The sequence below is a fragment of the Xenopus laevis genome, chromosome 4S, assembly GCF_017654675.1.
Source record: "Xenopus laevis strain J_2021 chromosome 4S, Xenopus_laevis_v10.1, whole genome shotgun sequence".
NCBI classification, from domain to species: Eukaryota; Metazoa; Chordata; class Amphibia; order Anura; family Pipidae; genus Xenopus; species Xenopus laevis.
The window spans coordinates 54742326-54814414 of NC_054378.1; the positions used below are offsets into that span (position 1 = coordinate 54742326).

At 41.4% G+C, this 72089-nt stretch overlaps 1 protein-coding gene across 1 annotated transcript; it reads right to left on the bottom strand.

Annotated features, from left to right (window-relative positions):
* Positions 1 to 7029: 7029 nt before the first annotated feature.
* shcbp1.S (SHC SH2-domain binding protein 1 S homeolog) lies at positions 7030 to 42796 on the bottom strand. The gene is given in 13 exon segments (NM_001092212.1): positions 7030 to 7682; positions 8296 to 8434; positions 8542 to 8628; positions 8920 to 9038; positions 14032 to 14163; positions 14763 to 14883; positions 16760 to 16937; positions 17022 to 17261; positions 21868 to 21960; positions 23920 to 24128; positions 26143 to 26258; positions 30776 to 30946; positions 42472 to 42796. Coding segments are annotated over 13 exon segments (2100 nt in total). The 5' UTR covers positions 42575 to 42796; the 3' UTR covers positions 7030 to 7290.
* Between the last annotated feature and the right edge of the window lie 29293 nt (positions 42797 to 72089).

A 72089-nucleotide genomic window follows, 5' to 3' on the forward strand; every position in this document is an offset into this window, starting at 1 on the left:
TGCACTGGATATGAACCTATACTGATGGAATGCTTTAGGGCTCTTACAGACGAGTGTTTTTACCTGCGCTCCCCTGCGTTCCGTTTTTCTGCGTTCAGCCACAGGGGAGCACAGGGATAGACGCATTACATTTTTTCCAATGGGGCTGTACTCACACAGGCGCGTGTAGGCCCCGAACGCAGGAAAAATGCAGCATGTTGCGTCTCAACCTCTGTTCGGCGCCTACACGAATAAAAAAATGGAACGCAGGGGAGCGCAAGTAAAAACGCTCGTCTGTAAGAGCCCTTAAGCAGAAGTCCAGCAGCCTGGAGAATGATTCTGAAGTTAAACAGTTGAGGGTGTTTAATTAAAAAAATATTGCCTGGAAACAATGCCCAGTGCCAAGTGAATTAAAAGCTTGTCTATATACACACATATTAACTTAGTGAACACATAAACTATCTTCAATGTCTTCCAAAAGTATTGTCAGTATGCACATGTTCTGCTTTACATCTCCATTTATGGGGTTTATTTATAACCATTAATACGAAACAATTACCAGCGGAAACCAATAAGCAGTTAGCTTTGAACTGTCTACACAGGGAAAAGAAAACAAAGGAAAGAACGTATTAGTCACTACTTGTATGTATAACAGCATAGGTGCTATTTATAAACATAGCACTGTTCAGCAAAATTTTTTTAATCACAAGCTTCATATTTGGGTTAAATCCTTAAGGTATGGTGAGTTGCTGCAAAATCTTGGGAAACATAAGCTGGGTTTATTGATAAAGAGAAAGTAAATAAAAAGAGAAAATTGTAGGCTAGCATTTGTACAGTTGTGTTCAGAATAATAGCAGTGTGTTAAATTAAAGTTCAAGTAAAGTGTGTTAAAGTAAAGTAAATAAAGCTCAAAATCGTTAAAATAGCTTTTATTTCCATACATGCAAATGCATTGGGAACACTACACATTCTATTCCAAAAAAAATGTATCAAATCTGTGTTATTCCTTTACAGAAAGTGAAGAAAATTGAATATTAGGCTGCTCAAAATAAAATAGCAGTGTCTGCATTCTTCTTCACAAACATTCACTGTATAGACTGACATTTTTTTTCCAGATTTTGCTTTCCTTTGAATCACTGAAGTAATATTTAGTGGTATAACCAGTGTTTCTGAGAACTATTGCATGGAGTCAACCTACTTCTGGCACCTGTAGCATTCCACAATTCTTCTGCATTTCTTGGTTTTGCCTCAGAAACAGCATTTTCATGTTACCCACACGTTTTCTATTGGATTAAGGTCCAGTGATTGGGCTGGCCACTCCATAATGTCAATCTTGTTGGTCTGGAACCAAGGTGTTGCTCATTTACTGGTGTGTTTGGGTGGTTGTCTTGTTGAAACACCTATTTCAAGGGCATTTCCTCTTCGGTATAAGGCAACATGACCTCTTCAAGTAATTTAATGTATTGAAACTGATCCAGGATGACTGGTATACGATAAAAAGAATGGGAAACATCCCCATATCATGATGCTTGCACCAGCATGCTTCACAGTGTACTGTGGCTTGCATTCAGTGTTTGAGGGTTGTCTGGCAAACTGTCTGTGGCCCCTAGACCCAAAAAGAACAATCTTGCTTTCATCAGTCCACAAAATGGTGCGCCATTTCTCTGTAGGCCAGTTCTTTGGCAAAGTCTTTTTGAGTCTTTGCCATTTTGGCTATTCTTCTATCCATTTGAATGGTAGTTTTCCATTATCCTCCACGTCTTGCCATTTTAAAGCATTTGAAATAATTTTAGCTGAGCAGCCTATCATTTTATCCACTTCTTTATAAGCTTTCCCCTCTCCAATCAACTTTTTTTTATCAAAGTACGCTGTTTTTCTGAACAATGTCTGGAACAACCCATTTTCAGAAAGAAATGAACTATAACCAACATGCACAACATATGCTGTTGAAAAAGACACCCACCCATCAAGTTCAACATTTTGGGGCTGATGTATCAAAAATCTAGGTTTTTTTTTCTTGATTAGAGAAAAAGAAGAGGAAAAAACACAGATACAAAAGAAAAAAGCAAGTATTTTCCGAAACCTTGAATAGTCAATTTATTAAAGAAAACCACTAAAGTTGCCAGAAAATACTTGGCAAGTAAAAGCTGGCTAGGTTGTATAGATGTCAATGGGAATGTTCTGTAACAACGTTATTTATTAAAATATTTGAGATTCTCAGCCTAATTGAAAATGAATGAAAAAATGCGCACAAAAGTATGTTGCTTTTTTTTTCTTAAATAAGCCATAAAAAGAGAAAAAAAGTTGCATACGTTTTGTCTGCGTGTTTTTTTTCACTACCTTGTATTTTGATAAAACTGTCTAACTGCTATTTGATCAAGAGGAAGGCAAAAAAACAAACCCCGCCTGAAGTCTCTTTTTGACTCCAAGATGGCAGTTGGACCAGTCCCAAGATCAAGTTTGTACTAAGGGCTATCTTCCATAACCCTGTATTCCCTTATTTGCTAAAAAGCCATCGAACTTCTTAAATCTAATGTATCAGCCAGTACAACTGATTAAGGGAGAGAGTTCCATATTTTTACAGCTCTCACTTAAAAAAAAAACATTTTTGAATATTTAGATGGTACCTCTTTTCTGTTAATCAGAATAGATGCCTTTTGTCTGCTGGAAGAACATACTGATAAAGCATTAGAGAGATTATTATATGATCCCCTTATATATACAGTAGTTAGCCCATCCCTCCTTAAAGGAGAATTCAACCAAAGAAACAAAGCCATACACCACATAGGCCCCCCTCCCCCCAGCCTAACTGCACCCCCCCCCCCCGGGGAAATGCCACATACTTTATACTTACCCCTCGGTGCAGTTTCTGGCATCTGAGTTCCACTCAGCCATCTTCTGAGTCTTCGGCAAGCTAAGTGGGAGATCAGCACGTCGGCGCATGCACGGTTGGAGCAATTTGCCAGTTTGCGACAACTAAGCATGTGCCGAAGCTCACCAAAAATTGACGAAGCCCAGGAAGCAGACGAAGCCCGGAAGATGGCTGTGTGGAACTCGGATGCCAGAAACTGTGCCGAGGGGTAAGTATAAAGTATGGGGTATTTCCCCAGAGGGCAGTTAGCCTGGGGGGTCTACTTGGGGTGGGGGTACGGGTTTATTTCTCCTTTAAGCACCTTTTCTTCAGAGCCACATGGATACTGTGCAATTTGGCTACATTTATCAATGCAATTCCTATGCGTAATGCAACATACTATTCTTGGTCAATTACCAGATCCATTCTCTGATGAAGGCCATCACCCAAACCAGCTTTCTGTTATAGAATAAAAACCTTGGTGAAACTCAGAATGTGGTGGTTTAAAACTTATTTGGGGATCCAAACCCAGACTGTCAGGATTGGAGGAAACATTTTTTTCCCTTCTGCACCAATAGTTTTATCTCTGGGTGCATACTCACAATAATCTAGTGGATGGCTTCCTGATTCATATGACACACAATTAATTTTAACAGGACTATAAGTGCCAGATGCCAACATCATCTGTCATAGCTTCCATACAACAGTTACAAACAATTTTAATATATGTTTTATAAGAATACACACTCTTCTTTTTATCATATTTAATCTAAGCATATTATTAAATGCACCATGATTATTTTGGGTACTGAAAAATCAAAAGTCTTTCTCTTTAGAACAGCAACAAAAATTAATTTTGTGAACTTTTACGTATTTACACAGCAATGACAGTAAAGAGCATAAAAGAACCGATGGCTGATGTCGCCTTAGCAGTAATAGAATTATTTTTCTGAAACCATAAGAAAATATAATTTGTAGGCACAATCCTTGCTGCTCTTATTTACACATAACTGGTTAATTTCCATTGTCACATGAAGCACTGTTGCTCAAGTTCATGTTATCACTTTTGTAATGATCTCCATATCTCATGATTAGGAGAAAGCTTACAGTAACCACTGCAGTCTTATTACATAAATAATCTATGAAGAAACCAATACTGTTGGTTCTCTAAAATAAGACACTGCATTACAATACTAATCCATCCAGTTCCCTAACAATAGCATCTCAAATCCATCATATTTCCCTGGGTCCCTGCGATGCCTCGGAACAGATTGCAGTATCCATTTTCTATGCACTTAATTAAAATTATAAATCAAAATCTGCTACTTGCGTGGAATTTGCTGGTGGGGCCAGAAAGAGCAAATTAGAACAATAATTGGTCATAGCGTCGGCTTGTGCTTCTGACAGTTTCTACAAGTGTTTTATGCTACATGAATTAGCTGAAAACAACATAAAACGGCAACTGGAAAGGAAATTTAAAAAATAAAAAAAAAAGGAAACCAGCCTTGGGCTGTGCCATTCCACTGCTCTTATCAAAAGTTAGGTGTTCGGGATGCCTCTGGAAATTCATCAAGTTTCCTTATCACCTCTGAGATTTGGACGTGACTCAAGGCCAACTCTCCAGATTTTATTAAGTACACACGACTTTTAACAGAATCATTCACTAGCACCTGCAGTGTTTTATGTCTGTAATAAAAATAGAGGTAGATCTAATTTGTAAGAGCATAATTTATGGTGGGTTGTAATTGGATTCACTTTTTAAAAATTAGCTCAGAAATTTGGCAGCAGCAGATGCATAAAATGTGTTGTACATTTCAGCCATAAAGCTAATAATTTAATAAGTGTCATAGCCAACGATTCATACATAAATAAGACGGAAAGTGCATGAAAAAGTCTACAACTGGCATGTGGGGAATTGTGTAGCGCCCAGGGGGCTTGTTAACTACAGTAATACTCTAAATGCAACAGAGAAAAAAAAAACTGATAAGGCTATATCTATTTCTACGTACTGTGACTTCAATTGCCAGTTACAATCATATAGTTATCATTAGAGAATACTGGGACAGCTAATTTTTTGGCTGTTTGAAGCAGTACATACTGCATTGTGTTATATTTGTGGTTTTAATGCAAAGGGAAAAAATGTCTCAGTAAAAACAAAATGCTATTATAATTCTCCCCTGTAGCAATTTCCATTTGTTTTTCTCTGACCTAGCAAAGACTTTTTTTTTCTGTGACAGCTTCTACAGCAACCAAGGATCACTGCAGGGTTGGCAGTTCAGGGTGCAATTTCTTATGCAAGGACTTCTCGAATGAATAGTCTTTCTATGTGTGCCCTACATTCCTTCTCAGTTATGCCATGTGCTGTGGCAGTTTAAATGAATACTGTCATGGGAAAGCTCCAGCAGAATTCTGCACTGAAATAAGTGGGTTTTTTTTTAAAGAGCAAATATATATATTTATATTATTTTATATTTAATTTTGAAATTTGGCAAGGGGTTAGAAATACTGTCAGTTTCCCAGGTGCCCTCAGGTCATGTGACAAACTTCAATCACTCGTTACTGGTATACTGCAAGTTGGAGTGATATCATCCCTCTCTTACCTCCCCAGCAGCACCCCATCAACAGAACAATGGACAGCTACCAGATAGATACCGGACATCTCCGCTGAAGGATTTGTTTACATTGCTAAAGGTGCTCCCTAATGGAAGACATGAAAATAGCATACAAGCAGGAAAACCCCTGCTTGGGTGCTATTCTTATGTCTACCACTAGGTGGAGCATGACCTAGGTCAGGTTAAATACAATGGGTAGGAGAAAAACAATAGCTGTCTCAAAGCAGTTCCATCCTGAAACGCTGGCTCCTTCTCAAAGTTCAGAATCAGGCAGAAAGCACACACACCAATATAACAGCTAAAAAAAAAAACAAAACAAAAAAAAAACAAAACAATATTTGTTGGTCCATTAATAAAATATTAAATGGTAAAGTGAATCATTTGCAATATTCACTGTGTAATTGAGAAATAAAAAGTAAATCAAAAATCTTGACAAATCTCTTTAAGTAGAACTCCAAGCCAGATCACTGACTTCTGTTAAGAATATGTGAAATAAAGTACATTGTTAATGAACTAGCAGCTTAACATTTTTTCATATAGTTCCTAACTGCAAACTGATCCTACTACCACATAACTGCCCCCCATTTATGTTTCATTTTCTACACATGCTGAAATATCAAACAAAAAGATAAGGAATCCAGGGACAGACAGGGAAAATGTTTTCAAGCCCAAGCCGGTGATGAGCAGAGGATCAGTAGCCTAGCCATATACTTCTGCAAGTGTTTTACCCCATACAAATCAATAATAAGGAAATCTCCCCCCCCCCCCGGGACAAATTGGAGAGGCTTCAAATGGGGTCTGGATCATCTAGTAGTTAGGCAGGTTATATACAGAGTTATGGTTGTACTTGATGGACCCAAGTTTTCTTTTTTTTCAACCTAACTTACTATGTTACTATAATGAAGAGTCGGTAAATACACAAGGAATTAATTTGCTTCAAAATTAAGAATTTAACGGAAATTTGATTTACAGCTATACAGCTACTTAAATTTATGTTAAGTCTACAAACGAACACACATTTCTCATAAGCAAGGGATTTTAATGTGTAAATGTTAAATTACAATATAAAGTTTCATTAAACATTTGTGTCCAATAAAAAAAGTGTAAAATGCTTTTGAAAAATTATTTTCAAGTGCCAGTTTCAACAAGCTCACCTTGTAGGGATGTACAAAGCAGATATGCAAAATGCACATGCTATGGAAAACATGAGAGCATAAAACTTAAGGGCCACATGGGACTGTTTCAGAGCTACATTTTTGTAATACTTAAAAAAGTAAAGAGTTTCTGAAACAGCCCTCTGTGGCATTAATCTTAAGGTGTAGCACTTAAACAGCAATATTTTCTTAGACAGTGTTTTTACAATAGGTTTTAATTTTAGTTTAAAAAGATTGTATGACAATAAAAGTTTACCCAATCACCCATAACCAGCAATAAATTGATATGCCTGTTCAGTAGCTTCTGCATAGTCTTCCAAACCTCTGAAAAGGGCAGAATTAAATACTGATAATTAAAATAGGTCAAAATCAAGGTGTAAAGGACATAGTCATATTAAAAGCAAGTGTCTATTCTATTAAATGAAGATACAGGTTTGGCTGGAAGTGTAATCCCTTTATTGTGTATCGTTTGTGAAAAGTTGACAGTAATGAAGTTGAATACACAACCTCTCAAATTTACAAATGACTTACACAAGAGGAAACCCTGGAACACTGTTCTTTATGTACATGTGCAATTTATGGCATTAAAGTGAATTAAGACAACAGCTTGTGACATACAGCCAAGTAAAGAAAATGGATACAGAGGTCACAGTTCTTCAAGAAAGCATTAGGAATGCAGAATCAAAGTGCAAAGTCAGAAGAGGAATGTTCCAAAGGTTCCTTTTCCGTTTCTCTTAAACTGGTTCCCAACTATGGAAACAAATATCTCTTGGGATGTTAGCTTATCATCTGCTGTTACAATTCCCAATGTGCTCAGCCTCTTCTTGTGTAGTTTGGTTTTTCTTCTTGTGTTAGCAACCAGTTCAGTAGCAATGACCTGATTCCCTTCAGCCTCTTCACAGTCAATTGCATATTCACATTCAACCTCTTCTTTAGCAATGGCCAGATTACCTTGATCTTTTTCTAAATTATTAGTGTGCTCGACTGCTTTGTCTTCTACACCCATAGCTTTATTTAGGTTAGGTTGCAATATATTAGAACTAGTTTGTTCCTCTATCATTTTATCATCATCATCAAGATGTCCACCTGTACAAAAAAAAAAAACGAAAAAATAGGGAAATGAAACTGCTCTAAGCATGTCAATATTTGTTATGTCAGTATTTGTCTACATGTTCCAGACTCAAAAGCAATTGATTGTTACAAGTAGGGATGCACCGAATCCAGGATTGGGCCAGGATTTGGCCTTTTTTGCAGGATTTGGCCAAATCCTTGTGCCTAGCCAAACCTTAATTTGCATATGCAAATTAGGGGCAGGGAGGGAACTCACGGGACTTTTCGTCACAAAACTAGGAAGTAAAAGAATGTTTTCCACCTTTTCCTTTCCTGGGTCTAATTTGCATACGCAAATATTAGTATTTGGTTAGGTATTCGGCAGAATCTTTCACGAAGGATTCCTAAATAGTGGATTCGGTACATTCCTAGTTACAAACAAAAATTTTAGGCTGAAGCACTACCAACATGAGTCAGTCAGGCGAAATGTCTAAATGTCAAAACAGCATGCTTGAGGTAGGTTGACCACTGCAAGACCCATTTCTTTGGACAAACATTAATAACCCCAAAGCAATACTGTACGGACTAATGACAAAGCTGATAAAAGTCGTATTGATCTGTAAATTATCTTTTAAGTGGATCTAGTTACCTTCAAGTTCCTCATTATGAGAGTTCTTCTCTATGTCTAGAGATGGTTTAACCAAGACAACTGCATAGCCTTCGTTATTATGTATGACATTATTCTCCATGGTTATTTTAGGGATCTCGCAAACGACATCAATAAAGTCCTACAAGCAAAAAATAAATAAACAAACATTTATTGTTGTGCTGCAAAGAGTCTCTTGTCAGTCTCGCATAAAAGATGTAACTCCCCTCTATGGTTAAAAACCTTTACCTTAATAAGGATGCCATCCCTGCAGTGGTGTATGCCATTTCCAATTAAGGTGCACTTACTTCCAGGGTATATTTCCATTCCAGCACCCTGCATTATAAAAAAAAAAAGTAAAGTAGGTAAGATAATTCATCCCTCTTATTTAATTTACCGTCAGCCTTCTTTCTAGTCATGTGTGTATTTGGGTATATTAGAAAAGGCTGGGAGCTTTGCTATCACATAAAACAGTTTATCCAGATACAGAAAAGCCTAAGAGTAAGTAGTAGAATGAACCAAACATGTAGACAACATTCTGTTAATACTGCTTCACAATATAATAAAACAGGATCAAACATGAGTGAATGTAAATAATCATCATGAATGTAAATGAATGGTTAATACCTTCGCTCCATATAAATCACTATACTTCATCAATAACTCTGCAGACTTCTTGACAGTGACTCCAGTAGTTTCACACTGCAACACACAGTTGTCTAGCTCTGTCTTCCCACTATGGATAGCTTTGAAGATAAAGGTTAACACACGAGAAGTTAAAAAATGTAAATAAAAAAAATTTGCTTTACAGCCTTGTCATTTGAGCTTGCTTGTAAAAAAATAAATAAATAAAAAAAGCTTTAGGTGTACATGTGTGAATGATACAACTCCAAAATTAACTTGTTCATTGACACGGCCACTAGCAAGAAATTGTTATGGTCACAGTTTCATTGCTCTCTTTTGAGGTTCACTGGATGCAGAGCATGACATCATGGCTCGCACATCTTGCTTCATAGCCTAATCAGAGGCTTGACTGGATAGTCCAATGATCATGTGCAGTAGCTCTTGCACCTAATCATTGTTTTCGGTCTTAAATTCACTGTGAGAATTTGGTGTGGCAGGTCAGTAACACTTTACACAAGAGATTGATGTTGAGAGAACAATTATTTCATACAATACACATCTTAAAGGGGTGGTTCACCTTTAAGGTAACTTTTAGTATGTTATAGAATGGCAAATTCTAAACAACTTTTCAATTGGTCTTCAATTTTTTTATAGCTTTATAGCTATTTGCCTTTTTCTTCTGACTCTTTACAGCTTTTAAAAGGGAGTAGCTGACCGCTTCTAAAAAACAAATGCCCTGTAACGCTACAAATGTATAGTTATTGCTACTTTTTATTCTTCATCAATCTATTCAAGCTTCTCCTATTCATATTACAGTCTATTATTCACATCAGTGCATGGTTTCTAGGGTAATTTGGTCCCTAGCTACCAGAATGCTTAAAATGAAAATTGATGAGCTGCGGAATAAAAACTAAACTCAAAAACCTTAAATAATAAAAAAAGAAAACCAATTACAAATTGTCTCAGAATATCACTCTCTACATCAGGGGTCCCCAACCTTTTTTCCCCCCGTGTTGGGGAGCAACACAAACATGAAACAAGTTCCTCGGCTGCCAAATAAGAGCTGTGTGGATTAGCAGACTATGTTTGGCAATACATCTGGTTTGTGTGCAACCAAAACTTGCCTCCAAGCCAGGAATAAGCACCTGATTTGAGGCCACTGGGAGCAACATCCAAGAGGTTGTGGAGCAGCATTTTGCTCACAAGCTACTGGATGGGGATCACTGCGCTACATCATACAAAGAGTTCTCAAAGGTGTACAACTTGTTTAATAGCATCACTGTCTACTCTATATTTGTATAGTCCTTATTCTAGATGTAGATTGGGGATCAGGGGAAACAACCTAATAAACTGAACAGGCAAAAAGTATTTTTCAACACAATCCCGAATATGTGTACTATGTGTATATATGTACATGTTGTGACTATTCTCAGTCTGATTGCAAAATACCACAACAAATGACCCTTAAGGACCATCTTGTGTGCCTACTTTAAAATGAACAGATTTGGAATTTACTGAACTTCCCAAAGCATTCAAACATTGGTGGCAGAAACCATAAATCCAATTAGGAATAAAAGTTTGTGTAAATAACATAGCAATACAGTGAAAAATAATGTAAGGCCAACAGTGACATTGAGAAGGGATACTACAAGCCTGCATCCCCTGGGGACATGTGACCCTTCAAGAAGATAAACAGCTACTTGAAACGGATGATCTTTGCCAGCTGAAAGACGTCTTTGCTTGTTTCTGTGAAGGAAGCAGCAATGTCTTATTCTAAAACAGAACACTCCTTTCCCCTACAGAAGAGTACCAAAAATATAATCAGGACAGGATTGGGGGGTCATCGGTCTCTAAGGCAGCGAATTTCACAGACACTGGATGACATAATAGACTTGCATATATGGTAAATGTCACAGCATGGGAGTGAACAATTGGCCAAAGACTGAAAGAAAACTTGCAATCAGGGAGCAAAAGCAACAGAAGGAATGATCCTTCCAGCCATGATCAAAGCACATGGACAGTCTCCAACTTTTGGAAATCTGTTATTCTTTTTGGGGCTTTTGGATGCCTTTAGATCAGATTGCTTTTTGTATTCTTCTCTGTTTTCAGTGGTCCTTAAATGCATTTGTGGTGGTGACCTAATGGTCAAATACATTTTCTTCATGCATGCTATAAACAAAAGAAATTATGATTTTGAACTCTGGTTTAGCATACTGTATGTAACCCTGTAGATCAGGGGTGTCCAGACTTTTTGCAACGAGGGCCAGATTTGGTGAGGTTAAAATGTGTGGGGGCCGTCATTCAGCCCAATATCCTTTGAACCATCAATTAACTAATTTAAACAAGGAATCACGTAGCCGTAGCAGTAATATATGGGCACATTAGTGAAATGATCTGCCACTTGGTCTATACTGCTACCTGTGTGCTGAAGGTGTTAGCAATAGACACATACTGACATGTAGTGATGCACTGCTCTCGCATACTTCTTTAGTTTACTGTACTGGCACGTCAGTACTTTTATTGCACCTTCAGCCCTAAAGTAGTATGTGAGAGTGGCACATCACTACGTGCCAGTTCGTGTCTATGGCTAACACCTTCAGCACACAGGTAGCAGTATAGACCAAGTGGTAGATCATTAATATGGGCAAATATTACTGCTACGCGATTCCTGCTTGCACTTTTCTGGCGGGCCGCATTATTATTAATTTCATGATGGAGGCTGAGGGCCGATGTGAATGGAAAACGGGCCGTATTTGACCCCCGGGCCTGATTTTGGACATGCCTGCTGTAGATTAATAGATTTTAAATGTTGCTGTCTAACTATATCAAAGTCAGGTGTGTTGACTGTATTGTTAAGGAAGTTTCATTTCATTTTTGCTCTGTTACATTCCATTTTGCAAGTGTGTAAATTCTGCTAACTATACAATTCTTGTAATGTACAGAAATTTATATAGTAAAGAAAGCCATTACATTAAATGCATATGGCCTTGCAAAACACATTTTAAGTGCATTTCTTTTTAAAGGAACTGATTATGCCCTTTTTAAAAGTGCACTGGAAAATGAAATTCAATGTACAAAAAATGCTTTCATCAATTTAATGGAGAGAAAAGAATTGTCAAACACAGACGTCCTCTGATGAACTGCAGAACAACCCAAGTGTTGTATACATTATTCCAGAAGCAGTGAAATCTGCCCTAGGGACTGGCTGGTTAGAAAAAAAAAAACTCCTACTGTCAGTTTTTTCCTTTGAAGTTGTTCTATGGTAATTTTCTATGCCCTCGGTAGTTAATGAAAAAAAAAAAAAAAAATGTACTAAAACGTTTTTAATTTTTCTAACCTGGATTAACAAAAACCAACAAGAGGTTAAGATATCTCAAAACATATTAAACAATATATGTAGTTATTGTTATAATATTCATTTATACCCCAGCCTGCATGAAGCTTTTATACTCAAGCTGTTCACAGCTTCTGCTAATAAGGGACTTGTTCAACCAGGGAGCAGTGGTAATGGAGAAAAACATTTAAGAACAGGACTTTGCACTCTGGATCTAAAACAGATATTAGATTGAAAACAAACAATATTTTTATTCTCAGAACAGTGTAACAAATGTAAAAATGACCACTGCAGACACTTTTAGTCTGGAATGTTTCATATATGTATTGGACCTTCTATGCAGAATGCTTTGGACCTACGGTTTTCCGGATAAGTGGTCTATCTGTAATTTGGACCTCCATATCTTAATCTTAAAAATCATTTAAACATTAATTAAACCCAATAAGGTTGTTTTGTATCAATTAGGATTAATTATATCTTAGTTGAGATCAAGTACAAGATACAGTCTTACTACAGGGAAAAAAGACTTGAAAAAAAATTAGAATTATTTGATTAAAATAGAGTCTTTGGAAGATGGCCTTCCCGTAATTCTTTATGGATAATAGGTTTCTGGATATAGTATTAAATACCTGTACTACATTTTTTATATCTCACTGTATGCAGTTCATGCACATAAATATCATACTTGTTGGCCACAATGTATTAGTCCTACCAACTGCACTAAAGTAGGTTCCTTGGAGAGAGATATATAGATATATAGATATATAGATATATATCACAGTAGTAGAAAGGAAACGTGAGACGCAGGTGATGATATGAGCAAATTTTATTACTATAAAAAAAAATATGAGAGTAGTAATGTACCTCATTAACTGACCAAGGTCCTATTAGCTATGTGAATCTTCTGGTATATACAAGGTATTAATGAATGTTTCTTTTAATAAATATAGTTTAACAATTTGATTTGTCTACTGTTGTTTTATCAATTTGCTAAATTGTATGAAATTGCTAAAAAATATTTATTAAAGATACATTAGTTTAATTTAGCAAGGTTTGCTGAGAGCCAGATTCACTTCACTATCTATCTATCTATCTATCTATCTCTCTCAGGACTTAGGAAAAGTTAAGAATTTTTTTTATTCACATAGGAGACTGACGTTTCGACCTCTTCAGAGGCCTTTTTCAAAGAAAAAGAGAAAGGCCTCTGAAGAGGTTGAAACGTCAGTCTCCTATGTGAATAAAAAAAATCTTAACTTTTCCTAAGTCCTGAGAGTGCGGACCTTATTTGTACAATATTGCATCTTATTTTGCACACTGCACCCAGGCAACTGTGAACCTTGTGTCGTGAGTGCCGACTCCTCCATTGATATAGATAGATATATATATATATATATATATATATATATATATATATATATATATATATATATATATATATATATATATATATATATATATATATATATATATATATATATATATATATATATATATATATATATATATATATATATATATATATATATATATATATATATATATATATATATATATATATCTATCTATCTATATCGATCTATATCTCAATAGCACTGATTTACCATAAGCTTAATGAGGAACTATCATCTAACAAGCTTCATCTTTTCATCCTATGGAAATACACTAATATTTTCTGTAAAAAGAGTCGTTCTTCAGCATCTCTCCTGTCAGCATTCTGCAATAGAACTCATATTACATTTTTTTTTTATTTAACTCAAAATGTTATCAAAAGTTGTACTCACTTATAATCCCTTCCACTGCCTCATGCTGTACAAACTTCACATTGGAGATTTTAATATGGGCCCCACTGCAGGCCACAAAAGTATCCCCTTTGCCCATTTTTTCTATTACAACATCATCAGGGAGGCCATATCCTGTGGATGAAGAAGAATATTGAAGACATCTGCACCACCTTTTTCTGACTTTCAGCAGCTAAAGCATTTGATCTGTTATTGCCACAGTAAAGTGTAGACCGACCTTTTTAACATGACAACATTTTTTTTAATTCTAAGCAACTTTCCAATATACATTAAAGCCAATGAAAATGTTAATTTGTAAATGTAAATACAATTGTAGTAATTGTTTATCCATTTCTATTATCTGCACTCAATCCTGGCTCTGCAACTTGAAACAATATCAATTTTACTCCAAGTCTGTTCTGCTAATTTGTTTTTTGGAGTCAAAACCATCACACCGTAGAATAGAACAACCAGATATGCATATTGGAAAGTTGCTTAGAATAAAACTTCACAAAACACAGCTTTGGTAGCCACTACCTTTCAAAAGATGGTTGGTAATAAATAAACCACTGAAAGAAGCTCATAGCTGTACTTTGTAGAAATGTGAAACGTTGGTATATATAGATATAGAGTTATACAATAACCTATAAATGCAATTTTTAAGTCCTAAAATAAAGTTAAATAATTATGTGGCACATTTTTAAGGTAATGTGATTAGACTCCATTTGCATTACCTTCTATCTCTATTGAGTCCATAATGTTGATCAGGCCATATACAGCATAAAGACCAGGGCAAATTATGACAAGATCTCCCTCATAGCATGCGTTCACTGCCTCCAGAGGATCTCTGTGGAACTGAGGTGGGAGAAAAATCAGTTTTGTTTAAAAAATAAATAAATAAATTAAAAAAAAAAGCTGTATCTAGATTTTAAATAAAAAAAGGTATGCACTTAAACTTGACAACTGCCAAGTATTCAATTGGAAGGACTGCTTTATACGAGTTAATAAAAGGCCAGTATGCAAATTTTTTTATTTGCTTTATTGCTCTTAGTACTAGGTCTTACCTACAGGAGGCAAGCATTATCTAGATATATGACTTCTACATTGACATTCATTTGAATTGGTATAAATATTTTTTTTTTTTTTAAGTTGCCTAAACAAAGACCCAGCCAGGTTATTTTGAAGGGATGCACCAAATCAAGCATAGAGACAAAATCACAGAACTTATTGCAGGGTTTATTTGCAGCCAAATTCTTAAGGTGTTTATTGGTTCAGCTAAACACATAAATCTCACGTAACTTTAAAGCTGTACAATGTACATTGCTTTGCCCTCAATTAGCGCTATACAAATAAAAATATACAAACACAGATCTAGACAATAGAATGCAACAATTTTGTATTCACAGATAATACGATTTTGTAAATGTATTTAATGCCTATATTTATAAATTAGGCCTTTGGCTCAGGTCAGCAACTGGCTAAAACTTTTCTGGAGAATTCAGTATTTGGTAAAAGCCAGCAACTATGGGCCTCTTTTGATCAGTGGAGGCTTAGATAATAGTTATTCCTAACCTGTAAATATCTGTTATCTAAGGCTGCTCAAAAGTACTTCTGGTATAGATACAAATATTCTTAAATATAAAGGATAAGCAAAAAAAAAAAAAAAACAAGACCATTCTTTAAATCAGAGGGTTGATTCTCAGGCTGCATATAATTATAGGGACAGAATAAGTCAATTTGCTGGTCTATGCTCTTTTCTGCTTCTGCCTGGGTGCAAGAAATATCTTGATTTACCCCAGAAGTGACTTATTTTTAGTGGAATCAGGATTAAAGAAAAATATTAAAATACTTGTAAATATTTTTCCTTCTAATAACTTGACAAAACTATTAATTTATCTTCCCCACAAATGGGACTCGACAATGGAATGTTCCATTTAAAGAAGCCTGGCAAAAAATGAAAAAACATTTTATTCCCTGAGGCAAGATCAGATAATTCTTATTCATCATACACAAGGCAGTGATTTCTAGAAGTCATATGCTGTGAAGGCAAACAGCAGAGGTAGAAAGAGAACATCGTGTGCAGGTATAAATTAGTATAGCACATGCTTAGAGATTTTGTGAAACTGAAAATCATATTGCAGAAAAATTTCAGGTAGAGAAAACCCATGTCATAGGAAAAGTCTGTGTAAATCACATAGCTAAACTAGACCACCCTTAATTATGAATCCGGTTTATTGTTTTTAATCAAGTCAAAGAGTAAATACAGACCTTTGCTAAAGTACATAAAATATGTTCACAAGCTGTACTGTTTAAATTGTATTTTTGGATCACCTTTAAAATTTGAGCAAAAACAATGTTACAAAGTGTAAAGATGAATTCTTTTGGATTCTTATTCAAAATTCATAAGGCCTGCATACAATATAAAGCAAATGTGTAATTTGTTTCACCTTGTTTGTTAAACTGTAAGGTGCCAGTTATAAATTGTAAAGTGCTGAGTAAATAAATGATAAATAAAACCAGGTCGTATGGATGTTTTTCATAAAACTACTCTGTATGAATCTAGTAAATGAAATTACTTATCAAGTCACTATACAAGTCAGTATATGGTCAAATGCCACCTGAAGCTACAAACTGCAAATAGTGCAGTTCTTATTAAAATTCAAGAGAAAATCTAGGACACATAAGAGAAAAAATAAATATGTTTTAGCTTGTGCTAAATAGCTGTATTAACCTGGATTTCCAAATCTTTGTTACCAGACTCTGGCTGAAGTCTTTCTCTTGTCAGACACTGCAGTGTGAGGATGGACATACTTGTGGATACAACATGAATCACCTTCCCACCATTGGGTCTGGGCCCTTTGGCTTGCACATTGTGGCATCCAGAATTTCTCTGATAACAAAATAGATACCTGCAAGAAAAAAAGTTCAAATGACTGCACAAAAGAGATGTATAAAATATAAAACATTCAAAATAGTGCAGTAAACAATAAAACCTCAGCAGTGGATTTTCAATTAATTTTAGCTTCCTTTTCAGATTCTCCATTTCATTATCCATCTTCATACCCTCAACCATGGACACATTGTCAAGTTCAGATTCTGAATCAGAGTCTTTATTGGATAAATTATTTCGGAGGTTGGTGAATTGCATATAAACTTCTTCACACTGCAACAGAAGGCTACTGTACTCAGCCACAAGTCCGGATGGGATACGGTCTTCAAGGATGTCATAATGCCTACAAAATAAAAAATACACACAAGCATAAGCAGTCTTTTTTTTTTTTAATTGCTTCTGAAAAACAAAACGGCTAGCAAAAATCCTGAAAAGAATTTTATCAAGATAATGCTTTGGTTTTAAAGTTAAATAACTTATATCACCCTAATCAGATGCAAGTTTGTTGACCAAAAAAACTGCAGATTTAATGCCATGTAATGCAATTGAATTTATTGCTCTTTAATTTATTGAAGATGTGCAATTGTTCCTATTATATAGTGTGACATGATGATTGACTCAAGTGAGTTTTTGAAATCACGTTTGAAAACTACCAGTAGCCTTTATACATTCTTTAAAAGAAAAAAAACATAATAATTTACAGAAAAGCAAATTGAAATAACGCAGTGTAAAGCCAGATAAAAGTTACAATTTATCAAGAGGAGGAATTCAGCCGTGCAACTTTCCTTTATTATATTCATCTCCCCTGCTCACAGTCTACCCTCCAATAACACAGAATAGTACACAAAAGGCTCTTGCTGTAATTTATCATGCCAGCCTCCACCTCCTATCATCTTAAGAAGGTTGGAGATGTGTTTGTCTCACAAATACTGTGACAAGAAAAGTTATCTTTGATACAAGAGTCCTCCTTCCTTCTGCTTTGCCATCTGTTGGATTGCGCACACATCTTTTTGACAAATGCCTTTTGTCATTTGCAGATTTAGGTTTTTCCAGCCTAGTGTAATTTCCGATGGGTGTTGAAAACACTGAATGGACTAAAGCTGTCAAAGCAGGTTTCACTGTCGAGAAGCAAAACTACTTAAACGTTAAAAGAGAACAGCAGACATGCTGCCTCCATAAATAATAGAATTAAAGGAGTCAAAATATATACACCTAGGAACATGGTAGCAAATCACGTTTATTGACTTTGTTAAGGGAAAGTTTAAGCAATAGTATTCTCAAACTCGTAACATATTTAGAATAAGTTTAGAAGCCGCTACCACTAGAGGTACCTCTACTAGAGGTATTAAAGGTATTTTACACTATTTGATGCTATATGTCCTGCAGCAATCGAGCATCTGAAGCTAGCCATAGATATGGGAAAAAAATCCATGTTTTGGTCAAGAAATAAGAAAAACCATAGATTTTTTCATGTTTAAAATAATAGGCAAAGAGTATGTTATGCACAAGCCTTATTCACTGAACAAGGGATATATTGCCCCTTTAAATGGCACCATCATTGTTTTGGTTTTCCTCTTTAATACTTAACATGTACTGTATAACTGGACACAGTGCGCAGATATGGGAACTTTACACCACATTTTGTACAACGTGCCCAGGTTTGCAAAGCATTTATTTTTTCTCAGTTAAGTAACAACCACTTAAAGGAGAACTAAACCCCCCCTCTGTGATAAGACCCCACTGGTCCCCCTCCCTGCTAAGTGTTACCCCAGAATTGTGTCCACTGTAGTATTACTGACCACAAATGCAGAGTGAGAGCAGCGGAGCTCACGGGCACCATCTTCGGTAATCCTTGTAGAGTGAGTGGCGTATCAGCACATGCACAGTTGGAGCAGTTTTCCGGTTCGGTATAACTGCGCCAGAAGTCATGGAAATTCCTGAAGCGCCAGAAGAAGACCCAAAGATTACCGAATCGCCGGAAGGTGGCGAGTGTGAGCTCCGCTACGCTCACTCTGCATTTGCATCAGTAATACTACAGGGGACACAATTCTGGGGTAACACTTAGCAGGGGGAGGCAGGGAGGGGGCCAGTGGGGACTTATCACAGTGTGGGTTGAATTTTCCTTTAAAGGGAATGTTAACCCAAAACTTCTCGGCTAAAAAAAGAAAACAACTTTGCTATAGACAAAATTTTCATATGGTTTCCAAGTTCATTGTGCATGTAAACTATTGAAAGCAGGGTTTGTCTGTCCCTTTCTATTCTCTATCCTGATGGCTCAGAATGTGGAAACAATGTAAAGGTGGCCATACAATATATTGAGATCCTTTCGTTTGGTGAGTGGTCTTTCTCCACCCCCCCCCCCACGATATGTCCTTCAAAGGCGGGCGATATTGGGCTAATCCGATCATTTGGACCTAGGGCCAAACAATTGAATCACAATGACAGAAATACTGGCCGATTGGACGAGGACAGAATCAACTAGCCGATGCAGTCCTCCATGGGGCAGGGAAATCAAACTTGCCCCATCGAGATCTGGACAATTTTTGGCCAGTTATCCGTCAGGGAGGCCCATTAGAGGGCCCCATATATGGGCAGATAAGCTGCAGAAGTCTAAAGGAACCAAATTGGCCTCTTAAATCTGCCCATGTATGGCCACCTTAGAGGAGAATTCAACCCATTTGCAATTGAAAGCAGCATTGGCCTAACTCTTTCTTGTTAATTTTTAAACAATGTTGCAAAAGTCTGAGTTCCCCAGCAAAGACATGTCTGTTAAATAGGGATGTAGCGAACTGTTCTGCGGCGAACTTGTTCGCGCGAACTTCGACTGTTCGCGTCCGCCGAATGTTCGCGAACGTCGCGCGACGTTCGCCAATTGGTGTTCACGTTCGATTCGAAGTAAAATTTCGTTCGACCATTCGATCGCTAAAATCGAACGATTTCCATTCGTTCGAACGATTATAAGCATTCGATTGAATGAAATCATTCGATCGAATAGCTTCGATCTTTCGATTCGAACGAAAATCCTTCGATCGAACGAATAAAATCCTTCGATCGAACGATTTTATCGAGCGTTCGAAGTTCGCGAACCGTTCGCTTTTTTTGCCGGTGTTCGCGAACGGCGTTCGCGAACACATTGGCGGCGGTTCGCTACATCCCTACTGTTAAATAGCTGACTTGTCTTAAAGGAGAATGTAACTCATTTGTAAAAAACCGAGTACCCCCTACCCCAGGTAGTAATTCTGCTCTGAGCCCTCTGTCAAAAGAAACACCACATTTTTTTCCTTCTATTGTGTGCACATGGACTTCTGTATCAGACTTCCTGTTTTCAGCATAAACCTCCAGGGCAGGGCTTGTCAGTTTGCTCCTCTCTCCCTCCCTCCTCCCCTTTCTGCTGTAATCTGAGCCCAGAGCTATGACTGAGCACGGAAACTCAGGCAGGAAGTGAAGTCACACCAAGGGAATATGGCACCTGCTATCCTAAACAAACAGAGAGAGTGTCTAGAGCCATTTACTCAGGTATGGTAAAGCATTCCGCAGAATAACTAGTGTTCTAGCTTGCGCTATTGTGGCTAATCTATTAACAATAAACTGCTTCGGTACCTTTCCTTCTCCTTTAAGAGCTTGTTAGGGTACATTAGAGACAATTTGTAGGGAGAAAATAGAATACTCTTTTGTTAGAAGTCATACTGCAGAGTACTAGAATCCACTTAAAAAGGATGGGCCAAGTCCACTATTCTAAACAGAACTGCAACTAAAAAGGTAACAGCACAAGGGGCAGTGTAATCAGGCTAAAAAGTCCTTTAAAAAGTCCATATCTCTCTCGATCCATCTATCTATCCATCTATCTATCCATCTATCTATCCATCTATCTATCCATCTATCCATCCATCCATCCATCCATCCATCTATCCATCCATCTATCCATCCATCTATCCATCCATCTATCCATCCATCTATCTATCTATCCATCTATCTATCCATCTATCTATCTAGGTCACCACTTCCCATAGTGGCATGCCCTGTTTAAAGCACACAACATCAAAGGGCAGAGTTTCAATACTCATTCCCTCATATTTTTCACCAGGGCACATTTTGGGAAAATAAAATAGTGCATCAAATCTGGAAAAACAATCCCATGTGGTTATAATGGATATCACATGTTTTTGCACTTGTTTGTAAATGGTGCACCATCTCATCATTAATGCAAAACTGCAAATATAGTGTAATGTCAGGTGCTCCCATTCAATTTAATCAGCAGTTATTTAATATGATAATATAAAAAATAAAATCAAATTTTATTATACACACACTCTTATCTTAAGATAGATACATCCAGAATTAGATATAGTTATTTTGTGTGTTCGAGCTTGAAATGTGCAGAAGCATATATACAGTTAATTTATATTTTTAGTAAAACTATTTTGTGCAGTCTAACAATATTTCTGTTGATATGCAGTGCCACCCAGTGGCTAAAGATCAATATACGATTGCCATATTTTTACTCACAAGGAATGAAAAATCCTGGCCTTGAAAATATTAAAAGGTGAAAGGGTCTTCCTCTACAGAGGGTCCCATTAATATGGTAACTTTATATCCTAAACTTTAGTAAGGACAAAATGTGCACAATTTGTAATATATGCTGCCATTGTTAAAAGTAAAGAGCAATTGAATGGATATTAAAATAGGGCTAGTTTCAGCAGTCTACAGCTCGGTATATATCATTCAAAAGCGCCATTATGCAGCTCTATAGGTTTATACCTGAAGGAAAATATAAATGTACACAGATATGTGTAGCACTTTGTAGCAGTAGACATTAGTGCATTGCTTATTCTGGCACTCTGAAAGAACACACCTGAGCCATAGGTCTTAACCAGGAATAAACCCAATGAGCATTTTGCTCGTATCCGTTTTATTTTGAAGCCGTCCATGATGCAACAAAAAAGACTTACAGGCGTAAACGAGGCTCCACGCATCTCACAAAGTAATCAAAATAATCTTCCTCTTCCTCATCCCAGGGCCGCCAGATCTGCTGGTAGAAAAATCTGCACAAAAAATTTCAAATGCTATCAGACATACTAAGAGAGGCTAGCACAACATTCTCTACAACAAACCAAAGTCTGCACAAACTCCATTGGCTTTTTATTGCAGTGTATGAATGGCTAAAACATATCCAACACACAGAAGCTTTTTCAGCCAATGTTATGACTTCAGTCCTTTACAATTATAATTGGCTTAGTTAATATCATTAATAGGTACTAGGGCATAAATGTTAAAGGGGACCCGTCACCCAAAAAAAACATTCCAAATCCTATTATCAGATTAGTCAAGCAAAATGAACTTTAATTACACTATATAAATTATTTGGATCTTGTTTCTTTCAGTCTGGGGTAAATACATAATTATAGCAAGCAGGAAGCAGCCATTTTGTGGCCAGTTTTATTAAGGCAAGTCTTGCATCAAATCAGAATCTTGTTTGTGCACCAGAATGGGGGACCTGATATCCATTTCCTTGCCCTGGCTACACAATTAAACGGTAAAGAGAACTGGGGAATGTGTGGAGAGCAGTGACATCTAGGAAGTGCTGAATGGAAAGTGAAAGTAATTGTCTGCCCCGCATCTATGCCACTGGCATAGAGGAGGGGCAGACAATATTTGATTGACAGCTGAGATTTTTAAGTGAGCTTACAACAGCTATGAATGCTGTAATAAAAAATAGGAATTGGATTTCATGTTTAATATGAAAAGGACTTTTGTTATACAGATTTGTGTGTCTGGGTGACAGGTCCACTTTAAGGAAAAAAATCCCTATGTGCCTCCCCCAAATCCAGGCAGTGCTGTATTCATGGATTAAGAAATCCCTACTAGTCCACTTCCTACCCACTGAATTATCTGTTGGTGCAGGGAAGCCAGCAGCACTCCGCATACTATGCAACTATATACTAAAATTTAACTTAAAGAGATAATGACACCAGAAATTTAACTATTTTTTACATCTATCACAATATTGCCTTTGAAAGCAAAGGTAACTTAATATACTTTCATATTTAAAAAAGTCGTTTTTAGCATCAGTATCACTTTAAATGTGACCCTCCCCTTTAAAAAAAAAAAGTCCATGCATTTGAACATGGAGTATGAGCAATACATATTTAGCTCAGTTAATATTACTGGAAGTTTGTTTGGAGATACTATTCCTGCAAATAAACCTTTACTGCACTTTGTCTACCTGGTGGCCCATCTTCAGTCTGCCTACCTCTATAATGACTGTTTAATAAAAAGTATAGAGGACAAGTATGGGAACATTATCCTTAGGTTACTGTGGTGCATCATCAGGATTGCTTTGCTAACATTAATGTTAAAGGGGAACTAAGGCGAAAATAAAAATTTAATATAAGCTTCCTTATAATGAAGTAATAAACTTTCGCAATACAATCAATTAAAAATACTGCATTGTTTCTGAAATAATCAAGTTTATGTTCACTATCCCCTTCATTCTCTCTTCATGCAGCAGTTGGGTGTCAGATATTCATGGACAGTTAAATCCAATATATCTTCTAGGGGGGATCCTTTCCTAGTAGATGAATTAAGAGTTCAGACATTAACGGATTCCAGTACAAACAAAATAACTGCCTTTTGCACAAATTCTGCATTCCCAACTCCTGACTGAAGACAGAATGAGAAACAGATGCCGAGAGAGGAATAGTGAAGATAAACTTGATTATTTCAGAAACTGCACAGAATTTTTAATTGATTGTATTGAGAAAGTTTCTTATTTCAAGATGCTGAAGCTAATTTTATATCTTCGCGATAGTTCCCCTTTAATATGACGTGCAAAATAATGCTTAATGTAGTTAAAAGGAAACATTATAAAATTAAGCTAATTGAATTCACAAAGCAGTTGTTGGCTCTCACACACATATTGCACCACACCCTCAACATGTTCAACATATTTTAGGGCAAATACAGAGTAGAGTTAATTAAGTGGACATTTCTAAGCGACTCACCTGAGATGCTCAATAGCGAGTGCAGTCTGGTTATATAACCCAGACTCATCAAAAACAACACGGATTTCCTGCAAAGGTACCCTCTGATCCTTCACATCTAGCAGGTCTTTGATACTTTCAAGAGCAATGCTACTGACATGAGACTCACACAGGAAAGGCTCAGACAGCCGCACTATGGCATTAAGGCTGGAGAATTCTACATCGGTTACCTGTGATTGTTTAAATATCAAGACACTTTATAAAAAAAAAAAAAAAACTTTATGCAGATATACATTGTATATGAAAATCACATTTTACATTTCCATTTCCTTTCAAATGAAAATACGTTTGTATAATGATAGCATTCTTAGACATTTTAGACGTTATTAGATAAAGAAAAATACAATGAAAGCAGTTTGCTGGGTAGGGGTTAAATTGCATGACATTATGGAAGTGGCAGAACTTTCAGTGTTTAAAAGATTTTTTAAAAAGTTGATAAAAAAAACCCCACTTAAAGGAGAAGGAAAGGTTAAAACTAAGTAAGCCTTATCAGAAAGGTCCATCTAAATATACCAGTAAACCCCCAAAGTTATGTTGCTCTGAGTCCCCTGTCAAAAGAAACACTGCATTTCTTTCCTTCTATTGTGTACTCATGGGCTTCTGTATCAGACTTCCTGCCTTCAGCTTAAACCTCATTGCCCTGGGCAAGAGCATGCTCAGTTTGCTCCTCTCCCCCCACCCCCTCCCTTCTCTACTGTAATCTGAGCCCAGAGCAGGGAGAGACTCAGGCAGGAAGTGATGTCACACCACATTAATACTGCTGCTCCTATTCTAAACAAACAGAGTTTCTAGAGCTTTTTACTCAGGTATGGTAAAACATTCTACAGATTAAATATAGCATTCTAGCTTGCACTATTGTGGCTAATCTATTGGCAATAAAATGCCTCCGTAGCTTTCCTTCTCCTTTAATTCAAATTGCTGCCTATGGCAACCAATGAGTAACCTGGCTTTCGTATAAATTGTCACCTCGTATAAGTTGTCACTGGGCCGTATTATAAGCACTGTCCTCATGCCTGTTTATTTAGGTAATAAGTAGACAAGTGATGCAAATATATCAGATTATGGGTAGGACTACATGGACGTTTTCGGTGCGATCCGACGCGCTGCAACAAAACGCTGACCTCAAATCGAATGCGATGGAAATAAGGTAAGTAATGGAAATGGCGGATGAAGTCACAGCATTGATCTGACATGACATGACTGTCGGATGCAGACGCAGTGTGCAGCATCTGCATCCGACAGTGGTGTCGTGTCAGATCAACGCTGCGACACCATCCGACAATGCATTAATTTACCTTATTTCCATCGCATGCTATTTGACGCTGACGCTTTTGGCAGAACGTTGGATAGCGCCAAAAACTACCATGTAGTCCTACCCTAAGAGTATCCCATGTAATGAATTTGCATCACTTGTCTCTGTATTTTGGAAGAGAATGTCTCAGACTTTGTGTTTACAAACTGCTGGTTTACTTCGTGGATCGAAGAGTGTAATGTGAGGATTTGTTATGGTTGCCAGTACATTCAGTTTTTAAAATTTATTTACAGCACTTCAAAATTAGTGTTATCAGTTCACCACATTATATATTGCCACTACAAGGAATCAATCAGACACTGCGCAGTCCTCCTTAAATCACCTTCCACCTAGCTCTCCAAGCCTAGGGGTATTGCAGTCTGTTCAGCACATGATTAAGGGGTTCTGCTGACAAAGGTTTACAACAATCTCACTTGCCCTAATCCTGTCACTATGGTCCTGTACTGATAGAGTGTCCATCAGGGCAATATCCTTATATGAAGCCAATCTGATCATCTAGATGCCCTATTCCTAACTTTCACCCGCTAAGCAAAGAGCTCCACAAAATCTGCCCATATGCCAGCTGGCCAAGCTACTCCTAAGGTATTTTTCTTCAGGCCCTTGGGTTCACAATACTTCCCCAGTCACATCAGCCAATGAGGTATTTGGTTTCTTCTTCCTTACTTTAATACCTTCAGGGCAGCCCATTCCTTCTCACTAACCTTGTGGGTCCTCCTACTGCTAGCACATTGCTTGCTATGGGGATTTCTTGGCCTTCAGTTTCTATAGACTGTTAAATCACCTTTTGGACTTATAAGTCATGTGATTCCTACAGTGGTATTTGTCATATTACATGTTACCACAGTAACCTTGTAACAGTGTATAAAATGTACCTCTACAAGAACATCAAAGACATCAGTGTGCCAAATTGCATTCCAGCCAGATGGTTTGAGGGCCTTTTCCAAGTACTCCGCTATGAATTCTTTCACCTCAGAGGGTTTACAGTCACCTTGCAGAAAATAAGACAGTATCGAAGGAGTTGTTTAAAGAGCATGTCAAAATTAAAATGTATTTATCATATTCTGAATTTGCATTTTTACAAGATCAGACTAGTTAGTCTAATTTTACCACTTATACTGCAGCTTCTGTTGAGAACGTAATGTGTGTATGCCTGCTGGGCACAGCACAGTAATAATCTGCATAGTTTGGAAACCAGATGTCATTGTGTTTCTGTCTCATTATATCCATTTACAGTTTACACCACAGAAACCATGAACTGGGCTGAATGTTTCAAATCACAATAAATACTTGACTGTGCCTTAGTCATAATATATTAAAAGAAGAATGATCTAATGAGGTCAGGCCCTAGTGAATGAAAAGCCTGCTTCAGATACTCAACAGAATAAATAATGCTGGGATTGCATGGCCGGGGGGGGGGGGGGGTTACATTTTAAAAATTGCAAGCCATGCAAACAAATGGACAAGGCTTCTTAAAAAATGAAACCCTTTCACACTACATATGAAAGGACAATGGGATTTTTTATGCAAAAATAAAGAGTGTGTACAATTAAATCTACTTAAAGGGGTTGTTCGCCTCATCTTTTAGTATGATGTAGACAATTCTATTCTGGGACAATTTGCAATTGGTTTTCATTTTTTATTATTTGTGGTTTTTAAGTTATTTAACTTTTTATTCAGCAACTCCTGTTTGCAGTTTCTGGAATCTGGTTGCTAGGGTTCAAATTCATACTGGAGTATGAATAGGAGGGGGTCTGAATAGAAAGATAAATAATAAAATGTAGCAAGAAAAAATAAATATGTAGCCTTATGGAGGATCTGTTTTTAAGATGGGGTCGGTGACAATGGGAAAGAGTAAGAAGAAAGAATTGTAAAAATAAAAATAAATTGGAAAGTTGCTTAGCATTGGTCATTCTATAACATACTAAAAGTTAACTAAAAGGTGAACCATCCCTTTAAAAGGTAAAAAAAAAAAAAAATATATTAAAAAGATACATTTGTATGACTTATTGATTATATACTTGCTAGGTTGATTTGACTGCAAAGCTTATCTGAAGCTTGGAATTTTCGGCTAGAGTCCTGCTGTATCGGATGGTGCCCTCATCTTTGCAAGTCAGGTTCAGTGAAAGCTTGCAGTTCTCAGTTAAATAGTCTTATGATTAAACCTCCTTGATATGCAGAGACCAGTAAAATCCCTAATACACATTTGAGCTGTTCAGGACCACAAGCCAGTGCTGATCCTGTACAACAATGGCAGTGAGATTAAGTACAGCCATAGCAGGACTCCAGCAGGGATGTCCGAGCTTCAGAGATACTTGCATTCAAAACCAACTTAGTAACTTAAGGTACAGAAACAAAGGCAAAATATCCTAGTAGCAACACAATGCATTTGTGATCTAAGTGCCACTATGTATAAATTAATCAAATAGCTATTCCAAATAATAACAGTGAGACTGTACAATATCTTAGGATACTTAGCACAGAATCTCCATGGTATTATAGTTGAGGTATCCTTGGTTAAGGATAAAGCTGACTGCATATGGATCAAGAATACTGGTTGTAAAAAAAAAAAAAAAAAAAAAAAAAAATTTTAAAAATCGTGCGAGGCTGGATGCTTGTCTCATAACAGAAAAGTGGCAACATCTGTCCAGAAAACCTTTTAACACAACAGAAGGCAGTAAAGATCAAATAAGTCAATGGAATTTTGACAATCTTTGTCGTGTGCCAAAAGCCACAAACACACACACACACACACACACACTAAAAAAAAAAAAAAAAAACCCCTGTACAAAAATCTGGATAATATATTGAAAAGTAGTATAAAAGGGAACCTATATATTTAGAAGAAACGCACTACATTTGCCCAAGGTATTGCTTTACTTACTCTCAAATTTGCCAAGTACAATATGTCTGATGTGACACTTAAGTAGCCTTAGGCTAAACATGCTGCTTCAAGCGGCTGCTGCTCAAACATTTTGTCTGAAACCACTTTCTACTGTACAGTCTCTCTGTTCTACAGACTTGCAGATGTACTTTTTACTGAACTGAAATACTTTCAGGCATTTACTTTTAAGCATTTGATGTAAATCTATTATCTGAACATCATGTGGACAACAGACACACGTTCTTAGCACTGGGATGTATAATGGATTCCCACTGCAGAAAAGCGCCTTCCCTAACGAGTAACTATGAACAATGTAAGATGATCACTTTGCTTCAAACAAGCTTGTCAAACAAAGAAGTTTGGGAACAAGTGGCTGGAAGGTAAAAAAAAAAAAAAAAAAAAATGCTCAGTGCTTTAGATGTGTCAAAAAAAGCTTGTAAATGTAACAAAAGTTGTTTTATAACTTCACAATGAACATGTATTGAAGATGATCTAAGTGTACAGCATCCCAAGTAAAGCAATACCTGTATTCATAGACATCATTAACACTCAAACAAGTATTTTAATACCCATACTACTACATGAGCACTAAGGGGTTGCACTAGGGCAGGGATCCCCAACCTTTTGAACCTGTGAGCAACATTCAGAAGTAAAAGGAGTTGGAGAGCAACACAAGCATGAAAAATGTTCTTGCATGAAAAATGTTCTTGGGATTCCAAATAAGAGCTGTGATTGGCCATTTGGTAGCCCCTGTTAGGATTGTCAACCTACAGTGAGGCTCTGTTTGACAGTACACCTAGTTTTTAAACAATCAAAACTTGTCTCCAAGCCTGGAATTCAAAAATAAGTTCCTGCTTTAAGGCCACTGGGAGCAACATCCAAGGGGTTAGAGAGCAACATGTTGCTCGTGAGCTACTGGTTGGGGATCACTGCACTAGGGAATAAGTAAATTTCCCCTATGGTGGACTTTTATATTTGGATATACAGTGTTTTTATTTAGAACATTGTTATTTCTTGCCTTTTGTCTGTTTATCTCAGACAATGTGGATGAGATAGATAGCTAGATAGAGCTAGCTAACTAGATAGATATTGTGACATGGTGTTTGGAAAAAGCATTGAAAGGAGTGCATTTAAACTGCATTATATGTGTGGAAAGGGAATACTCAGCTCAAGTAGGGTTAACATTCCTTCTCAGCAATGTAATTATAATATTTCCTTATACCTCCTAGAGTGGAGGGAAGTGTGGTTCTGCTGGGAGAGACAGTGCCTGGGATAAGGTGTCTTGCTGCCAGCAAGAGTGTGGCAGAGGCTAGTGCTCCTGAGTCCCAGGAGGGGAAGCCAGCAGGGCTGAGTGAGAAGCCCAAAGGCTCTGAAGTTCCAGAGGTTGAGAGTTTCCCTTGATGGTGAGCGACCAGAGGGGAGACAATCCTGAAGGTTTTTTTTTTTTTTTTTGGAAGTTGTTGAACTATACCCTGCATGTTCTACATTGAAGTAGTTGAACTGTACCCTGAACACTTTTCTGTTGCCTTCTTTTGGTTGGGAATGCCCAGTGCTTAATAAACCTGTGTTTTGTCCGAAGCCTTGGTGTCCCTGTCTCTAAGCTCCAAATATTACGCTACCTGCCTACCAAACGCTCAAAGTACATGTGCAGGCCAGTGGCATGTCACAATTGATGTAGAGGTAGAGTTAGAGGGGCACTCACTTGTTTTCCAATCTCCTTTATTCCGGGTGCACGTCCCACAGTGTCCCTCCACACTGGAACCACTAGTCACACAGCAAAAGGGCAGCACTCCGTGTTTGAGTAAAATTGCCTTTATTTCCACAAGCAGGGCAACATATGCAGCAACGTTTCGAGCCTAGCACGGCTCTTTGTCAAGCTAACCTAGCTTGACAAAGAGCCGTGCTAGGCTCGAAACGTTGCTGCATATGTTGCCCTGCTTGTGGAAATAAAGGCAATTTTACTCAAACACGGAGTGCTGCCCTTTTGCTGTGTGACTAATGTCACAATTGATGCTTGGATGCGGGCAGAGCTTTAAAGAGACATACGCCTTTTTAAAAGCCTAGTAAACATTACCCTTAAGAGATGGTACTAATATGGCAGCTGGTGCTACTAATCCCTGTGGTTCAGCAGGAGGCTGTGAGGGCCATGCAAAACAGCATGGAGACGGGTGGAGGCAATTCCACAGAGAATGGGAGAGAGTCTGCACAGAGAGTATGGTAAAGATGCCAGAAGTGAGAGAGACTTAATAGATGGCAAAGGAGACCGATGGGCATAATATATATCAAGGTTGATAAGGTCCCAAAAGGGAACGAAATGTTGGATGCAGCATGTAGTGAAATAAAAGTTAGACACATTGAATCACAAAACTGGAAGTGCTAGTTCTTCTATGCATTATATGAATACACATTAACTGTGCACCCAGAAAGAGGAAAGGTCAGAGTGTGGACGCTTTTGCCATTATAAATAATTAATTTTTCATAATGTAATTATTCAGTAGTACAACTGCCAGCTGCACCCACTTAGCTAAAAGCAGGGGGATAACCATGGAGACAAACTAAAAAAAAAAAAAAAAAAAACAGGCACTCAACATTAAAACTCAAACTGAATATGATAAGGTCCTTACCAAGCATATAGTCTTTGTAAGTCTCAAATCTTTCATAGAAAAGGAGGTTGTTGGTTTGGAATAGGTCTGGAAATAGCATGTTTCCTGCAGGAACCGTACGACTTGTGACTTTCCCCAGCCTTTTATAGCTGCCATAATCACTGGCGCTGTCATCCTCCTCCTGGAACAAGACTAAGGGAGAGGAAAAAAAAAAAAAAAAGCCTTTTACAAAATAAAATAACTTCATCCACTCTGTGGTCAGTTCGAAGTTAATTAGCGATGCAGCTTATGGTTACATCAATATTATAACTTCACTAATTGCCTATTATTCAAACTCATTCTACAGAAGTTCAAAGATCTTCACTTACGGATTTCAAAAAAGACCTCTGTATGGCAAATGCCATAATGGCTAGGTAGTGTTATTTAAGGTCTATAAATGTAGTCATTAGATTAGCTGAAAGGAACAGTAACACCAAAAAATTAAAGTGTTTTTAAAGTAATGAAAATGTCATACACTGATACCCTGCACTGGTAAAACTGCCATCTGCTGTGTAACATGAGCCTTTTCTCCTTTGAATAGCTGTCCCCATTGCTACACAGCAGCTTATTTATATAAATAGTAATGTTCCTGAAGCAAAGAACAGTTTTACAAGTGCTGGGCAACACTGCATTATATATGTATTTCTTTAAAACACAATTTTTTTCATGTTTCTGTTCCATTAAATTTCAACTATGATTTGAATATTAATAAAAGTGTAAATTTTTTTAAGCTAAATGAGCCATAGTCTAAGAGAATTAACAAAATTGCAGTGGCTCATTTTTCAGTTTCTGTTTCCCAGGAAACATTGAATGGGGAATCTCAAAATGATGTGGGACGCATGTGACAACACACGTGACCCCCTTTCTCTTACTTTGCACCCACAAATTGTTGTCTGCATTAGGAGTTCATATATTGTTTTGTTATCCAGCAGTTGTCAGGTTATTTGGGGAGTTTATTACAGTTTAGGATAGAAAAAAAGGTTTTTTTCACCCAGTTTTAAAAGATTATCACTTTTTAACAAGTAACAGGAGGTGAAACTGAATATTACAGAGATGCAACTCATCAAGCAAGGACTGAAAAAAACATGCCGGGCATAAAAACAATATTCTGGAAAGATGAGGTTGTAAAGATTTGATTTAGGGTTAAAATACCAACTTTGGTTTCTGGGTAAAATAATGATTCTCCCATACTTTAGAGAGACATTTTTGGAAATTGGCAGAACCAGGAAGTTGTTTAAATAAGAACTACACCCTAAAGATGAATATGGCTTAAAATGCCATATTTTATATACTGAACTTATTGCACCAGCCTAAAGTTTCAGCTTCTCAATAGCAGCAATGATCCAGGACTTCAAACTTGTCACAGGGGGTCACCATCTTGGAAAGTGTCTGTGACACTCACATGCTCATTGGTCTCTGAACAGCTGTTGAGAAGCTAAACTTAGGGGTCATAGCAAATTAATAAGCAGAAAATTAGATTGGCCTTTAATATTAGCTGATGCTACAAGGCTGATTATTAAATTCTGATGTTAGTTGTACTGGTTTCTATGCTGCCATGTAGTAATTATCTGTACTAATTACTAATCTGCTTTATATTATGACATTTATATTCTGTGTACTGTATATTGTGAGTGGATCCCTAAGCTCAGTAAGTGACAGCAGCAGAGTATGTGCAATGAATCAGCAGAAAAGAAGATGGGGAGCTACTGGAGCATCTTTGGAGGCACATATCTTGCCTGCTAAAGGGCTGTGGTAGCCTTGGGCTGGTACAGAAGCCCCGAATAAAATGTACAACATTTCTAGCTCCTTCTTTAGTTCTCCTTTAAATATCAGCAGGAAACAATAAAGTGAGGGAGGTTTCATTTGGATCTTCGTGTAAGAAATAAAAACTGTTGATATTGAAAAAGACAGACAATATGTTTGCAGGTATAAATTTCTCCACTCAAAATGTTAGTGTGCATCTTACAGCCCAAAAATACAGCAAGCCTTATATTGTTAGTTATCTGAAGCAATAAAGCAAGACTGACCTTCCCTCTGCACATAACAAAAGTAACAATATTTCCATTAGGTTTATTACTTGACCTTCAGGTCCTCATTTCCAGGAAAGCCTCTATACAGCTTCATGGCACAATATAATAAATTCCGTAAAAACACCAAAATTAAAAGGTAATCCCACAGTGTTTCACTGTAAATATATCAACCCACGTTTTATTACTAGTATGCTCCTTAAAAGTCAAGATTTTTTTTTTTTTTTTTTTTTAAAGTATGCATTTTACCCTATACTGATCAATATCACGATACTGGTATTAGCCAAACTATTTACAGGGATTAGGTTTGTATACATCTGAACATTTTTATATTGGGTCAAGCTGCACTATTGTTTGTATTTATTAGCTTTGATAGGTTTTATTGGTTTTAAAGCTTCTATTTATATACTCTTGGGTAAAGGATTTTTGTACAGACAAGTAATGAACAAGGCAATCATAAAATAAAAATAAGAGAACTGTCCTTGAGTAAAATTCATTCTGTTTATACTTGAAGGGCAAACCTTAGTACTCAACAGTGGATTCCATGCAGTTTAAATTCAACTATAGCTCTTTATCTACAAAATTAACTTACAGTATTGGTTATATCAAAGCAGACCATCTTTGTACAAGTAGTGTGCCCATAAGTCAACAAAGCAGCAGTAATTTATAAAGTGCATAAAAAGTGTATAAACTGTGTTTTTTGCATGAATCCAACCTGTCCTATACTTTTTTGAATTGCAGCCGATCTCTGTGCTCTAAAATTGTGCTTGGAGACCGATTTGTGCCCCATTAATAGAGTACTGCCCTTAAAAAGACAGGGCTGTTGAATTTTGCTCCCTTTGGCCTCAAAGTAGGTGCTTATTTTTGAATTCATGGCTTGAAGGTTAGTTTTGGTTGCATAAAAACCAGGTGTCCTATCAAACAGAGCACACGGGCAGATTCGGGGAGATTTAGTCACCTGTCGACTAATCGCCTCTTCTGTGGGGCAACAATCTCCCCGAACTGCCTTCCCCCTGCCTACCTATAATGACAAAACGCCAGCATCAATGCACTCACGGTGCTTCGATTTCCGAAGTCGCCTGAAGTTTCTTTGTGAGGCAACTTCGGGCGACTTCAGAAATCAAAGCGTCACAAGTGCATTGGCACTGGCGTTTTGTCATTATAGCAGGCAGGGAATCTGCCCGTGTTCTTAAACCCTTAAAGGGGTGGTACTTTAGTATGGTGTAGGGAGTGATATTCTGAGACAATTTGCAATTTGTTTTCATTTTTTATTTTTTGTGGTAATTGAGTTATTTAGCTTTTTATTCAGCAGCTCTCCAGTTTGCCATTTCAGCACTCTGGTTGCTAGGGTCCGAATTATTTGGCATAAATAGAAAGCGGAGTCAATATAAAAGTAGCAATAACAAATGTGTAGCTTTACAGAGCATTTGGGGTCAGTGACCCCCACCTGACAGCTGGAAAGAGTCTGAAGAAGGCAAATAATGCAAAAAAAATATATAAAAAAAATAATAATAATGAAGACCAATTAAAACATTGCTTAGAATTAGCCATTATAGAACATACTAAAACTTAACTGAAAGGTGAACCACCCCTTTAATGAATGAGTTGATAAAAAATATTTGCGTACCATCAGTATACAGGTGCCATTTAAATGCAAACAAGTTAATGAGATCTCCCAAAGAATGATTGAGAACAACAATGGATCAAGTACAGAACCTTAAGGCACCGCTACATTAAATGCAACTGTCAATTTATATTTGTTTGCTTTAGAGAGTGAACAATCGGTTACAAAGTTATGAAGAGAGACAGGTGGCAGAATTAAAGGGATGGGTGGCATTATATGAGTGATATTAACTGAACATATATGATTTTAAGAGCAGCTTTAAGTCATTTTTATAACCGTGCACTTAGAGCAGTAGTGAATGAATTGCATCCCTGCTGCATGTTTCTGATGTATCCTAACTACCAATCTGGTTTATTTATTTTAACCTTAGGAAGGAATACTCTTGAAATTCTAAATCTAAAGCAATGCTACCCTTTTCCACTTTTCTTAAAGCATTTTAAGATCAGATCTTTAATTTAAGTGTGCAAGTTGAAATATAAGGATATTACATTGTCATTCTTAATACCAAAAAAAGTGATGCAAACAGCCAAAAGAACTTTGCATGAACCTTTCAACTATGTTTATTTATTTTTATTTTTGTCACTTCAAAATACTACACTACAGTTCAAACATCATTAGCCTTGAAGTTTGTACCAGAAATGGCTGGGGATAGAGTGTGATTACTCACCAGCCTCAGACCCATAGAACAGATGCAAAATAAGTAAATAAAGTCATACATAATGACCCTTTCTTTTCATCTTTTTTTAGACAACATTCATTACAAGTTTAACTCAGATCCACTCACAGTACTTTGGCAGAACAGACTGGCAGTGACTAATAGTTCCCTTTCATAAAGATGCTTAAATGGAAACATTTGTCTGGAGGAGCCAACATTAATACAACAGAAAGATTCACCATTCTGTTTTATTGCTAAGTTTGTCCTTGACTTCAAGTATATGAATATGCCGTTTGAATCCAGGCTATAGAAATGTCAGGAATGTAACGAAGTCTAAATAGACAAGAAATATGAAAATACCCTGCAGTGCGGTTAATTTGAAGAGAACGGATTTTATTTTTCATTAAGTTCACCCTTGCATGTATTATATTCAGCATAAAAACTGTAAATATTACACATAATTCCCACAAAGGTGTAATCCTCATGATGTCAGCACCCAGGTGGGGGATGCTGTGGTCCTTGCCATCTCATATAAGGCTTTCCTATCAGCAGTTACTTTGGAATGGATTTTAAACAACGCTGCTGTGCTTATTAAAACTGGATCTAGAATGGTTATTAGATTAAAGACTGTATATGATAATCTGCATTTCCCCCCCCCCTTTTTTTTTTTTTTACACTGAAAACACACAAGTGAAGTTCTTATGTGTGTAGAAATTCCATCCACTAACTTCTCTCGCTCTTAAACACAATTTCTGAATACATAAACGTATGCAATGCCACTTGGAGAGTTGAACTAATGACTTGGGAGGCTAACTCTTGTAAAACTGTTAAAGTCATGAAGCTGAATGAGACTTGCCATGCTGGTAACTGCACCAAATTGGAGCAAAAAGGAATCCTACAGCAGGGCAAGAGTTTAAGAAACGGTAGCCTAAATGAAACATGATTTACTTATTGGGATATTAAGAGAGATGTTAAACTGTTCTCATTATCTGGCATAAAGGGGATGTTCACCTTTCAATTTCAAAAAAATTTCACAATAACCCATCCTCTCCCGATTCGATAGACAGATTCGATAGACCAGGGGTCCTCAAACTACGGCCCGCGGGCCGGATACGGCCCTCCAATGTAATTTACCCGGCCCCCGCCCACGCTGGCAATTGCCCCACATTTTTTTTAAAAAAAACACATTTTTTAAAAAAAAATATAGAAAGCTCAGGCCCAGGCCCCCTGCAGAGTTCCGCACTTCCAAGACCCAGCCAGGCAGTCTCTACTTGTCCTGCTGGCTGGATCCGTAGAGGCAGCAGGGCAGCAGCAAACCGCCCAGCAACTTGCGCATCCATCCAATGATGCGCCGGCATAAAGAGAGGCGCGCCGCCGCGCTGGCGTGCGCGGTGACGTCAGCAGGGACCTGTGCGCCTGTGAAGTGTGGCCTGGGCCCTGGCGCGTCGTATGGGTGCGGCCGGCGTTCTTGCATGAGGCGCCTCTGACTCGTCTGACAACAAGTCTCCCACTCCTCCTCCTGGCTCCTGAAAAACTGTGGGTGGCTGCCTGTGCCTGGTGAACTGCTGCTGATATTGGCGACTGAACTACCTGCTGATACAGGTACAGACTTGGGGGGGGCTGGGGGGTGGAAATGCATTTTTTTTGTCACAACAGGTACAGATTTGGGGGGGCTGGGGGCAATGAATTTTTTTGGCACAACAGGTACAGATTTGGGGGGGCTGGGGGCAATGAATTTTTTTGGCACAACAGGTACAGATTTTTGGGGGCAATGAATTTTTTTGGCACAACAGGTGCAGATTTGGGGGGGGAATATTTTGGGTGCTGGCACAGGTACATATTGGGGGCAATATTTTCAGGGGTGCTGCTGGCTGGCACATGTAAAAATTGGGGGCAATATTTTGGGTGCTGCTGGCTGGCACAGGTACAGATTGGGGGCAATATTTTCAGGGGTGCTGCTGGCTGGCACATGTAAAAATTGGGGGCAATATTTTGGGTGCTGCTGGCTGGCACATGTACAGATTGGGGGCAATATTTTGGGTTGCTGCTGGCTGGCACAGGTACAGATTGGGGGCAATATTTTCAGGGGTGCTGCTGGCTGGCACATGTAAAAATTGGGGGCAATATTTTGGGTGCTGCTGGCTGGCACATGTACAGATTGGGGGCAATATTTTGGGTGCTGCTGGCTGGCACATGTACGGATTGGGGGCAATATTTTGGGTGCTGCTGGCTGGCACATGTACAGATAGGGGGCAATATTTTGGGTGCTGCTGGCTGGCACATGTACGGATTGGGGCAATATTTTGGGTGCTGCTGGCTGGCACATGTACAGATTGGGGGCAATATTTTGGGTGCTGCTGGCTGGCACATGTACAGATTGGGGGCAATATTTTGGGTGCTGCTGGCTGGCACAGGTACAGATTGGGGCAATATTTTCAGGGGTGCTGCTGGCTGGCACGTGTAAAAATTGGGGGCAATATTTTGGGTGCTGCTGGCTGGCACATGTACAGATTGGGGGCAATATTTTGGGTGCTGCTGGCTGGCACATGTACGGATTGGGGGCAATATTTTGGGTGCTGCTGGCTGGCACATGTACAGATAGGGGGCAATATTTTGGGTGCTGCTGGCTGGCACATGTACAGATTGGGGGCAATATTTTGGGTGCTGCTGGCTGGCACAGGTACAGATTGGGGGCAATATTTTGGGTGCTGCTGGCTGGCACAGGTACATATTGGGGGCAATATTTTGGGTGCTGCTGGCTGGCACAGGTACAGATTTTGTGTGCTGTTGGCACAGGCAGAATATCTTGGCTGCTGCTTGCATGGATAATTGATGGATTGCACTTTTCTCTTAGTAGTTGTGTTAAAAGTAAAATGTTGTGGATATTCTAGTTTTGTAATTATCACAGTGTCTTATGGTGGATCTGTAAATTCTACAGGTGGACAACAATACAATTATGTCAAGGAAAAGAAAAGTTGACTGAGTGCAGGATATTCAAAGAACAGTGGACCTATGATTACTTTTTCATGCAGTGCAAGGAGAGAGCTGTTTGTCTGTTATGCCAGGATTCAGTGGCTGTGTTCAAGGAATACAATTTGCGTCTACACTACGAAACTAAACATAAAGACAAATATGGTTGCTTGGTCGGACAAGGGAGAAAAGACAAGATATTAAAACTGAAACATGGATTCACAACTCAGCAAAATGCATTTGTGAAGCAGAAGGCGATAAATATTTCATCATTGCGAGCAAGTTTTCAAGTTGCCAAGCTAATAGCCCGCACTGGCAGACCATTTGTGGAGGGAGAATTTGTGAAAGAATGTCTTCTTTCTGTTGCCAAAGAGATGTGTCCAGAGAAGGCTGATTTATTTGGAACAGTGAGTCTTTCAGGACCTACAATTACACGAAGGATTGAAGAAATGGGGGACAATTTGCATAAAAATTTGCAAAACGCCTCAAAAAAAATTTGCTATTTTTCATTGGAACTCGACGAAAGCAATGATGTCCGTGATTCTGCACAGCTTCTAATTTTCATTCGTGCAACAAATGATCATTTTGAAGTCACAGAGGAGCTTGCTGCACTGCAAAGCATCAAAGGAACAACAACAGGAGAGGATATCTATGAAAAGGTTTGCCAAACTATGAATGATTTGGAGCTAGACTGGGCTAAACTAGCCAGTGTGACAACTGACGGTGCTCCTAGCATGGTGGGGTCTATGAAAGGAGTGGTGGGACGCATTAACAAAGAAATGGACCAACTCAACCATTCACGTCCAATAGCCATACACTGCCTCATCCACCAACAAGCGCTGTGTTGTAAATCACTGAAGTGGGACTCTGTCATGAAAGTTGTGGTGTCCTGTGTTAACTTCATTAGGGCTCATGCACTAAACCACAGACAGTTTCAGGCATTTCTGTCTGAGCTGAATGTTGCCTATGATGATATTCTGTACCACACAGAAGTCCGTTGGCTGAGTCGAGGGAGAGTTTTGAAACGTTTTTATGACTTACTTCCACAGATTTCGGATTTTCTGCTTTCAAAAAACAAAGAAGTACCAGACCTTAAAGATGAAGAATGGAAATGGCACCTTGCTTTTCTGACAGATGTAACAGAACTACTCAACAGTTTCAATGTGCAACTTCAAGGAAAGGGGAAGCTCATCTGTGATATGCATTCACATGTGAAAGCATTTGAAGTAAAATTGGACCTCCTCATTAAACTAGTGAAGGAGGAAAATTTCTGCCATCTCCCCTCTACTCAAAAGCTGTTAGCTGAGAAACCAACAGTTGCATTCCCAAACAAAACATGTGTGGATTCACTGGAAATGTTGCAAAGGCAGTTTCAAAAGAGATTTAAAGAGCTTCATCTCCATGAACAGGACATACAGCTTTTCCGGAACCCATTTTCTGTTGAAATTGAAAATGTTGATCCGATTTACCAAATGGAACTGGCCGAACTACAGAATTGTGACTCTCTAAAAGACATTTTCAAAGCAAGCAGCCTTACTAATTTCTATGCATCTCTCCCCTCTGAGACATATCTTAATCTCAGGAACCATGCACTCAAAATGGCAACCATCTTTGGCAGCACCTATGTCTGTGAACAGACTTTTTCCCGAATGAAAAATCTGAAATCTCCAACCAGATCCACACTTACTGATGCACACTTGCATCACTTGTTACGACTTGCAGTGACAAACATGGAACCGGATATTGATTATCTCATCAGCCAAAAGCAGGCCCACACTTCCCATTGAAATACTGGTAAGTTTATGTTAGTTAAAATTGTTCTTCATTGTACATTTTTTAAATAGTGTATTGTTTCTTCATGATTTTGTTTGCACTACCTGTACTACAAATAAGATATATATGCAGTGTGCATGGGAATTTGTTCATTTTTTTTTTTTAAACTATAGTCCGGCCCCCCAACAGTCTGAGGAACCGTGAACTGGCCCTCTGCTTAAAAAGTTTGAGGACCCCTGCGATAGACAGATTCGATAGACAGATTCGATAGACAGATTCGATAGACAGATTCGATAGACAGATTCGATAGACAGATTCGATAGACAGATTCGATAGACAGATTCGATAGACAGATTCGATAGACAGATTCGATAGACAGATTCGATAGACAGATTCGATAGACAGATTCGATAGACAGATTCGATAGATTCGATAGATTCGATAGACAGATTCGATAGATTCAATCCCGACCGTCTCTATAGTCATTGAAGGAGAGGCAAGCATTACAATAAAAGCAGTTTCAGCAGTCACAAAAGTAGGGTTGAAACAACAGCAAATCAAGCCCACCACTCTCCACAACGGCATGAGCCCACTCATCCCACAGTTCCTGTGGGTTGTGGCAAGACCCACGCATCCTGATTAAATAAACCTATTGTTGAGAAAACCTATACTTGGTGTTCATGATTTATTTATATGATTTTTAAGTTACAAGGCTCTTTTTTCCCCTCTCTCTTTTCCAGCCTGTAGCTGGTTGTCAGGTTCACAAAACCAAAAAGCAGACTTGACAATACGGCTTCAGTTTTATTTTAATTCTTAGTCTTATTGCAATTTTTTCCTTTTCAGGCCCTCTACTGTTAGCTTTCTGATTTCAAAACAATTGGCTGGTTTCTAAGTTAATTAACCGCTAGCAACCACTTTTAAATTTCGTGCTGCTAAACATTAAATATGAAAGAAAATGTGCAAGTTGTCTAGGAATTATGCAGCCTTTCTTAGTTTTTACATAAACAATCCATTAAACGTCCAACAATAAGGTCAGTAAGTAATTTTGTGACTTTTTGGGTTAAGTCACATGGATGAGAATATAAATAAGTAAATAAAACATTGATAAAACATTGTTTCGCTGATGAGCAAACAATATAGATTATCTGTTATACCTCTAACAGAATTGGTCATAACAGATGCTTTCCCAAGGGGCATAAAAGCTGAAGTCTTTGTCGGTCTCCAACCTGCCCATAATCAGTAGTTAATTGCTGACTCGTTCAACAGAAAATGCTTCAGTTGTCATTAAAGGAGATGGAGAAAAGAAAGAGTAACAAACTTTAAATACTGCATACTTCCTAAAATTTAACAAAAATACAGTTTGGCTTTACACAGTTTTTGGTTTTTTTTTTGACCACTGCTGAACTTCACAGCGGTTCTGGTCAAGATTTCATGCTTCTGAGCATATTTATTTTATTTACAACTCACGCTTTTTGTTAGACAGGTGTGGACCTGTTAGCCAGAATGCTCGGTGCCTGGGGTTTTCCGGATAATGGATCTTCATGCCTTAAGTCTACTAGAAATTAATTTAAACCTTAAATAAACCCAATAGGCTGGTTTTGCTTCCAATAAGGATTCATTATATCTTAGTTTGGATCGAGTACAAGCTACTATTTTATTATTACATCATTTTTAAAAATTTGGAGTCTATGGGAGCCATTACATAATTCGGAGCTTTCTGGATATCAGGTTTCCGGATAAGGGATCCTGTACCTGAGCACCGAATGACCAGTGAAGTTTGTAAACACCACCCCCGCCTCTGTGACTCCATTCTCCTCACATCACTATCCCACTCTCAACTGCAGGACTTCCCTCATACTCCTGTCTGTTTCTGGAATCCCCTGCCACGATGTCCCTTTATTCAACACCTTCAGACATTAAAGACTAGAGGCATAATCAATTTTTTTTTTTTTTTTAATATTTTTCTTAATCCTGATTTTGTACCCTCTAACCTTCATTTGTTAATCTATCATAAGGCTGCTGTTTATATTATGTTACTGTCGACATTACGGGACAGGTTGAATACTAGGAGATAACTTGTGAACACATTTAGATGTAAAAACAGCAACTAGCACCAGATGAAGGAGCCATGGACTCCCAAACATGTAGTGCTATGTCTAAATCATGGATATTACACTCACATGCTTTCTGGAGGATTTTGTTCTTTTGCTAAAATCAGCAACAACAAAGTGTTGTCAAACAGGTTCCAGCTTTGCACTGCCCTTATTATCAAGCCGCTTCAAAAATGAATAAACGCTATTTCGCTTAATTTTCTGATCTGATGGTTTTTTATTTTAGGTCCTAAAACCTCAAATTCTCACCACTAACAACACTTTGACTCAGGAACAACCGAGATCCTGAATAACCGAAGGGAGAATGTGGCTTTAAAATGTCTGGATTCTCAGGGCTCAGATTGTTGCCCCTGTTATAATGAGATTTCAGTATAGATGACGTGACAGCTGAGTGACCCACGGGTCCCGCAATAGGGATGCTGCTTGTTTATAAACTGGAGATTTAACAGTGGTCCGGCGTTCCCTGCTCTCCCCATTGCTGAATGGAACTAGTAGTTTTAGCTGCTTTCTGATCTTACCTTGTTTAACATCCCGCAGCTCCTCCGAACACCGATCGCTGCCCACATGGAAAAAGTCATCCCCATCTTGCAAAGGCGGAAACTGAGCCTCTGCTTCCGCCATAACTTTCATCTGTACACCCGCCATATAGCCGAAGGATACCGCCTCCACCCTCCGCTCGGCCTCTCCCGCTTCCAATCACTTTCAAATTTTACCCGATCTTACGCGCAGAATAGCTATATCACGTGTCTACGCTTTCATTGGCTGCTGCATTTACGTGATAAACGTGCCAGAACTGCGACATCTTGTGGCGGAATGTGGTTCCAGCGTCTTTGTGCTTGGGACATTGTTCCAAGGAGACTGCTCTAAAGCTTGATTTTTATATGAGCTGATTCCATGTTCACAAACCGGTGCGGCTGTTTGCTACAATTAGAAATCCCTTTTTACGTCACACCCGCCCCCCACCAGCCAGTAACAAAATTGGGAAAAGGTCAATACATACAAACAAATATGGCACTTAACCTCCAAGTTCTGGCCTAACTGTTAAATATCAAATAGCCATACAATGTAATTAGAATAAAAGGCAATATTTATTCCCCACCATGCCATATGTAATTAAAACCATTTAAAATAAGCAGTGCTGCATTGGCGATAGGGATCCCTCTACTCCAATTATCTATCACTATTCTTACATTTAACTTGGCAGTTGCCAAATTGTTAAACAAATACTACATTACCCAGCATGCACTGGGAGAAGCAGGCTTGGCACATTACGACAAGAAAAAACTTTGGCTAGTTTCCAAAGTACAAACCAGCCAAAGGTCCAAAAAGTAGCCCAAATCCATACCTTGGCTAGTTTATACTTTGAAAACCAGCCTGGGCTTTTCCAATTTGGCTGGAAAACCGCCAACCTGGCAACGTTGGATTCTGGAGGTGGTTCTCCCAGGAGGTTTGATCCAAAATGTATTGCAATTGCATACACATGTCCATTGATATTTTTGTGAGAAGTGTGGTCATATCATAGTTAGTTAACACAACAATATCGTGCTGTGTACCTTTAAGGAGTCTTCCCCAATAGCAGAGTCAGCAGAGCACATACTCCCGATCTGGGAGGCCCGCAAGGTTGTGGGTTCAATTCACACCACTGCTGAAACCTCAGTGCCAAAGTAGCACTGGTTGGTTGTGCTTTAACTAACGCTGGAGAGTGATGGAAAGACAAGTGCTGGAAGTCCATCATCTGCCTTCCATTTGGCTGTACCTTTTTTTTAATACGCACACTAAAAGAGTCAATTCCAACCTGAGGTATGTCTCTAAAAATGACTTCCCTAATAGCAGAGTCAGTAAAGCACATGCCTCCCAGTCTGGGAGATCCACAAAGTTTTGAGTTTGATTCCTACTTTTGCAGAAAACTCAATGCCAAAGCAGCACTGGTTAATTGTACTTTAAAGGGATACTGTCATGGGAAAAAAAATCAGTTAATAGTGCTGCTCCAGCAGAATTCTAAACTGAAATCCATTTCTCAAAAGAGCAAACAGATTTTTTTATATTCAATTTTGAAATCTGACATTGGGCTAGACATACTGTCAATTTCCCAGCTGCCCCAAGTCATGTGACTTGTGCTCTGATAAACTTCAATCACTCTTTACTGCTGTACTGCAAGTTGGAGTGATATCACCCCCTCCCTTTCCCCCCAGCAGTCAAACAAGAGAACAAGGGGAAGGTAACCAGATAGCAGCTCCCTAACACAAGATAACAGCTGCCTGGCAGATCTAAGAACAACACTCAATAGTAAAAACCCATGTCCCACTGAGACACATTCAGTTACATTGAGAAGGAAAAACAGCAGCCTGCCAGAAAGCATTTCTCTCCTAAAGTGCAGGCACAAGTCACATGACCAGGGGCAGCTGGAGTAGCACTATTAACTGATTCATTTTAAAAAAAAAAAAAAATTCCCATGACAGTATCCCTTTAACTAACTCTGGAGAATGATGGAAAGACCATTGCCAGAAGCCCATCATCCGCCTTCCATTTGGCAGTACCTTTTTTTATTACGCGGACTAAAAGAGTCAATACCAACCTGAGGTACATCACAAAATGTGCTTTCCCCAATAGCAGAGTCATTAAAGCGCTTGCTCCCCAGTTTGGGAGGTCGACAAGGTTGTGGGTTCGATTCCCATCTTTGCTGAAAACTCAGTGCCAAAGCAGCACTGATTGCTTGGTTTTAACTAACTCTGGAGAATGATGGAAAGACAAGTGCCGGAAGTCCGCCATTCATTTGGCTGTTTCTTTTTCTTATTACACAGACTATTAGAGTCAATACCAACCTGCGGTACATTGCTAAAAGACCTTCCCCAATATCAGAGTCGGTAAAGTGCTTGCCCCCAGGTCTGGGAGCTCCACAAGGCCATGGGCTTTATTCCCACCTCTGCTAAAAACGCAGTGCCAAAGCAGCACTAGTTGTTTGTGCTTTAACTAACTCTGGAGAGTGATGGAAAGACAAGTGCTAGATGTCCATCATCCGCCTTCCATTTGGCTGTACCTTATTTTTGAATTACTAATAGAGTTAATACCAACCTGAGGTACATCTCTAAAGGAGCATTCCCCAATAGCAGAGTCGGTCGAAAGCATGCCCCCCAGTCTGGGAGCTCCACAAGGTCACAGGCTCAATTTCCACCTCTGCTGAAAACTCAGTGCCAAAGCAGCACTCTTTAATTGTGCTTTAACTGACTCTGGAGATTGATGGAAAGACAAGTGCCAGAAGTCAACCATCTGCCTTCCATTTGGTTGTACCTTTTTCTTACAGGGGTTGTCCTTCAAAGCTACCAGGTATCTACTTCAGGCCAGGGATTCCCCATCTAACATTTTGCCCTTACCTTTTCATCAACTTGGGTCTTTTATTCCGCATACTGAACCCTTCTTGGGGTTTGCTTAGCTGCGGTTGTTCTTCAAAGCTACCCAGGTATCTACTTAAGGACAGGGGTTCCCCATCTAGCATTTTGTAAACTGAGGAAGGTGCAAACTATGCCTTTGTATTCAAGAGACAGGTAGCAAACAGTCCTGGAACTAGGGGCATTCGATGGGCCACACGGCCTAGTCCTGTTGGGAGCAGTTCCGGGTGACTGTAATAACTGATTTTCCCCTTGTGTATCTGCATTGACTGACAGTGCCGGAAGTCCATCTTCTGCCTAATAGAGTCAATTCCAATCTAAGGTACATCTCTTGAAGAGCGTTCCTAAATAGCAGAGTCAGTAGAGTGCATCCCCCCCATCTAGGAGACCGACAAGGTCATGGGCTTGATTCCCACCTCTGCTGAAAGCTCAGTGCCAAAGCAGCACTGGTTGTTTCCCCTTTAACTAACTCGGAGAGTGATGGGAAGACTCTGGATGGTCCACAAGGTTGTGGGTTGAAGTCCCACCTCTGATTAAAACTCAGTGCCAAAGCAGCTCTTGTTTTTTGTGCTTTAACTAACTCTGAAGTGTTATGGAAAGACAAGTGCCGGAAGTCCACCATCCGCCATTCATTTGGCTTTACCTTTTTCTTACAGGGGTTGTCCTCCCCATTTAACATTTTGCCCTTACCTTTGCACCTTTTTGGGGTTTGCTTAGCCGCGGTTGTCCTCGAAAACTACCCAGGTATCTACTTCAGGCCAGGGGTTCCCCATCTAGAATTTTGTAGCCCTAAGAAGGTGACAACCTGTGCCTTTGTATTCAACAGAAAGGTAGCAAACAGGCCTGGAACTAGGGCATTCGATGGGCCACACGGCCTAGTCCTGTTGGGAGCAGTTCCGGATGACCGTAATAACTGATTTTCCCCATGTGCATCTGCATTGACTGACAGTGCTGGAAGTCCATCTTCTGCCTAATAGAGTCAATTCCAACCTGAGGTACATAGCGTACAGACCATTCCCAAATAGCAGAGTCAGTCGAGCGCATGCTCCCCACCTGGGAAACCCACAAGGTCATGGATTCAATTCGCACCTCTGCTGAAAGCTCAGTGCCAAAGCAACACTGCTTGATTGTGCTTTAACTAATTCGGAGAGTGATGGAAAGACATGTGCCGGATGTCCATTATCTGCCTTGTATTTGGCTGTACCGTTTTTTTTAATTACGCAAAGTATTATAGTTAATACTAAACAGAGGTACATGTCTAAAAGAGCATTTCACAATAGCAGAGTCGGTAGAGCGCATGCCCCCCCCCCCCCCGTATAGAAGGTCCTCAAGGTTGTCGGTTCAATTTCTACCTAAAGCGTTGTGCCAAAGCAGCTCTGAGTTAAAGGGATCCTGTCATCGGAAAGCATGTTTTTTTTTCAAAACACATCAGTTAATAGTGCTACTCCAGCAGAATTCTGCACTGAAATCCATTTCTCAAAAGAGCAAACAGATTTTTTTATATTCAGTTTTGAAAACTGACATGGGGCTAGACATTTTGTCAATTTCCCAGCTGCCCCATGTCATGTGACTTGTGCCTGCACTTTAGGAGAGAAATGCTTTCCGGCAGGCTGCTGTTTTTCCTTCTCAATGTAACTGAAGGAGTCTCAGTGGGACATGGGTTTTTACTATTGAGTGTTGTTCTTAGATCTGCCAAGCAGCTGTTATCTTGTGTTAGGGAGCTGCTATCTGGTTACCTTCCCATTGTTCTTTTGTTTGGCTGCTGGGGGGGAAAGGGAGGGGGTGATATCACTCTAACTTGCAGTACAGCAGTAAAGAGTGATTGAAGTTTATCATAGCACAAGTCACATGACTTGGGGCAGCTGGGAAATTGACAATATGTCTAGCCCCATGTCAGATTTCAAAATTGAATATAAAAAAAATCTGTTTGCTCTTTTGAGAAATGGATTTTAGTGCAGAATTCTGCTGGAGCAGCACTATTAACTGATTCATTTTTATTTATTTTTTTCCCATGACAGTATCCCTTTAATACCAACCTGAGGTACACTTCTAAAGGAGCATTCCCCAATAGCAGAGTCGGTAGAGAACATGCCCCCCCCCAGTGTGGGAGCTCCACAAGGTTGCCGGTTCGATTCTAAACTCTGCTGTAAGCTCAGTGCCAAAGCAGCACTGGTTGTTTGTCCTTTAACTAATTCGAAGAGCGATGGAAAGACAAGTGCCGGATGTCCATCATCCGCCGTCCATTTCGCTGTACCTATTTTTTTTTTAATTACGCAGACTAATATAGTTAATACCAACTTCAGGTATGTCTTTAAAGGACCATTCCCCAATAGCAGAGTAGGTAGAGTGCATACCACCCCCCAATCTGGGACCTCCACAAGGTCATGAGTTCAATTCCCACCTCTGCTAAAAGCTCAGTGCTAGCACAACAATTAATGATTGTGCTATAACTAATTCGGAAAGTGATGGCAAGACAAGTCCCGGATGGCAATCATCCGCTTTCCATTTGGATGTACCTTTTTTTTTAATACGCAGAATAATATAGTTAATACCAACCTGAGGTGTGTTTTTAAAGGAGCATTTCAGAGAAAGATACCTTTTCTTCAGGCTACATTAATGAGTAAACAATATTTCACATTTGTTACAGCACCAAAACTTCCTTCGCTAATCAGCTTCTCAAATGCTTAATTTCAAGAAGGTTCATCTGTGCCATCTTCTGCATCTGCATTCAACAGCGACCTCTACTTTCTTTTCGGCAGAATCGCACCAAAGCTGCCCTCGCTAGTCAGCTTGTCAAATGCTTTTTTTTTTTTTTTTTTAAGCTTGGCACAGAACACTGTCCTCATTAAGCAATTTGCCAAGGTCAACTTCAGGCTGATGCTAGGCAAACCCCCAAAAGAGTTCTGTATGGGGAAAAAATACCCAAGTTGATGCAAAGGTAAGGGCAAGGTGTCAGATGGGGAAGCACTGGCCTGAAGTAGAAGTACATACCTGTCAGACTCACCAGTATAATCCAGTCGTAGAAGGAGCTGGAGCAGAAGACAGTGAACCCACAAGCGCCTCACACAACCGCGACCCACCTGGAGTGGAACAGGGAGCAGGGTTGTGGAGAGTAGCCAGTGAGACGATAAGCGAAGTACAAGGGATTAGGCAAAGTCGTAGTCAGGAGGTCCGAGGTCAGAAGGCAGGCAGCGAGATTCGTAAATGATGAGACAGGCCGAAGTCGAGACGGCAGCAGGAAACCACAGTCCGGGTACAGGCAAGGGTCGATAACAGGAATTCAAGAAGTATAGAGACGCTAGGGTTTCAGTTAAACAACCTAATAACCAGGCAATGCATCTCAGTCAGAACCAGGTTTAAATATTGTAATTTGGCGCCAAACTGGCGTCTTTCCGCTGGCGTCGCAGTACTGACGCCAGCACGTCCGTCTTAGGCGTTTTCGCCTGCGTCGTTGCGCCAGCGTCCCGCGCCGGACAGAACGCAGGCCCAATTCCTCACACATACCGGCGTAGCTTAGAAGGACAACCCCAGTTAGAAAAAGGGGCAGCCAAATGGAAGGCGGATGATGGACTTCTGGCACTTCCCCTTCCAGCACTCTCGAGAGTTAGTTAAAGCACAGAGGATCAGTGCTGCTCTGGAGTTGAGTTTTTGGCAGAGGTGGGAACCAAACCCACAACCTTTTGGACCAGGTTATCGACCAGAGCCCTACGCTCTACTGACTGAGCTGTTCAGTCAGGCTCTTTAAGAAATTGGCCTTAGATTGGTATTGACTTTATTAGGCAGAAAATGGACTTCCGGCCCTACCGGTCAATGCAGAGGCACAAGGGGACACTGGGTTATTACAGTCATCCGGAAACTTTCCCAAACTGTTGAGTTTCCTGTGGTGTAATGGTTAAAGCTCCTGTTTCTGCACGTTGGGTCCTCAGTTCAAATCCTGGTTGGATGACTTTTCAGGTTTCTTTATGCCTGTACAGAACCCTTTATTGTGTGCAGGCTCGCTGATGCCATTTTCTTCATGCTGCGTTCAAGAGCGACTGCTACTTTGGAGACAGTTAAATCAGCACCCCCACATGGCTGTTCTATGGCACATGCAGCAAATCACCTGGTTTCTTTACCCAAAGGGCCCAGCGTGCGAGTGCCAGGGGTGCATTTCAGGGAAAGGTGCCTTTTCTTCAGGCTACATTAATGAGTAACCAATATTTCACATTTGTTACAGCACCAAAACTTCCTTCGCTAATCAGCTTCTCAAATGCTTAATTTAAAGAAGGTTCATCTGTGCCATCTTCTGCATCTGCATTCAAGAGCGACCTCTACTTTCTTTTTGGCAGAATCGCACCAAAGCTGCCCTCGCTAGTCAGCTTCTCAAATGCTTTTTTTTTTTTTTAAGCTTAGCACAGAACACTGTCCTCATTAAGCAATTTGCCAAGGTCAACTTCAGGCTAATGCTAGGTAGACCCCAAAAAGAGTTCTGTATGGGGAAAAATTACCCAAGTTGATGCAAAGGTAAGTGCAAGGTGCCAGATGGGGAAGCCCGGGCCTGAAGTAGAAGTACAATAACCGGCGTAGCTTAGAAGGACAACCCCAGTTGGAAAAAAGGGGCAGACAACATGGAAGGAGGATGGATGACTTCTGGCATTGCCCTTCCAGCACTCTCAAGAGTTAGTTAATGCAACACGGACCAGAGCTGCTCTGGAGTTGAGTTTTGGCAGAGATGGGAATCGAACCAACAACCTTTGGACCAGATTATCAACCACAGCCCTGTGCTCTACCGACTGAGCTATTCAGGCATGCTCTGTTAGGAATGGGCCTCAGGTTGGTATTGACTTTATTAGGCAGAAGATGGACTTCCAGCCCTGCCGGTCAATTCAGAGGCACAAGGGGAAAATGGCGTTATTACAGTCATCCGGAACCTTCCCCAAAAGGTAGAGTTTCCTCTGGTGTAATGGTTAAATTGCCTTTTTCTGCCCGTGGGGTCCTGAGTTCAAATCCTGGTTGGGTGACTTTTCAGGTTTCTTTATGCCTGTACAGAACCCTTTATTGTGTGCAGGCTCGTCGACGGCATTTTCTTCATGCTGCATTCAAGAGCGACTGCTACTTTGGATACAGTTAAATCGGCACCCCCACATGGCTGTTCTATGGCGCATGCAGCAAATCACCTGGTTTCTTTACCCAAAGGGCCCAGCGTGCTTAGTGCCAAGGGTGCATTTCAGGGAAAGGTGCCTTTCTTCAGGCTACATTAATGAGTAACCAATATTTCACATTTATTACAGCAAGAAAACTTCCTTCGCTAATCAGCTTCTCAAATGCTTAATTTCAAGAAGGTTCATCTGTGCCATCTTCTGCATCTGCATTCAACAGCGACCTCTATTTTCTTTTCAGCAGAATCGTACCAAAGCTGCCCTCGCTAGTTAGCTTCTCAAATGCTTTTTTTTTTTTAAAGCTTGGCACAGAACACTGTCCTCATTAAGCAATTTGCCAAGGTCAACTTCAGGCTAATGCTAGGCAAACCCCAAAAAGAGTTCTGTATGGGGAAAAAATAGCCAAGTTGATGCAAAGGTAAGGGCAAGGTACCAGATGGGGAAGCCCTGGCCTGATGTAGAAGTACATACCGGCGTAGCTTAGAAGGACAACCCCAGTTGGAAAAAGGGGCAGCCAAATGGAAGGTGGATGATGGACTTCTGGCACTTGCCCTTCCATCACTCTCGAGAGTTGGTTAAAGCAAAGCAGACCAGAGCTGCTCTGGAGTCGAGTTTTTGGCAGAGGTGGGAATCGAACCCACAACCTTTTGGACCAGGTTATTGACCAGAGCCCTGCGCTCTACTGACTGAGCTATTCAGGCAGGCTCTATTAGGAATGGGCCTCAGGTTGATGTTGACTTTATTAGGCAGAAGATGGACTTCCAGCCCTGCCGGTCAATGCAGAGGCACAAGGGGACAATGGGTTATTACAGTCATCCGGAACCTTTCACAAAAGGTTGAGTTTCCTGTGGTGTAATGGTTAAAGTGCCTGTTTCTGCCTGTGGGGTCCTGAGTTCAAATCCTGGTTGGGTTACTTTTCAGGTTTCTTTATGCCTGTACAGAACCCTTTATTGTGTGCAGGCTCGCCGACGGCATTTTCAGGTTGGTATTGACTTTATTAGGCAGAAGATGGACTTCCAGCCCTGCTTGTCAATTCAGAGGCACAAGGGGACAATGGGTTATTACAGTCATCCGGAACGTTAGGCAAAAGGTCGAGTTTCCTGTGGTGTAATGGTTAAAGTGCCTGTTTCTGCCCGTGGGGTCCTGAGTTCCAATCCGGGTTGGGTTACTTTTCAGGTTTCTTTATGCCTGTACAGAACCCTTTATTGTGTGCAGGCTCGCCAATGCCATTTTCTTCATGCTGCATGCAAATCACCTGGTTTCTTTACCCAAATGGCCCAGCGTTTGAGTGCCAGGGGTGCATTTCAGGGAAAGGTGCCTTTTCTTCAGGCTACATTAATGAGTAACCAATATTTCACATTTGTTACAGCACCAAAACTTCCTTTGCTAATCAGCTTCTCAAATGCTTAATTTCAAGAAGGTTCATCTGTGCCATCTTCTGCATCTGCATTCAACAGGGACCTCTACTTTCTTTTTGGCAGAATCGCACCAAAGCTGCCCTCGCTAGTCAGCTTCTCAAATGCTTTTTTGTTTTTTTTAAGCTTGGCACAGAACACTGTCCTCATTAAGCAATTTGCCAAGGTCAACTTCTGTATGGGGAAAAAATAGCCAAGTTGATGCAAAGGTAAGGGCAAGGTGCCAGATGGGGAAGCCCTGGCCTGAAGTAGAAATAAATACCGGCGTAGCTTAGAAGGACAACCCCAGTTGGAAAAAGGGGCAGCCAAATGGAAGGAGGATGATGGACTTCTGGCACTTGCCCTTCCATCACTCTCGAGAGTTGGTTAAAGCGCAGCGGCCAGAGCTGGTGCTGCAGCAAATAACCAGGTTTCTTTACCCAAAGGGCCCAGCGTGCGAGTGCCAGGGGTGCATTTCAGGGAAAGGTGCCTTTTCTTCAGGCTACATTAATGAGTATCCAATATTTCACATTTGTTACAGCACCAAAACTTCCTTCGCTAATCAGCTTCTCAAATGCTTAATTTAAAGAAGGTTCATCTGTGCCATCTTCTGCATCTGCATTCAAGAGCGACCTCTACTTTCTTTTTGGCAGAATCGCACCAAAGCTGCCCTCGCTAGTCAGCTTCTCAAATGCTTTTTTTTTTTTTAAGCTTAGCACAGAACACTGTCCTCATTAAGCAATTTGCCAAGGTCAACTTCAGGCTAATGCTAGGTAGACCCCAAAAAGAGTTCTGTATGGGGAAAAATTACCCAAGTTGATGCAAAGGTAAGTGCAAGGTGCCAGATGGGGAAGCCGGGCCTGAAGTAGAAGTACATACCGGGGTAGCTTAGAAGGACAACCCCAGTTGGAAAAAGGGGCAGACAAATGGAAGGAGGATGATGGACTTCAGGCATTTGCCCTTCCAGCACTCTCAAGAGTTAGTTAATGCACACCGGACCAGAGCTGCTCTGGAGTTGAGTTTTTGGCAGAGATGGGAATCGAACCCACAACCTTTTGGACCAGATTATCAACCACAGCCCTGTGCTCTACCGACTGAGCTATTCAGGTATGCTCTGTTAGGAATGGGCCTCAGGTTGGTATTGACTTTATTAGGCAGAAGATGGACTTCCAGCCCTGCCGGTCAATTCAGAGGCACAAGGGGAAAATGGGTTATTACAGTCATCCGGAACCTTCCCCAAAAGGTAGAGTTTCCTCTGGTGTAATGGTTAAATTGCCTTTTTCTGCCCGTGGGGTCCTGAGTTCAAATCCTGGTTGGGTGACTTTTCAGGTTTCTTTATGCCTGTACAGAACCCTTTATTGTGTGCAGGCTCGTCGACGGCATTTTCTTCATGCTGCATTCAAGAGCGACTGCTACTTTGGATACAGTTAAATCGGCACCCCACATGGCTGTTCTATGGCGCATGCAGCAAATCACCTGGTTTCTTTACCCAAAGGGCCCAGCGTGCTAGTGCCAAGGGTGCATTTCAGGGAAAGGTGCCTTTTCTTCAGGCTACATTAATGAGTAACCAATATTTCACATTTATTACAGCAAGAAAACTTCCTTCGCTAATCAGCTTCTCAAATGCTTAATTTCAAGAAGGTTCATCTGTGCCATCTTCTGCATCTGCATTCAACAGCGACCTCTATTTTCTTTTCAGCAGAATCGTACCAAAGCTGCCCTCGCTAGTTAGCTTCTCAAATGCTTTTTTTTTTTAAAGCTTGGCACAGAACACTGTCCTCATTAAGCAATTGCCAAGGTCAACTTCAGGCTAATGCTAGGCAAACCCCAAAAGAGTTCTGTATGGGGAAAAATAGCCAAGTTGATGCAAAGGTAAGGGCAAGGTACCAGATGGGGAAGCCCTGGCCTGATGTAGAAGTACATACCGGCGTAGCTTAGAAGGACAACCCCAGTTGGAAAAAGGGGCAGCCAAATGGAAGGTGGATGATGGACTTCTGGCACTTGCCCTTCCATCACTCTCGAGAGTTGGTTAAAGCACAGCAGACCAGAGCTGCTCTGGAGTTGAGTTTTTGGCAGAGGTGGGAATCGAACCCACAACCTTTTGGACCAGGTTATTGACCAGAGCCCTGCGCTCTACTGACTGAGCTATTCAGGCAGGCTCTAATAGGAATGGGCCTCAGGTTGATGTTGACTTTATTAGGCAGAAGATGGACTTCCAGCCCTGCCGGTCAATGCAGAGGCACAAGGGGACAATGGGTTATTACAGTCATCCGGAACCTTTCACAAAAGGTCGAGTTTCCTGTGGTGTAATGGTTAAAGTGCCTGTTTCTGCCTGTGGGGTCCTGAGTTCAAATCCTGGTTGGGTTACTTTTCAGGTTTCTTTATGCCTGTACAGAACCCTTTATTGTGTGCAGGCTCGCAGACGGCATTTTCAGGTTGGTATTGACTTTATTAGGCAGAAGATGGACTTCCAGCCCTGCTTGTCAATTCAGAGGCACAAGGGGACAATGGGTTATTACAGTCATCCGGAACCTTTGCTAAAAGGTCGAGTTTCCTGTGGTGTAATGGTTAAAGTGCCTGTTTCTGCCCGTGGGGTCCTGAATTCCAATCCGGGTTGGGTTACTTTTCAGGTTTCTTTATGCCTGTACAGAACCCTTTATTGTGTGCAGGCTCGCCAATGCCATTTTCTTCATGCTGCATGCAAATCACCTGGTTTCTTTACCCAAATGGCCCAGCGTTTGAGTGCCAGGGAATTTCAGGGAAAGGTGCCTTTTCTTCAGGCTACATTAATGAGTAACCAATATTTCACATTTGTTACAGCACCAAAACTTCCTTTGCTAATCAGCTTCTCAAATGCTTAATTTCAAGAAGGTTCATCGGTGCCATCTTCTGCATCTGCATTCAACAGCGACCTCTACTTTCTTTTTGGCAGAATCGCACCAAAGCTGCCCTCGCTAGTCAGCTTCTCAAATGCTTTTTTGTTTTTTTTAAGCTTGGCACAGAACACTGTCCTCATTAAGCAATTTGCCAAGGTCAACTTCTGTATGGGGAAAAAATAGCCAAGTTGATGCAAAGGTAAGGGCAAGGTGCCAGATGGGGAAGCCCTGGCCTGAAGTAGAAATAAATACCGGCGTAGCTTAGAAGGACAACCCCAGTTGGAAAAAGGGGCAGCCAAATGGAAGACGGATGATGGACTTCTGGCACTTGCCCTACCAACACTCTCGAGAGTTGGTTAAAGCACAGCGGACCAGAGCTGCTCTGGAGTTGAGTTTTTTGCAGAGGTGGGAATCGAACCCACAACCGTTTGGACCAGGTTATTGACAGTCATCCGGAACCTATTCCAAAAGGTGGCGTTACCTCTGGTGTAATGGTTAAAGCGCCTGTTTCTGCCCGTGGGGTCCTGAGTTCAAATCCTGGTTGGGTGACTTTTTCAGGTTTCTTTATGCCTGTACAGAACCCTTTATTGTGTGCAGGCTTGCCGACGTCATTTTCTTCATGCTGCATGCAAATCACCTTGTTTCTTTACCCAAATGGCCCAGCGTGTGAGTGCCAGGGGTGCATTTCAGGGAAAGGTGCCTTTTCTTCAGGCTACATTAATGAGTATCCAATATTTCACATTTGTTACAGCACCAAAACTTCCTTCGCTAATCAGCTTCTCAAATGCTTAATTTAAAGAAGGTTCATCTGTGCCATCTTCTGCATCTGCATTCAAGAGCGACCTCTACTTTCTTTTTGCCAGAATCGCACCAAAGCTGCCCTCGCTAGTCAGCTTCTCAAATGCTTTTTATTTACTTTTTTAAGCTTGGCACAGAACACTGTCCTCATTTAGCAATTTGCCAAGGTCAACTTCAGGCTGATGCTAGGCAAACCCCAAAAAAAGTTCTGTATGGGGAAAAGATAGACAAGTTGATGGAAAGGTAAGGGCAAGGTACCAGATGATTAAGCCCTGGCCTGAAGTAGAAGTACATACCAGCATAGCTTAGAAGGACAACCCCAGTTGGAAAAAGGGGCAGCCAAATGGAAGGCGGATGATGGACTTCTGGCACTTGCCCTTCCATCACTCTCGAGAGTTGGTTAAAGCGCAGCGGCCAGAGCTGGCGCTGCAGCAAATAACCAGGTTTCTTTACCCAAAGGGCCCAGCGTGCGAGTGCCAGGGGTGCATTTCAGGGAAAGGTGCCTTTTCTTCAGGCTACATTAATGAGTATCCAATATTTCACATTTGTTACAGCACCAAAACTTCCTTCGCTAATCAGCTTCTCAAATGCTTAATTTAAAGAAGGTTCATCTGTGCCATCTTCTGCATCTGCATTCAAGAGCGACCTCTACTTTCTTTTTGGCAGAATCGCACCAAAGCTGCCCTCGCTAGTCAGCTTCTCAAATGCTTTTTTTTTTTTTTAAGCTTAGCACAGAACACTGTCCTCATTAAGCAATTTGCCAAGGTCAACTTCAGGCTAATGCTAGGTAGACCCCAAAAAGAGTTCTGTATGGGGAAAAATTACCCAAGTTGATGCAAAGGTAAGTGCAAGGTGCCAGATGGGGAAGCCCGGGCCTGAAGTAGAAGTACATACCGGCGTAGCTTAGAAGGACAACCCCAGTTGGAAAAAGGGGCAGACAAATGGAAGGAGGATGATGGACTTCTGGCATTTGCCCTTCCAGCACTCTCGAGAGTTAGTTAATGCACACAGGACCAGAGCTGCTCTGGAGTTGAGTTTTTGGCAGAGATGGGAATCGAACCCACAACCTTTTGGACCAGATTATCAACCACAGCCCTGTGCTCTACCGACTGAGCTATTCAGGCATGCTCTGCTAGGAATGGGCCTCAGGTTGGTATTGACTTTATTAGGCAGAAGATGGACTTCCAGCCCTGCCGGTCAATTCAGAGGCACAAGGGGAAAATGGGTTATTACAGTCATCCGGAACCTTCCCCAAAAGGTAGAGTTTCCTCTGGTGTAATGGTTAAATTGCCTTTTTCTGCCCGTGGGGTTCTGAGTTCAAATCCTGGTTGGGTGACTTTTCAGGTTTCTTTATGCCTGTACAGAACCCTTTATTGTGTGCAGGCTCGTCGACGGCATTTTCTTCATGCTGCATTCAAGAGCGACTGCTACTTTGGATACAGTTAAATCGGCACCCCCACATGGCTGTTCTATGGCGCATGCAGCAAATCACCTGGTTTCTTTACCCAAAGGGCCCAGCGTGCTAGTGCCAAGGGTGCATTTCAGGGAAAGGTGCCTTTTCTTCAGGCTACATTAATGAGTAACCAATATTTCACATTTATTACAGCAAGAAAACTTCCTTCGCTAATCAGCTTCTCAAATGCTTAATTTCAAGAAGGTTCATCTGTGCCATCTTCTGCATCTGCATTCAACAGCGACCTCTATTTTCTTTTCAGCAGAATCGTACCAAAGCTGCCCTCGCTCGTTAACTTCTCAAATGCTTTTTTTTTTTTAAAGCTTGGCACAGAACACTGTCCTCATTAAGCAATTTGCCAAGGTCAACTTCAGGCTAATGCTAGGCAAACCCCAAAAAGAGTTCTGTATGGGGAAAAAATAGCCAAGTTGATGCAAAGGTAAGGGCAAGGTACCAGATGGGGAAGCCCTGGCCTGATGTAGAAGTACATACCGGCGTAGCTTAGAAGGACAACCCCAGTTGGAAAAAGGGGCAGCCAAATGGAAGGTGGATGATGGACTTCTGGCACTTGCCCTTCCATCACTCTCGAGAGTTGGTTAAAGCACAGCAGACCAGAGCTGCTCTGGAGTTGAGTTTTTGGCAGAGGTGGGAATCGAACCCAAAACCTTTTGGACCAGGTTATTGACCAGAGCCCTGCGCTCTACTGACTGAGCTATTCAGGCAGGCTCTATTAGGAATGGGCCTCAGGTTGATGTTGACTTTATTAGGCAGAAGATGGACTTCCAGCCCTGCCGGTCAATGCAGAGGCACAAGGGGACAATGGGTTATTACAGTCATCCGGAACCTAACGCAAAAGGTCGAGTTTCCTGTGGTGTAATGGTTAAAGTGCCTGTTTCTGCCTGTGGGGTCCTGAGTTCAAATCCTGGTTGGGTTACTTTTCAGGTTTCTTTATGCCTGTACAGAACCCTTTATTGTGTGCAGGCTCGCCAATGCCATTTTCTTCATGATGCATGCAAATCACCTGGTTTCTTTACCCAAATGGCCCAGCGTGTGAGTGCCAGGGGTGCATTTCAGGGAAAGGTGCCTTTTCTTCAGGCTACATTAATGAGTAAACAATATTTCACATTTGTTACAGCACCAAAACTTCCTTCGCTAATCAGCTTCTCAAATGCTTAATTTAAAGAAGGTTCATCTGTGCCATCTTCTGCATCTGCATTCAAGAGCGACCTCTACTTTCTTTTTGGCAGAATCGCACCAAAGCTGCCCTCGCTAGTCAGCTTCTCAAATGCTTTTTTTTCTTTTTTTTTTAAGCTTGGCACAGAACACTGTCCTCATTAAGCAATTTGCCAAGGTCAACTTCAGGCTAATGCTAGGCAAACCCCAAAAAGAGTTCTGTATGGGGAAAAATTACCCAAGTTGATGCAAAGGTAAGTGCAAGGTGCCAGATGGGGAAGCCCTGGCCTGAAGTAGAAGTACATACCGGCGTAGCTTAGAAGGACAACCCCAGTTGGAAAAAGGGGCAGCCAAATGGAAGGCGGATGATGGACTTCTGGCACTTGCCCTTCCATCACTCTCGAGAGTTGGTTAAAGCACAGCAGACCAGAGCTGCTCTGGAGTTGAGTTTTTGGCAGAGGTGGGAATCAAACCCACAACCTTTTGGACCAGGTTATCGACCACAGCCCTGCGCTCTACCGACTGAGCTATTCAGGCAGGCTCTATTAGGAAAGGGCCTCAGGTTGGTATTGACTTTATTAGGCAGAAGATGGACTTCCAACCCTGCCGGTCAATGCAGAGGCACAAGGGGACAATGGGTTATTATAGTCATGCAGAACCTTTCCCTAAAGGTCGAGTTTCCTGTGGTGTATTGGTTAAAGTGCCTGTTTCTGCCCGTGGGGTCCTGAGTTCAAATCCTGGTTGGGTGACTTTTCAGGTTTCTTTATGCCAGTACAGAACCCTTTATTGTGTGCAGGCTCGCCAATGCCATTTTCTTTATGCTGCATGCAAATCACCTGGTTTCTTTACACAAATGGCCCAGCGTGTGAGTGCCAGGGGTGCATTTCAGGGAAAGGTGCCTTTTCTTCAGGCTACATTAATGAGTAACCAATATTTCACATTTGTTACAGCACCAAAACTTCCTTCGCTAATCAGCTTCTCAAATGCTTAATTTAAAGAAGGTTCATCTGTGCCATCTTCTGCATCTGCATTCAAGAGCGACCTCTACTTTCTTTTTGGCAGAATCGCACCAAAGCTGCCCTCGCTAGTCAGCTTCTCAAATGCTTTTGTTTTTTTGTAAGCTTGGCACAGAACACTGTCCTCATTACGCAATTTGCCAAGGTCAACTTCAGGCTAATGCTAGGCAAACCCCAAAAAGAGTTCTGTATGGGGAAAAATTACCCAAGTTGATGCAAAGGTAAGTGCAAGGTGCCAGATGGGGAAGCCCTGGCCTGAAGTAGAAGTACATACCAGCGTAGCTTAGAAGGACAACCCCAGTTGGAAAAAGGGGCAGCCACATGGAAGGCGGATGATAGACTTCTGGCATTTGCCCTTCCATCACTCTTGAGAGTTGGTTAATGCACACCAGACCAGAGGTGCTCTGGAGTTGAATTTTTGGCAGAGGTGGGAATCGAACCCACAACCTTTTGGACGAGGTTATTGACCAGAGCCCTGTGCTCTACTGACTGAGCTATTCAGGCAGGCTCTATTAGGAAAGGGCTTCAGGTTTGTATTGACTTTATTAGGCAGAAGATGGACTTCCAGCCCTGCCGGTCAATTAAGAGGCACAAGGGGACAATGGGTTATTACAGTCATCCGGAACCTTCCCCAAAATGTTGAGTTTCCTCTGGTGTAATGGTTAAAGTGCCTGTTTCTGCCCGTGGGGTCCTGAGTTCAAATCCTGGTTGGGTGACTTTTTCAGGTTTCTTTATGCCTGTACAGAACCCTTTATTGTGTGCACGCTCGCCGACGGCATTTTCTTAAAGGTTAAATCAGCACACCTTGATTAATGCACACTGGACCAGAGCTGCTCTGGAGTTGAGTTTTTGGCAGAGGTGGGAATTGAACCCACAACCTTTTGGACAAGGTTATCGAGTCCGGATGATGGACTTCTGGCATTGACCAGAGCCCTGCGCTCTACAGACTGAGCTATTCAAGCAGGCTCTATTAGGAAAGGGCTTCAGGTTGGTATTGACTTTATTAGGCAGAAGATGGACTTCCAGCCCTGCCGGTCAATTAAGAGGCACAAGGGGACAATGGGTTATTACAGTCATCCGGAACCTTCCCCAAAAGGTCGAGTTTCCACTGGTGTAATGGTTAAAGCGCCTGTTTCTGCCCGTGGGGTCCTGAGTTCAAATCCTGGTTGGGTGACTTTTTCAGGTTTCTTTATGCCTGTACAGAACCCTTTATTGTGTGCAGGCTCGCCGACGGCATTTTCTTCATGCTGCATTCAAGAGCGACTGCTACTTTGGAGACAGTTAAATCAGCACCCCCACATGGCTGTTCTATGGCGCATGCAGCAAATCACCTGGTTTCTTTACCCAAAGGGCCCAGCGTGCTAGTGCCAGGGGTGCATTTCAGGGAAAGGTGCCTTTTCTTCAGGCTACATTAATGAGTAACCAATATTTCACATTTATTACAGCAAGAAAACTTCCTTCGCTAATCAGCTTCTCAAATGCTTAATTTCAAGAAGGTTCATCTGTGCCATTTTCTGCATCTGCATTCAACAGCGACCTCTATTTTCTTTTCGGTAGAATCGTACCAAAGCTGCCCTCGCTAGTCAGCTTCTCAAATGCTTTTTTTTTTTTTTTTTTTTAAGCTTGGCACAGAACACTGTCCTCATTAAGCAATTTGCCAAGGTCAACTTCAGGCTAATGCTAGGCAAACCCCAAAAAGAGTTCTGTATGGGGAAAAATTACCCAAGTTGATGTAAAGGTAAGTGCAAGGTGCCAGATAGGGAAGCCATGGCCTGAAGTAGAAGTACATACCGGCGTAGCTTAGAAGGACAACCCCAGTTGGAAAAAGGGGCAGACAAATGGAAGGCGGATGATGGACTTCTGGCATTTGCCCTTCCAGCACTCTCGAGAGTTGGTTAATGCACACCGGACCAGAGCTGCTCTGGAGTTGAGTTTTTGGCAGAGGTGGGAATCAAACCCACAACCTTTTGGACCAGGTTATCGACCAGAGCCCTGTGCTCTACCGACTGAGCTATTCAGGCAGGCTCTCTTAGTAAAAGGGCCTCCGGTTGGTATTGACTTTATTAGGCAGAAGATGGACTTCCAACCCAGCCGGTCAATGCAGAGGCACAAGGGGACAATGGGTTATTACAGTCATGCGGAACTTTTCCCAAAATGTTGAGTTTCCTCTGGTGTAATGGTTAAAGCGCCTGTTTCTGCCCGTTGGGTCCTGAGTTCAAATCCTGGTTGGGTTACTTTTCAGGTTTCTTTATGCCTGTACAGAACCCTTTATTGTGTGCAGGCTCGCCAATGCCATTTTCTTCATGCTGCATGCAAATCACCTGGTTTCTTTACCCAAATGGCCCAGCGTGTGAGTGCCAGGGGTGCATTTCAGGGAAAGGTGCCTTTTCTTCAGGCTACATTAATGAGTAACCAATATTTCACATTTGTTACAGCACCAAAACTTCCTTCGCTAATCAGCTTCTCAAATGCTTAATTTCAAGAAGGCTCATCTATGCCATTTTCTGCATCTGCATTCAACAGTGACCTCTATTTTCTTTTCGGTAGAATCGTACCAAAGCTGCCCTCGCTAGTCAGCTTCTCAAATGCTGTTTTTTTTTTTTTTTATGCTTGGCACAGAACACTGTCCTCATTAAGCAATTTGCCAAGGTCAACTTCAGGCTAATGCTAGGCAAACCCCAAAAAGAGTTCTGTATGGGGAAAAATTACCCAAGTTGATGCAAAGGTAAGTGCAAGGTGCCAGATGGGGAAGCCCTGGCCTGAAGTAGAAGTACATACTGGTGTAGCTTAGAAGGACAACCCCAGTTTGGAAAAGGGGCAGCCAAATGGAAGGCGGATGATGGACTTCTGCCATTTGCCCTTCCAGCACTCTCGAGAGTTGGTTAATGCACACCGGACCAGAGCTGCTCTGGAGGTGAGTTTTTGGCAGAGGTGGGAATCGAACCCACAACCTTTTGGACCAGGTTATTGACCAGAGCCCTGTGCTCTACCGACTGAGCTATTCAGGCAGGCTCTTTTAGGAAAGGGCCTCAGGTTGGCATTGACTTTATTAGGCAGAAGATGGACTTCCAGCCCTGCCGGTCAATGCAGAGGCACAAGGGGAGAATGGGTTATTACAGTCATCCGGAACCTTTCCCAAAAGGTTGAGTTTCCTGTGGTGTAATGGTTAACGTGCCTGTTTCTGCCTGTGGGGTCCTGAGTTCAAATTCTTGTTGGGTTACTTTTCAGGTTTCTTTATGCCTGTACAGAACCCTTTATTGTGTGCAGGCTCGCCGACGGCATTTTCAGGTTGGTATTGACTTTATTAGGCAGAAGATGGACTTCCAGCCCTGCCGGTCAATGCAGAGGCACAAGGGGAGAATGGGTTATTACAGTCATCCGGAACCGTCCCCAAAATGTAGAGTTTCCTCTGGTGTAATGGGTAAAGCGCCTGTTTCTGCCCGTGGGGTCTTGAGTTCAAATCCTGGTTGGGTGACTTTTCAGGTTTCTTTATGCCTGTACAGAACCCTTTATTGTTTGCAGGCTCCCCGACGGCATTTTCTTCATGCTGCATTCAAGAGCGACTGCTACTTTGCAGACAGTTAAATCAGCACCCCCACATAGCTGTTCTATGGCGAATGCAGCAAATCACCTGGTTTCTTTACTTAAAGGGCCCAGCGTGCTAGTGCCAGGGGTGCATTTCAGGGAAAGTTGCATTTTCTTCATGCAACATTAATGAGTAACCAATATTTCACATTTGTTACAGCATCAAAACTTCCTTCGCTAATCAGCTTCTCAAATGCTTAATTTCAAGAAGGTTCATCTGTGCCATCTTCTGCATCTGCATTCAAGAGCGACCTCTACTTTCTTTTTGGCAGAATCGCACCAAAGCTGCCCTCGCTAGTCAGCTTGTCAAATGCTTTTTTTTTTTTTTTTTTTTTTAAGCTTGGCACAGAACACTGTCCTCATTAAGCAATTTGCCAAGGTCAACTTCAGGCTGAAGCTAGGCAAACCCCAAAAAGAGTTCTGTATGGGGAGAAAACTAGCCAAGTTGATGCAAAAGTAAGGGCAAGGTCCCAGATGGGGAAGCCCAGGCCTGAAGTAGAAGTACATACCGGCGTAGCTTAGAAGGACAACCCCAGTTGGAAAAAGGGGCAGCCAAATGGAAGGCGGATGATGGACTTCTGGAACTTGCCCTTCCATCATGCTCGAGAGTTGGTTAAAGCACAGTGGACCAGAGCTGCTCTGGAGTTGCGTTTTTGGCAGAGGTGGGAATTGAACCCACAACCTTTTGGACTAGGTTATCGACCAGAGCCATGTGCTCTACCGACTGAGCTATTCAGGCAGGCTCTATTAGGAATGGGCCTCAGGTTGGTATTGACTTTATTAGGCAGAAGATGGACTTCCAACCCTGCCGGTCAATTCAGAGGCACAAGGGGACAATGAGTTATTACAGTCATCCGGACCCTTCCCCAAAAGGTCGAGTTTCCTGTGGTGCAATGGTGAAAGCACCTGTTTCTGCCCGTGGCGTCCTGAGTTCAAATCCTGGTTGCGTGACTTTTCAGGTTTCTTTATGCCTGTACAGAACCCTTTATTGTGTGCAGGCTCGCCAATGCCATTTTCTTCATGCTGCATGCAAATCACCTGGTTTCTTTACCCAAATGGCCCAGCGTGTGAGTGCCAGGGGTGCATTTCAGGGAAAGGTGCCTTTTCTTCAGGCTACATTAATGAGTAACCAATATTTCACATTTGTTACAGCACCAAAACTTCCTTCGCTAATCAGCTTCTCAAATGCTTAATTTAAAGAAGTTCATCTGTGCCATCTTCTGCATCTGCATTCAAGAGCGACCTCTACTTTCTTTTTGGCAGAATCGCACCAAAGCTGCCCTCGCTAGTCAGCTTCTCAAATGCTTTTTTTGTTTTGTTTTTTAATCTTGGCACAGAACACTGTCCTCATTAAGCAATTTGCCAAGGTCAACTTCAGGCTAATGCTAGGAAAACCCCAAAAGAGTTCTGTATGGGGAAAAATTACCCAAGTTGATGTAAAGGTAAGTGCAAGGTGCCAGATGGGGAAGCCCTGGCCTGAAGTAGAAGTACATACCGGTGTAGCTTAGAAGTACAACCCCAGTTGGAAAAAGGGGCAGCCAAATGGAAGGCGGATGATGGACTTCTGCCATATGCCCTTCCAGCACTCTCGAGAGTTAGTTAAAGCACAGCGGACCAGAGCTGCTCTGGAGTTGAGTTTTTGGCAGAGGTGGGAATCGAACCCACAGCCTTTTGGACCAGGTTATCGACCAGAGCCCTGCGTTCTACCGACTGAGCTATTCAGGCAGCCTTTATTAGGAAAGGGCCTCAGGTTGATATTGACTTTATTAGGCAGAAGATGGACATCCAACCCTGCCGGTCAATGCAGAGGCACAAGGGGACAATGGGTTATTACAGTCATCCGGAACCTTTCCCAAAAGGTCGCGTTTCCTGTGGTGTATTGGTTAAAGTGCCTGTTTTGGCCCATGGGGTCCGGAGTTCAAATCCTGTTTGGGTTACTTTTCAGGTTTCTTTATGCCTGTACAGAACCCTTTATTGTGTGCAAGCTCGCTGACGGCATTTTCTTCATGCTGCATTCAAGAGCGACTGCTACTTTGGAGACAGTTAAATCAGCACCCCCACATGGCTGTTCTATGGCGCATGCAGCAAATCACCTGGTTTCTTTACCCAAAGGGCCCAGCGTGCTAGTGCCAGGGGTGCATTTCAGGGAAAGGTGCCTTTTCTTCAGGCTACATTAATGAGTAACCAATATTTCACATTTATTACAGCAAGAAAACTTCCTTCGCTAATCAGCTTCTCAAATGCTTAATTTCAAGAAGGTTCATCTGTGCCATTTTCTGCATCTGCATTCAACAGCGACCTCTATTTTCTTTTCGGTAGAATCGTACCAAAGCTGCCCTCATTAGTCAGCTTCTCAAATGCTTTTTTTTTGTTTGTTTTTTAAGCTTGGCACAGAACACTGTCCTCATTAAGCAATTTGCCAAGGTCAGCTTCAGGCTAATGCTAGGCAAACCCCAAAAAGAGTTCTGTATGGGGAAAAATTACCCAAGTTGATGTAAAGGTAAGTGCAAGGTGCCAGATGGGGAAGCACTAGCCTGAAGTAGAAGTACATACCGGCGTAGCTTAGAAGGACAACCCCAGTTGGAAAAAGGGGCGGCCAAATGGAAGGCAGATGATGGACTTCTGGCACTTGACCTTCCATCACTCTCAAGAGTTGATTAAGGCACAGCGGACCAGAGCTGCTCTGGAGTTGAGTTTTTGGCAGAGGTGGGAATCGAACCCACAACCTTTTGGACCAGGTTATCAACCAGAGCCCTGTGCTCTACGGACTGAGCTATTCAGGCAGGCTCTATTAGGAGTGGGCCTCAGGTTGGTATTGACTTTATTAGGCAGAAGATGGACTTCCAGCCCTGCCGGTCTATTCAGAGGCACAAGGGGACAATGGGTTATAACAGTCATCTGGAACCTTCCCCAAAAGGTAGAGTTTCCTCTGGTGTAATGGTTAAAGCGCCTGTTTCTGCCCGTGGGGTCCTGAGTTCAAATCCTGGTTGGGTGACTTTCAGGTTTGTTTATGCCTGTACAGAACCCTTTATTGTGTGCAGGCTCGCCGACGGCATTTTCTTCATGCTGCATTCAAGAGCGACTGCTACTTTGGAGACAGTTAAATCAGCACCCCCACATGGCTGTTCTATGGCGCATGCAGCAAATCACCTGGTTTCTTTACCCAAAGGGCCCAGCGTGCTAGTGCCAAGGGTGCATTTCAGGGAAAGGTGCCTTTTCTTCAGGCTACATTAATGAGTAACCAATATTTCACATTTATTACAGCAAGAAAACTTCCTTCGCTAATCAGCTTCTCAAATGCTTAATTTCAAGAAGGTTCATCTGTGCCATCTTCTGCATCTGCATTCAACAGCGACCTCTATTTTCTTTTCAGCAGAATCGTACCAAAGCTGCCCTCGCTCGTTAACTTCTCAAATGCTTTTTTTTTTTTAAAGCTTGGCACAGAACACTGTCCTCATTAAGCAATTTGCCAAGGTCAACTTCAGGCTAATGCTAGGCAACCCCAAAAAGAGTTCTGTATGGGGAAAAATAGCCAAGTTGATGCAAAGGTAAGGGCAAGGTACCAGATGGGGAAGCCCTGGCCTGATGTAGAAGTACATACCGGCGTAGCTTAGAAGGACAACCCCAGTTGGAAAAAGGGGCAGCCAAATGGAAGGTGGATGATGGACTTCTGGCACTTGCCCTTCCATCACTCTCGAGAGTTGGTTAAAGCACAGCAGACCAGAGCTGCTCTGGAGTTGAGTTTTTGGCAGAGGTGGGAATCGAACCCAAACCTTTTGGACCAGGTTATTGACCAGAGCCCTGCGCTCTACCGACTGAGCTATTCAGGCAGGCTCTATTAGGAAATGGGCCTCAGGTTGATGTTGACTTTATTAGGCAGAAGATGGACTTCCAGCCCTGCCGGTCAATGCAGAGGCACAAGGGGACAATGGGTTATTACAGTCATCCGGAACCTAACGCAAAAAGTCGAGTTTCCTGTGGTGTAATGGTTAAAGTGCCTGTTTCTGCCTGTGGGGTCCTGAGTTCAAATCCTGGTTGGGTTACTTTTCAGGTTTCTTTATGCCTGTACAGAACCCTTTATTGTGTGCAGGCTCGCCAATGCCATTTTCTTCATGATGCATGCAAATCACCTGGTTTCTTTACCCAAATGGCCCAGCGTGTGAGTGCCAGGGGTGCATTTCAGGGAAAGGTGCCTTTTCTTCAGGCTACATTAATGAGTAAACAATATTTCACATTTGTTACAGCACCAAAACTTCCTTCGCTAATCAGCTTCTCAAATGCTTAATTTAAAGAAGTTCATCTGTGCCATCTTCTGCATCTGCATTCAAGAGCGACCTCTACTTTCTTTTTGGCAGAATCGCACCAAAGCTGCCCTCGCTAGTCAGCTTCTCAAATGCTTTTTTTTCTTTTTTTTTTAAGCTTGGCACAGAACACTGTCCTCATTAAGCAATTTGCCAAGGTCAACTTCAGGCTAATGCTAGGCAAACCCAAAAAGAGTTCTGTATGGGGAAAAATTACCCAAGTTGATGCAAAGGTAAGTGCAAGGTGCCAGATGGGGAAGCCCTGGCCTGAAGTAGAAGTACATACCGGCGTAGCTTAGAAGGACAACCCCAGTTGGAAAAAGGGGCAGCCAAATGGAAGGCGGATGATGGACTTCTGGCACTTGCCCTTCCATCACTCTCGAGAGTTGGTTAAAGCACAGCGGACCAGAGCTGCTCTGGAGTTGAGTTTTTGGCAGAGGTGGGAATCAAACCCACAACCTTTTGGACCAGGTTATCGACCACAGCCCTGCGCTCTACCGACTGAGCTATTCAGGCAGGCTCTATTAGGAAAGGGCCTCAGGTTGGTATTGACTTTATTAGGCAGAAGATGGACTTCCAACCCTGCCGGTCAATGCAGAGGCACAAGGGGACAATGGGTTATTATAGTCATGCAGAACCTTTCCCTAAAGGTCGAGTTTCCTGTGGTGTATTGGTTAAAGTGCCTGTTTCTGCCCGTGGGGTCCTGAGTTCAAATCCTGGTTGGGTGACTTTTCAGGTTTCTTTATGCCAGTACAGAACCCTTTATTGTGTGCAGGCTCGCCAATGCCATTTTCTTTATGCTGCATGCAAATCACCTGGTTTCTTTACACAAATGGCCCAGCGTGTGAGTGCCAGGGGTGCATTTCAGGGAAAGGTGCCTTTTCTTCAGGCTACATTAATGAGTAACCAATATTTCACATTTGTTACAGCACCAAAACTTCCTTCGCTAATCAGCTTCTCAAATGCTTAATTTAAAGAAGGTTCATCTGTGCCATCTTCTGCATCTGCATTCAAGAGCGACCTCTACTTTCTTTTTGGCAGAATCGCACCAAAGCTGCCCTCGCTAGTCAGCTTCTCAATGCTTTTGTTTTTTTTGTAAGCTTGGCACAGAACACTGTCCTCATTACGCAATTTGCCAAGGTCAACTTCAGGCTAATGCTAGGCAAACCCCAAAAAGAGTTCTGTATGGGGAAAAATTACCCAAGTTGATGCAAAGGTAAGTGCAAGGTGCCAGATGGGGAAGCCCTGGCCTGAAGTAGAAGTACATTACCAGCGTAGCTTAGAAGGACAACCCCAGTTGGAAAAAGGGGCAGCCACATGGAAGGCGGATGATAGACTTCTGGCATTTGCCCTTCCATCACTCTTGAGAGTTGGTTAATGCACACCAGACCAGAGGTGCTCTGGAGTTGAATTTTTGGCAGAGGTGGGAATCGAACCCACAACCTTTTGGACGAGGTTATTGACCAGAGCCCTGTGCTCTACTGACTGAGCTATTCAGGCAGGCTCTATTAGGAAAGGGCTTCAGGTTTGTATTGACTTTATTAGGCAGAAGATGGACTTCCAGCCCTGCCGGTCAATTAAGAGGCACAAGGGGACAATGGGGTTATTACAGTCATCCGGAACCTTCCCCAAAATGTTGAGTTTCCTCTGGGGTCCTGAGTTCAAATCCTGGTTGGGTGACTTTTTCAGGTTTCTTTATGCCTGTACAGAACCCTTTATTGTGTGCACGCTCGCCGACGGCATTTTCTTAAAGGTTAAATCAGCACACCCTTGATTAATGCACACTGGACCAGAGCTGCTCTGGAGTTGAGTTTTTGGCAGAGGTGGGAATTGAACCCACAACCTTTTGGACAAGGTTATCGAGTCCGGATGAGGACTTCTGGCATTGACCAGAGCCCTGCGCTCTACAGACTGAGCTATTCAAGGCAGGCTCTTATTAGGAAAGGGCTTCAGGTTGGTATTGACTTTATTAGGCAGAAGATGGACTTCCAGCCCTGCCGGTCAATTAAGAGGCACAAGGGGACAATGGGTTATTACAGTCATCCGGAACCTTCCCCAAAAGGTCGAGTTTCCACTGGTGTAATGGTTAAAGCGCCTGTTTCTGCCCGTGGGGTCCCTGAGTTCAAATCCTGGTTGGGTGACTTTTCAGGTTTCTTTATGGCCTGTACAGAACCCTTTAATTGTGTGCAGGCCTCGCCGACGGCATTTTCTTCATGCTGCATTCAAGAGCGACTGCTACTTTGGAGACAGTTAAATCAGCACCCCCACATGGCTGTTCTATGGCGGCATGCAGCAAATCACCTGGTTTCTTTACCCAAAGGGCCCAGCGTGCTAGTGCCAGGGGTGCATTTCAAGGGAAAGGTGCCTTTTCTTCAGGCTACATTAATGAGTAACCAATATTTCACATTTATTACAGCAAGAAAACTTCCTTCGCTAATCAGCTTCTCAAATGCTTAATTTCAAGAAGGTTCATCTGTGCCATTTTCTGCATCTGCATTCAACAGCGACCTCTATTTTCTTTTCGGTAGAATCGTACCAAAGCTGCCCTCGCTAGTCAGCTTCTCAAATGCTTTTTTTTTTTTTTTTTTTAAGCTTGGCACAGAACACTGTCCTCATTAAGCAATTTGCCAAGGTCAACTTCAGGCTAATGCTAGGCAAACCCCAAAAAGAGTTCTGTATGGGGAAAAATTACCCAAGTTGATGTAAAGGTAAGTGCAAGGTGCCAGATAGGGAAGCCATGGCCTGAAGTAGAAGTACATACCGGCGTAGCTTAGAAGGACAACCCCAGTTGGAAAAAGGGGCAGACAAATGGAAGGCGGATGATGGACTTCTGGCATTTGCCCTTCCAGCACTCTCGAGAGTTGGTTAATGCACACCGGACCAGAGCTGCTCTGGAGTTGAGTTTTTGGCAGAGGTGGGAATCAACCCACAACCTTTTGGACCAGGTTATCGACCAGAGCCCTGTGCTCTACCGACTGAGCTATTCAGGCAGGCTCTCTTAGTAAAGGGCCTCCGGTTGGTATTGACTTTATTAGGCAGAAGATGGACTTCCAACCCAGCCGGTCAATGCAGAGGCACAAGGGGACAATGGGTTATTACAGTCATGCGGAACTTTTCCCAAAATGTTGAGTTTCCTCTGGTGTAATGGTTAAAGCGCCTGTTTCTGCCCGTTGGGTCCTGAGTTCAAATCCTGGTTGGGTACTTTTCAGGTTTCTTTATGCCTGTACAGAACCCTTTATTGTGTGCAGGCTCGCCAATGCCATTTTCTTCATGCTGCATGCAAATCACCTGGTTTCTTTACCCAAATGGCCAGCGTGTGAGTGCCAGGGGTGCATTTCAGGGAAAGGTGCCTTTTCTTCAGGCTACATTAATGAGTAACCAATATTTCACATTTGTTACAGCACCAAAACTTCCTTCGCTAATCAGCTTCTCAAATGCTTAATTTCAAGAAGGCTCATCTATGCCATTTTCTGCATCTGCATTCAACAGTGACCTCTATTTTCTTTTCGGTAGAATCGTACCAAAGCTGCCCTCGCTAGTCAGCTTCTCAAATGCTGTTTTTTTTTTTTTTATGCTTGGCACAGAACACTGTCCTCATTAAGCAATTTGCCAAGGTCAACTTCAGGCTAATGCTAGGCAAACCCCAAAAAGAGTTCTGTATGGGGGAAAAATTACCCAAGTTGATGCAAAGGTAAGTGCAAGGTGCCAGATGGGGAAGCCCTGGCCTGAAGTAGAAGTACATACCGGCGTAGCTTAGAAGGACAACCCCCAGTTTGGAAAAGGGGCAGCCAAATGGAAGGCGGATGATGGACTTCTGCCATTTGCCCTTCCAGCACTCTCGAGAGTTGGTTAATGCACAGCGGACCAGAGCTGCTCTGGAGGTGAGTTTTTGGCAGAGGTGGAATCGAACCCACAACCTTTTGGACCAGGTTATTCGACCAGAGCCCTGTGCTCTACCGACTGAGCTATTCAGGCAGGCTCTTTAGGAAAGGGCCTCAGGTTGGCATTGACTTTATTAGGCAGAAGATGGACTTCCACCCTGCCGGTCAATGCAGAGGCACAAGGGGACAATGGGTTATTACAGTCATCCGGAACCTTTCCCAAAAGGTCGAGTTTCCTGTGGTGTATTGGTTAAAGTGCCTGTTTTGGCCCATGGGGTCCTGAGTTCAAATCCTGGTTGGGTTACTTTTCAGGTTTCTTTATGCCTGTACAGAACCCTTTATTGTGTGCAAGCTCGCCGACGGCATTTTCTTCATGCTGCATTCAAGAGCGACTGCTACTTTGGAGACAGTTAAATCAGCACCCCCACATGGCTGTTCTATGGCGCATGCAGCAAATCACCTGGTTTCTTTACCCAAAGGGCCCAGCATGCTAGTGCCAGGGGTGCATTTCAGGGAAAGGTGCCTTTTCTTCAGGCTACATTAATGAATAGCCAATATTTCACATTTGTTACAGCACCAAAACTTCCTTCGCTAATCAGCTTGTCAAATGATTAATTTAAAGAAGGTTCATCTGTGCCATCTTCTGCATCTGCATTCAAGAGCGACCTCTACTTTCTTTTTGGCAGAATCACACCAAAGCTGCCCTCGCTAGTCAGCTTCTCAAATGCTTTTTTTGTTGTTTTTTTTAAGCTTGGCACAGAACACTGTCCTCATTAAGCAATTTGCCAAGGTCAACTTCAGGCTAATGCTAGGCAGACCCCAAAAAGAGTTCTGTATGGGGAAAAATTACCCAAGTTGATGTAAAGGTAAGTGCAAGGTGCCAGATGGGGAAGCCCTGGCCTGAAGTAGAAGTACATACCGGCGTAGCTTAGAAGGACAACCCCAGTTGGAAAAAGGGGCAGCCAAATGGAAGGCAGATGATGGACTTCTGGCACTTGCCCTTTCATCACTCTCGAGAGTTGGTTAAAGCACAGCGGACCAGAGCTGCTCTGGAGTTGAGTTTTTGGCAGAGGTGGGCATCTAACCCACAACCATTTGGACCAGGTTATCGACCAGAGCCCTGCGCTCTACTGAC